We start from the raw sequence: 72,089 nt of genomic DNA, 5'->3' as shown, positions 1-72,089 counted from the left end.
GATGTCTCTTCACGGGTAAACTGAACTCTCCTAACAGGTGAATTGACTGCAAGAAGTGGCACCAGAATCAATGGTGAGGACTGAAATGACTGAATTCAACTTAAGCTTTAATTGCAAAGTGAAGAACCCGGCTTGTAAGGTGGAGTATTCCATTCTTATTATAAATCTAGCCAAGTTAGAAAATACATGACAATCTCCTTTCATTTGGGAGGGAGAAAAGCTAGTTTGAAGATCACAGTCCCTGGATTAAATTAAATACAAGAGGCCAAGATGTCTACCCTTCTTTTTATAGCCATCTTGAACACATTTTCTATCCATAGCAGGGAGAAAATCATTCGCTGCCTCATGTAGAAGGAAGATTCATTATGTATTAAATTAAGTTTGATGTGAAATAAATATTTCCAGGAAGCATCAGAATGAAGCCAGAGCTGAAAGATTAGATCCAGTATTTATTGCCAGGTTGGCAGTGACGATGAGTTATAGTCAGGTAACCCAAGTGCCCAGGAGCGGGGTTCTCTGGCCACACACACCTCAAAACCGGAGAATCCCGCCCGAAGTCAATGCATCTTTGCATGGTCCACCCCCGCCCGCAAATATTCATGTGGCTGGCGGGACGGGAGAATTCCGGCCCAAGGCGACCTGATTGCTATGGAATTTTAACCCCATGATGTACACTTTCTTTTTTCCCAAATTCCCCACCCACAAGCTAACCTGGTTGACAAGTTTGAATGACTTGGGCAAGGAGTTCTCCAGAATGTTCCACAGCCCAGGAACAGGTGGGTTCGGTCGTTGATTGGGATAGACATTATGGAGGTGAAGGGAGGTGATGGGTAGAAAGAGGTGGGGAGGTGGGGAGGTTTGCGAGCAATTGTGAGGAGAAGAGATCGGGGTGTCAGAGACAGGAAACAAGGTTTTGCCTTTTGGATGAGGAACTCACGCTGACAACCTCCGAGCTTGCTCGCAGCTGAGATTCTCCGGTACTGCTGCAGTTAGTGGAGTTTTGGCTCTGTGCTAAACTCCATTCTCGCTGGCAGCGGGGCAGGTATGGACCAAATTGGAGAATCCAGTCCTTAATGCTGATGTCAAATAGAGGTCACAACCCTGCAAAGTCATCCAGCAGTGATCTTTCCTCAATTAGCCAAATAGTGATCAGAGAGATAGATCAACCAACCAATTAGGTTCAATAGGCAGGCTCTTGAAGCAATATGAGGCCTCCAGCACAGGAGAACCAGTGTGTCCATTTTGAAGCAACCTGTGTCCAATTTTGTACAGTTTAAAATTTCTGTGCCTTCAGCAGCTGAGCCACCATTTGTGTATGTATGTGTATATGTGTCTGTGTGCGTGTGAGGGTGGTTGAGGAGGAATCCCTGAAAGCAGACAGGCAGGGGCCCTAAAGCCCCTGTTACCCTTATCTTCCTAAGTCTTCCACCAACAGATCACCCCAGCCAGCTGTCTTAGACCTCACATGGTGGGGTGGATCTGTAGGCTGACTGGAAATTTCCAGTAAGCCTCTGACAATATGCCTTTAACTCTTGTTAATTGGCTACCTGCCACTTGCAGTGGGTAGCATTGCCGACTCTGATCTCACCTCTACCAAATTAGCCCTGAGGATGTGATGGAGCAGGCAAGCTCGCTGGCAGTCCAAATTTTGGCCCACCACTTCTACCTTCATTGGAGACTAAAAGTTCTGCCAGCAACTGGGGCTTTGGGGAGAGATCAGGGATGGTGATGTGGGTTTGGAGATCAGACGGGCTTCAGACATAGGGTGATGTGGTGATTGGGTTGCACTGGGTGCAAGTGGAGAATGCGGAAGTGATGAGGTATGAAGAGATTTGCTATTCGGGACTGGATCCAAACCTCCTCCTACTGGTTTGTTTTCCCGAGTCCTGAATCAGTAACATGGGTTAGATGTTGAAACACTGTTAAAATGAAAACATGCACCCTCTTTCAATGCTTTCTATGGTCAACCGACCTCCTGAGAGTAGATTGGTAAAACCAGAAGTGGTTTGAGGGCAGTTTGAAACAGGTTGTGTTCATTTTTCAAACTTCTAACATTTCAGCTTCCACCCAAAGAAACTTACCTGTTTTCGGGAGGGTTAAAATTATTTCTAGGATGAGATGTTTCATGCTGGATCCCCCTATCAAAACATACGCTGAAATCTTGCTGGCATTTACGCCGGCGGGATTTTATGGTCCTGCCAATGACACATCCCCAAGTGGGTTTCCTGGTGGTGAAGGGTGCAAAGGACCATAAGATCCTGCTGCCAGCGAGCAATGCACCACCTCCCGCTGCCATGAAACACACTGCAGAGTGTGGCACAGTGTTTAACACAGCGCCAGGGACCCGGGTTAAATTCTGGCCTTGAGTGACTGTCTGTGTGGAGTTTGCACATTCTCCCCATGTCTGCATGGGTTTCCTCTGAGTGCTCCGGTTTCTTCCCACAGTCCAAAGATGTGCAGATTAGGTGGAATTGGCTATGCATTGGAATGATATTCAGCTGCAGGTATTTCATATTAAGATGTGAATTTTACCCACCATTTACATCAAGCACTTCCCATAGCCAAATAGAGTCATAGAGGTTCACAGCATGGAAACAGGCCCTTTGGACCAACTTGTCCATGCCACCCTTTTTTTTTAAAAACCCCTAAAGTAATCCCAATTGCCTGCATTTGGCCCATATCCCTCTATACCTATCGTACCCATGTAACTTTCTAAATGCTTTTTAAAAGATAAAATTGTACCCGCCTCTACTACTACCTCTGGCAGCTTGTTCCAGGCACTCACCACCCTCTGTATGACAAAATTGCCCCTCTGGACACTTTTGTATCTCTCCCCTCTCACCTTAAACTTATGCCCTCTCGTTTTAGACTCCCTTACCTTTGGGAAAAGATATTGACTATCTACCTTGTCTATGCCCCTCATTATTTTATAGACCAAAGAACTGACTGACTTTTCTTTAACTCCGCCTAACCCAAGAAACAGACTGCCCTATATCTCAAGCAGATGGACTTAATACAAACCAGAAATTAGACCTGGGACTTTCTTAGTCTGGTTTCCCTGCATAAAGTGACTGAAACATTATAGAAACCTGACTGAAAATATCATAACTTTGGGGTATTTATTCAGGTTTGGAACTGTTCACACACTTTCATTGTGCTTTTGAAATTTTCCTTCCATTTGCTCATTGATAATTTAAGAAGCCTTCTTGGTGCAAAGGTAAAATCCCAATCTCTGGGCCAGCAACTTTGGGTGCAATGAGGGTTTATGATGAGGTTCAATTGGTACCTAGGGCTCCTTCCACCACTTTCCCACTATTACCCAAAAAACTATATGAGGATATCGACAGCAATGGTTCAAAAAGGCAGCTCACCACTTCCTTTCCGAGGACAATTTGGGATAGGTACCAAATGCTAGCATAGCCAGTGGTGCCCATACCCTACCTGAAAAGATTGACATAATTTGGTTTCATCAGCATTCAATTGCACTCATTTGATGTCAGTTATGGTCAAAAGTAATCATTTAGCTATCATTTGATGTCAGTTGTTCTCAAATGCAACTATTTAGCCATTATTTAACATCAATTTCACTCAAAGCCAAATATTTAGCTATCATTTAACATTACAAGTAATGTAACTGACATCAATATCAACAATTGCCCCAAACCACAGTGCTCAATCTTCTGCAATTAGCAACAGCGTTTTAGTATTTGAACATCAAAACCAATCATAGAGTTTATTTTCCATAGTTTTAATTTTGATAGTTTTGTCATAAAACTAAGCTAACTTGAGAAAAAGCAGACTCTGTTTTAATGAGGTACTTAATGTTTTTATATCCTATAACATGTATAACACTGTCCTGTCTGCCCCGCCGCATGTAGATTGCCACAGTTTTCTATGCATCAACCCTAACAAGCAATGCCTGTTCCCCCCACACCCGATTAAGAAAGCTACATTCCTCCCTCCCACACCCCCTCTCTTTCTCTCTCTCTGTCTTTACCATCTCACCGCCTATTCCCCTCTCCTTCTTAATCCCCTCCCTCTCTCATTCCCTTCCTCTTCAATAATGTCCTAACTATGTTCAGGATTGTGGGTTTTAAGAAAAAGAAAATATGTGGGTTGCACACATAGATTCAAACTAACAACAATAGATTTATTCCAGGAGCTGTTGTCTCTACAGAGGACAAACTGAAAGTAAAAAAGCAGGCTGCACAACACACCAATGACATCAACATTAAATCATGTGATCAGCTCTTAAAGCAATCTGCAACCACTTAAATATATATCAACTTCATATTCCCCTCCCCCTTGCATCACTAGCCCCTTTCCCCTCCCACCCCCTCTTCTTTCCATCCACTCCACTCTTTCCCCTCCCCATCACTTCTTTCCTCTCCCTCATCACTTTTTCCACTTCTGTTCCAAAAGCAAACATCACAGTTTACAGAGAGTTCTTGGGATGGTGGTCATGAGAGGCTGAAAAAGTCAATAGATGTTGGGAGGGTCAAGAGAGATTGTGTGATGGGCTTTCAAGAGTGATCAGGTGGGCCTGTGGTTGGAGGACATTTGTGGGTGCTGGGGCATCAACAAGGCCTGGAATTCGACAGGTCCCAAGGCCTGCAGACTGGAAGGAGGGAGGAGTTGGAGAGAGTTTTGAGTCTGGAGCAAAAAGGTGGGAGAGATTGGAGACTGGAGGAAGAGCGAGGGGAGAACTTGAGACTTGAAAGCGAGAGTTTGGAGTCTGGAGGGAGAGAGAGAAGGGAGAGTTTTGAGACTACAGAGAGAGAGGAGGAGAGTTTGGATGCTGTAAGGAGGTAGAGGGCAGAGTTTGGAGTCTGGAGGGAGCAAGAGTTTGGGGACTTGAGGGAAAGAAGAGGTGAATTTTGAGGCTGGATCGAGGGTGAGTTTGGATGCTGGATGGGGTCAGATAGAGGCAAAACTGGAAGGAGAGAGGGGGAGAGTTTTGAGACTGGGGAAAGAATTTGGCATCTGAAGGTGGAGAGGGGGTGAGTTTAGGGACTGGATGGAGAAAGGGGAAAAGAATTGAGACTGAAGGGTGAGTGGAGTGGTAGTGGAGAAAGTTTACACCATGAGACTGGGGAGAGAGAGATTGGGGTGGGGGCAGAGTGCTTACACCCTGGGATCGGGGGAGGGGGTAAAGATTAAATCCTGAAACCTGGGGGAGTTGGGTGGATGGGTGGAATGTATAGACCCTGAGATTAAAATGAATTAAGAACTGATTGGGATGTGTTAGATAATGGAACAACCTTTTGGACTTAATTAAAAAACTGAATAAAATCAGAGGTGATTTAAGCCATTAATTTCCTCGCATGTTTCAAAGCAGGTTGCTTAGCGTATTTGATAGCTTTGAGCACACTGGATCGCCTTGAGTATATTGGATTCTTTTGAGCATACTGGGTAGCTTTAACTGCACTTGGTAACTTTGTGCACACAGATAGCCATGGGCATATTGGTTAGTTTTGAGCGTACTGGATAGCTTTAACTGCACTTGATAGCTTTGAGTGCCGTTTGCCATTTAATGTCAAAGATGGAAAAACCCTGCTGACTGCAATCAAAAGCATTCAAAATTAGAACATCTGATGCCAAGTGACTGCTGATCATTTTTGAATGTACTGAATGCAAAAAAATTTCAAACTTTTCAGGTCAGGAAAATATATATTGCATCGGCAAATTATAGTTTTATGCTATATTTCTGAGTACATTTTTAGCGTATTTAAAGTTTATTAGTGTCAGAAATAGGCTTACATTAACACTGCAATGAAGTTACTGTGAAAATCCTCTAGTCGCCACATTCTGACGCCTGGTCAGGTACATTCAGGTAGAATTTAGCATGGCCAATGCACCTAACCAGCACGTCTTTTGGACTGTACTAGGAAACTGGAGCACCCAGAGGAAACCCACGCAGACACGGGGAGAATGTGCAGGCCTCGCACAGACAGTGACCCAAGCCTAGAATCAAACCCAGGTCCCTGGAGTTGTGAGGCAGCAGTGCTAACCACTGTGCCACTTTTTGAGTCTATAGAATTGAACTTGACTCCAGTGTATAAGATAGAGGACCTATTTTATCTAATGATAGTCTTGTCATGTCCCTGCTGCTGCTATGGGAGCAGTGACCTTATTGGGGCCGGTTTTTGGTGGAGCTGTCACCCATCTTGGCTCCTCATTGTGTCAGAGTTCTTTCCTTGAGATGCTTTGAGGTGCTGGGGGTCTTTTTCTGACAGTGATTTTACTTGGCAGGGAAGTTTTGCCTAGTATGCAAGAGCTATCCCAATAGCAACACTGTCATCTCTTGTACGGTGGGGATGGGGTTGGGTGGGGGTGGGGGTTCCATCTATAGAGCTGACGTTTTAAAGTTTCTTGGTGTGATAGAAGCATTGTTACCCCAAGATAAATGAGGAGGAGGAATAAATTTTGATAATTGCTATGTCTGTACAAACCACAATTATTGGATACACAGCTTCTCTTCCTCCTGCATTCTAATGAGAAGGAAGGATTCTACAAGGAAGATGGACTATTTGTGGCTAAGTAAGGAAGTTATGGATAGTGTCAAATTGAAAGAAAAGGTGTGCAATGTTGCGATCACTGATAGAACCAGTATATTTGACAAAAGGTGACTTTAAATAAATAAAGAAGGAGAAATTAAAATATAAGAAAACATAAGACTCAAAGACCTGAATATTCTTCTGCTGTTCCTAATTTTTGTGTTTTTTTGTTCTCAGCTGCTACTTTTGTACAACCTAGGACATCTGGGTTAGGTTGATTGGCCATGATAAATTGACCCTAGTGTCAGGGGGATTAGCAGGGTAAATATGTGGGGTTATGAGAGTGGAGCCTGGGTGGGATTGTGGTTGGTGCAGACTCGATGGGCCGAATGGCTCCTTCTGCACTGTAGGGATTCTATGATTCTATGGTTCTATGATCTGCTTAGATTCACTATATTATACATGATAGGTGACAAGTTTTCAGTGTTTGCAAAGTTTATTTTTCTAACTCAACTGTCTTCAAAATATCTTTCAATTCATTTAGGGCCTTTAATTTGATCAGTGTTTTCCTAGGTATGTATTTGTTTTGTACTCAGCAGTACATCTTTTTAATGGCATTCCATTTGTCCTCAAGTATGTACTAATGAACAAGCTTCCAGTCAGTCTTTTTCCCTCATGTTCTTCAAATTGGTCTTACTGTAACTTCTGGAAATTGACCCTTTATGTCCCAGATTGTACTGGACTTAATCATGCCATGTTTACCAGCTGTGCTTCAACCTTTCTTTGATCTGGCAAATTACATGAGTCATTCACATCTCTAACAAAGACAGAGCAATTCTCCTCAGACTCAGGTCACCAGCTAAGTGGATCCATCTGCTGGCTTATGACTCTCATCTTTCTAACTCTGGCCTTGGAAGTATACAATGAGTCGATCTTAATCTTCAACCTAAAATTCATAGGAACCAGGGCCTTGATTCTCGGGCCCCGTACACCATGGGTGTAAATCCTGCTAAATCTCACAAGAGGACCATAGCAGGATTTGTGGCACTGAAATCTCAGTTTGAGATCTTCCCCAGAAAGGGTTTGAATCTGATTTACATGCATTTGAATTAATTGTAATATAGTTTTAATAATTTTTATATATATATTAATTTTAATACAGCTTAACGCCATTGCATCCGGCCCCACTGAATGTTCCCCCTGTCAGAATGTCATCACACCAGAGGGAATCACTACCTGTTTTCAAAAACCAGTCGTGATAACCACACCAGGGGCGCGGAGGTCAGTATAGAATCATAGAATCATAGAAACCCTACAGTGCAGAAGGAGGCCATTCGGCCCATCGAGTCTGCACCGACCACAATCCCACCCAGGCCCTACCCCCACATAATTTACCCGCTAATCCCTCTAACCTACGCATCCCAGGACTCTAAGGGGCAATTTTTTTAACCTGGCCAATCAACCTAACCCGCACATCTTTGGACTGTGGGAGGAAACCGGAGCACCCGGAGGAAACCCACGCAGACACGAGGAGAATGTGCAAACTCCACACAGACAGTGACCCAAGCCGGGATTCGAACCCGGGACCCTGGAGCTGTGAAGCAGCAGTGCTAACCACTGTGCTACCGTATAGCCCACAGGTGGTGCCTGCCACCCTGGCAATGCCAACTTAACAGTACAGGTTGGTGCTGCCAGGTTGGTGCTGCCAGGAACGGGCCCACTGTGTAACTCCATTGGGGGGGAGGGATTCCTTTTTGTGTGTGTGGGGGGCGGGGGGGTGATGGATGATGGCTGATGCCTGCAATGGGGATGAGGGGTGCCCAGATGCTGGTGGAAATTGGTAGGGGTGTTGGGGTGTCCCTCTTGCTTTTCTGGTGTTGAAGGGTGCAGTGTTCTGACCTTTCAGTAGTTGGGGGGGGTGTTGTCAGGGGAGTTGTCTTCCTACATCTGAGGGTTGGGCCCTGATGTTCATGGGGGGGGGGGGTTCCTGATGTTCATGGAGGGGGGATGAAAGGGGGCCTTTAACTTAACTTTGAGATTGGGGCACCTTTAAAAGTGGTGCCCCAACCTTGGAATCCCGGCTTTGCTGTTTAGGCCCCGCCCCACCTCCCCCAAGTTGGCTGTGTAAATCTTGTAAGAAGTTTAACAACACCAGGTTAAAATCCAACAGGTTTATTTGGTAGCAAAAGCCACACAAGCTTTCGGAGCTCCAAGCCCCTTCTTCAGGTGAGTCCCACTCAGGTGGGACTCATCTGAAGAAGGGACTTGGAGCTCCGAAAGCTTGTGTGGCTTTTGCTACCAAATAAACCTGTTGGACTTTAACCTGGTGTTGTTAAACTTCTTACTGTGTTTACCCCAGTCCAACGCCGGCATCTCCACATCATGTGTAAATCTTGCCAGCAGAGTGCTGTTTGATCAAACGAGAAAAGGCATCTGTGAGGCCGATGAGTTTCACACAGCTTCAAATGCCTGATCCAGCATTCTTTGCAATTGTGGTAAATTTCTGTCCCCTCAAATTACAGTGTTTCATAACAATGTTCATGATTGTGGTGTGCAGCCCAGTGCCGCTGTGCTTCTAAGTGGCTGTGTACTTATCAGGGGTCAGAGATGACAGGTTCGGCCCAATTGAAGCTTAGTTGCGCTTCTTAATGCCAATTCAGATCTCTTGAAGGTTGCAGCAGGTGGGGAAAGTGCTGCTACGAGAGTTTCTGAGCAAAGGAACAATGAAACAACGGAGGAGCAAATCAGAAAGTTCCCTGATTCTCAAATGCAACATGGAAGGTCTTAGTGCAGGAGGTGAAAAGAAGGCTAGAGGCCATCTCTTAAGGCACTTTAAGCAAGCATTTGGAAGGGAATGGGAGTAGATAGCCACAGAAGTCAATGCCAGGAGCCTGGCCCCAGGACCTGGATACAGTGTCAGAACAAGTTTAATGACCTTACACAAGTGATAAAGGTGACTGAATTTAACTTAAATCTCACAACTGCACAACTAACCTTACACTCGGCTCAATGCAGCACATCCCCATCAGTCACCCAACAATAATCGTTCGCAAACAGGAGACATGCATAGCATTCATAAGCTCCACCTCACCCTCACACAACTACTGCAAACCTCACACTCACAACTCAGTTTCCACATACTACTAGCTATTCAATTATGACAGGCACATTATGCAAACACATTGCAGCACACTCTGAGACTTCCCTTTCTCCCTTGCATGATCCGGTGATACACTAGGAGGTGGCACAAACAGGAGATAATAGCAAAGAACTATGGGGTGCATAAACATGGCTACATCTCCTCACTCCCTTGGAAATCAGGTTGCCCAGCATTGACATAGCCATCAATGAGGCCGAAGCAACTGGCGTTGCTGAAACCCAACTAGATGGGCGTATGTTCCTCCTGTACATGCACCATCCCAAATCCTACTTTCCCCTCAACCTGCTTTGTGGTTTGAACTACAGTTGGCAGACGGTGTGAGCCATGCATTTCTTACTTTTCACTTCCCCACCTTCCCACAACCCAACCTTCCCCTTCTGCATTTCTGCTTACAGTGTATTCAGAATTGCCATCTGGCTAGCCAGTGATACCTGAGAATAAAGGCTCAAAAGATGGATCATACCTCTACGGAAGAAACACCATCACGTGATCTGACTCATAGGAATTAAATGTCACATGGTTTGCCTATGCCTCCCATCTTGAACCGCTGCAGTTCTGAAGGTGTAGGGATGCCCACAGTGCTGTTACAGAGAGAGTGCCAGAATTTTTACCCAATGATAGTGGAAGAACAGCGATATATTTCCAAGTCAGGATGGTGAGTGATTTGCAGGGGTACCTCCAGGTGGTGGCACTCACTGGTATCTGCTGCCCTTGTCCATCTAGATGGTAGCAGTGTGGGGTTTCAAAGGTGCTGCCTAAGGAGTCTTGGTGAATTCCTGCAGTACATCTTGTAGATGGTACACACTGCTGCCACTGTGCCAGCGGTGAAGGGAGTGAATGTTTGTGGAAAGTGTGCCACAATTTGCAGTTGTGGAGCTGCTCTCATCCAGGCAAGTGGATCATCACACTTCCATCACGCTCCTGATTTGCGCCTTGTACATGGTGGAAGGACTTTGAGGAGTCAGGAGGTGAGATGCTTGCCACAGGATTCCTAGCCTCTGACCTGCTCTTGTAACCACCTGTATGTATATGGCTAGTTCAATTCAGTTTCTGGTGAACAGTAATCCCCAGGATGTTGATAGTGGGGTTGACCGTGATGGAATTGCATATTCAGGTATGAAAGGCTGTTCAAAGGATTGGCAAGGTTCAAAATGGCACTTCAGATCTTCGGTCGGTGTTACATACTTACTGATGCACAATCTGCTCACTCTGCATACTTCCAGCACACGTATGGATTAGCCATGCTATATCGCCCTTCAAAATTGTGACTGGCACAGGCCACAGCTGAAGTAGTCAACAGCAGAACCCCCACCATATATTCCATTTCCCAGCTTCTGTGGCACCAAAACAACAATGTTACGGAGATTAATTTTGCAGCTCTTTGGTATTCCCAATTCTCCAAAGGCAATCCAACTGCTGCTGTCACTTCTAATTGCACTTTTCACGATAGAGTGATCTTGGGATAAATGTTCCAGTCCCACCTGCCACAGGAAGTGTAGTGAGCAGGACAGGAAATTTGGCAGACGGCAGACCATCTAAAGGTCTGTTGACCCAGGGTGGCAAATTCCGGTCTTGGGGCATGCACAGCCAGGAAATCCTGCCCATTATTTCTTAGTAATGACAATACAAATTTGTGCTGTTAATTACTGTTTGAGCTTCCAATATAAAATAACTATTATTGGGTTAAAAATAAAGTTTATTTATTAGTCACAAGTAGGCTATTAACACTGCGATGAAGTTACTGTGAAAATCCCTAGTCGTCACGCTCCGGTGCCTGTTTGGGTACACTGAGGGAGAATTTAGCATGGCCAATGTGCCTAACCAGCACGTCTTTCAGACTGCGGGAGGAAACCAGAGCACCCAGAGGAAACCCACACAGACATGGGGAGAATATGCAGACTCCGCACAGACAGTGACTCAAGCCAGGATCTGAACCCGGGTCCCTGGTGCCGTAAGGCAGCAGTGCTAACAACTGTGCCACCGTGCCACCCAGGGTTGTGAGCTAAGTGTTTTCGGGTTTTGTAGTTTTTATATTATTGATACAATAAATAATTGGGTGATTGATACTTTTATTAGCTTGCAGTGAACTTATTTTCAACATTGGAGAAAGTTATGAATTAATTACTTTTTACAGCTTTTTTTAAAGACATTCCATTATACATTGTCTAGAACCAGTTAACCCTGTCATATATTGTGGGTCAATGGGGATGGAAGTGCCACAGCTTGGCAGAGGGAGCAAGAGGGCAATAGCATGGGGGAAAGGGCAGAGCCCGGCTTAGAGGGCATGAGTAGCCATATGGGTGAATGGGGGTGTAAGTTGGCATGGGAGCCACGAGGAGGACCCCTTTAAATTTACTTTCTAAGAGGTTCCCTCCTGCAGATTGGGATTCACAACTCCTCTGAGGGACTGTGAACCATGACTCTTTAAAAACCAGGCCCAACTCCATGAAAAATGCAGAGAACTAGGAGACTCCTATCTCTGCCATGGAGATGGCTAGATCGGGAATGACAGCTGCAGTCTTCTGATAGGAACCAGCTGCACACTTTAAATGCACTCCTGAAAATCAGCCCAGGAATGATTGGGAATGGGATCGGGAATCCTGAAACTAAGATTCACATGCGATTTCCAAGTCATCCCAACTCAGTGAAAATCCAGACCACAATCTTAATATTTGCTGTTTCAAAGTCAATATAAATGCACCTTTAGACAAGTTTTCTTCACAGTTAATTGCATTGATTTCAAACTTGTGCAACAAACATCTGAATTGAGCAGTAAGTTGGGAAGGCTAATATCCAGTACACATTGCTAATATAAATAGCGAGTAGAAAGTAATACATTAAAGTTGGACATAAATAAAATCACAGATGCTGGAAAAATATGATAGGACAAAAGGGCCAAGAGGAAAGCAGAATTATGAAGGACCCAAACTTTTCATTTTAATTAAAGCTGTTTATATGTTTTCCCATTAAATTTATCCTTCTCTTCCTGTTAGAGATTTGGATTCGCTGCTTAGGTACAATTCCTGGCTGACGATCAGAAAATTATCCCAATCACCATTGTTCATCTAGAAGCCTGTACTGCAGTACACTGCTCAGCAATAGAAGAAATCAGAGTCAAACCTGATTCCATCCTCTAGTTAATGCAGAGAGACCACAGGGGCAATTCTCCAGCCCCACCCGTGCAGGCAGGCACAAGTTGCATTATGGCTGGAGACTTTCACGAAAGGGTCCATAGCACCATTTGTTTCGGGAGAACTCATTTTGAGATTCTCCCTGCCTCCGGCTGGCGACATAAGCTGCTTCATGCGCAGTGATGGGGGATTTCCCGATGAGATGCAGGGGAGGCTTTGATACCGGCAATAAGGGGGGGTTTGCTTTAAAGATTAATCTGAGATCGGGGCACCCTTTCTGATCTGAAAGCAATCTGCCTTGCGAGTGTCTTTAGACTCTGCTCCTCTCAATGTTAGCACAAATCACCCTCCTCCAAAAAAATGACTAAAGGTCCGATTTTACCAAAAGTTCACGCCCGTTTTCGGGCGCGAAATCACAGTAAAGTCAGGCGTCAGGCCTTTAATGCGATCTGCACCCGAATCCGAGCAGATCGCGGCTTTACCAACACCCGATTCGGGCACGGGTCCAGTCCGCGCCCAAATTGGGCGGCCCGACAATTTAATGCATTTAAATCGACTTAATGAACCGCGCGCCCAACTCTACCGCCAAATCCCACTTTACCGTCTTCTGGTCTGTTCCGGATCCGCGCTGTAAACGACCTGCAGAATAAAAATCCGAAAGGGATTTCTATTCTGCAGGGGAACCTCCGAAGCCCAGTCAAAAATTTGGGGGATATATATTTTGAAATGTTTTCCCAAATTTTTGACTGTCAGGTTCTTAGTTCCTGCGATTATAATTTTGACATTATCTTCCAAAGGGAATTCCTCTAATTCTGTGCAATGTTCAGATGAAAACAAGATGAAAGAAAGGATCCAAGGCTGCTCCAGAGGCAGATTAGTTGCACCCAACGTTGCCCATGCAAATCACATTCATAAGTAGGGGCACATCTGCCATGGAATGTGAGAGAAGAGTTGCCAATACAAACTTCTTTTCACTATGGTTGATTTCCCAGATTTAGTAATCTCCTTGAATCTTATTTCCAACCAATTTCCACCACGGGGACTATTCTTCCAAGTTCACCATATGACTCTGAATATTTGAGCACCTGGCTCATAGCTACAGGGACATCAACAGTCCAGTTACAGATCACAAATGTATTATACAGGTCACTAATTGCTCACTAGGACACTGTAGTTTAATTACCTTTCCCATAGATAATTAGGCAGCACAAAGAAGATGCTACATTATTTTCAGATTGAAAGATTCTCCCAAGTCTATTCTCCCCCCCCTCTCTGCTCTCTCTGCTGTTTTTTTCATTCGCGCCCGGGCGCCTTGCCTCAGATTTTTTTTCGAACTTCACATGCGCAGTTCAGAGCTCCGATCGTTCCAGCAGCACTAAGCACCGCCAACAGCGCGCATCGGGCCGGAGCCAGCAAAAAGCGTATGGGCGCGCTGCAAAGAGGATTCCGGGCTCGGATCTGTATTACGCCTGGATCCGGCCCTTAGACTCCAAATGGTAAAATCGGGCCCTAAGAATCACAATCAGGATTGCGCCAACCGAGCCGACAGGAATTACACCGCGTTTCGCATTGGAAGTGGCACAAATTCCCTGATGCTGTATACCCCGCTACTGCTGCCAGTGAGAACGGAGAATTTGGCACTCAGCCAAATCTCCATTCACTGCAGCAGAACTGGAGAATCCCAGCCGTGGGTGAGGTTGAAGAATTCCGGCCTCAGTCATTTTTTTGGAGTATTGTGCCTTACAAGGAAAGTTTCAATTATCACTTTGACTGATTCCAGTGAGCACTGGAAATTGAAGCTATAATATCGCTGGTCTATAAGGTCCAATTACATATTTTATAAGTTTAACACACTGAAGAAGCTACAATTGTTTTAAATGTCCAATTTGGTAACATCAAGATACACATAAACTTTACAAAACAACTCTTTTTGGGGAGACAGTAATTTCCCTAACTTTGACACTCTCTAATTTTGAAGGAATTTCAAAAAATATTATTGCAGTATGATGTTAGTAGTTGCTACCACAATATGTAAAGCATTGGAGATGGAGCTTTAAAAAAATGGAAACCATACCAGAACTATTTTAATCAAAAGAGACAGCTTATTGCTCAATAGAATGGAATAGTTCAACAGCCTTAGTTCTGCACAGTTTATTTTCCACAGCCATGTCAGGATCTTTCCAATTAAGTCTTCTGCTATTAATCTCAATTTCAACATTTGTTAATATATAATCTTCAAAACTTTTGCTCATACCTTCAATGTATCAACTGATTTAATAAGCTTCAGCTGTTGATGTTTGGGAGTTTATAATTAAGAAATAACTCTTGGCATTTACTAATCTGATGATTACTTTGCAGGAAATATAAAAAAATGAATTTCCAACATGTGACTACACTGCAGTCGCAATTATTTATTTGCACGGAATGGGAGTAAAATATTTTAGTTTAAATGAATAACGTTAGGCATTTATCTATGCTGTAACCACGTATTATTCATCCTATATCTCCTACTGGTGGAATTGGTTTAGGAACATAGAAACAATAATAGGCCAATGAGGTCTGTTGGAGAGTTAGGAGGTGAGGAGTACTTCCCCAGAGCCAGTCGAAGACACAAGTCAGGAGTGGAATGGAATACAAGGAATACTCTCCACTTGGCAGATAAGTACAGTTTGAACAGCACTCAAAGAGCTTGACATCACCCAGGGGGATGAAGCAGCTTGCTAGATTGCACTACTTGAAATATTCAGGGAATATTTCACCCTCTTCATGGTGTGTTTGGTGGTGGCAGGAGGCGGCGCCTGCTCACTAGTGGTGGAATCTTATGGTCCCACCGTCGTCAACCAAGTTTCCCGTTGTATATGCTCCTCGCCGCTGGGAAGCAAGTGACGGGTGCACTGTCAGTGGAACCGTAAGATCCTGGCGGCATCTGAACGAAAGCAAGATTTCAGCAAATGTCTCCCTACCAGTAGTACACAGTGACATCTACAAGGTGCACTGTAGCAACTCGCCAAACCTCCTTCAACAGCACCTTGCAAACCTGTGAGCTCCACTACCTCGGAGGACAAGGGCAGCAGATGCATTGGTACAATTCTATTTACAAGTTCTCTTCCAAGCCACACAGCATCCTGACTTGGAACTACACAGCTGTTTTTGCTGGATCAAAAATTTTAACTTCCTTCCGAACAACACAGTGAATGTATCTACACCAGATGGGCTACAGCGGTTCAAGAAGTTGATTCAAGGGCAGATATGATTGGGTAACTGATGCGCGATATAACTCACGAGGCTAGAGATGCTCGAGGAAATAAAGGCTTTTATTGACTACTACAATAGAGCTACCATATATAATACACGATCCCAGACTGAGGGGTCCCAGACAGAGCAGTGACCTTTATACCTCTCCCAGGAGGCGGAGCCCGACTGGGATGTACCATAATAACTATAATACAGGTAGAACAGCCCAACCCTAACCCCAACAGTAACATGTAGAACAACCCACCCCTAACCCCAACAGCAACATATATACAGACTCATAGTACTGGCCAGACCCTGGCTCAGTACTACCTGGTGGGAACCAACGATGGTTCACTACATTCACCCCTCCTTTGAAGACAAAGGCCGGTGGGGTACAAAAAAAAACACAGAACAATTGGTCATCAGTCTATAAGTTCAGACGGTCAGGGGGACCGCACCGTCGTTGTGACCTCCTCAACACCGGCGATGACACCGGAGTAGGCACTCGCGGTGGCGTTCTCCCCAAGGCGGTGTCCAATGGCTCCTCCAATGCCTCACGGGCCAGTTGACCCCGAGGTGGTGACAATCCACTGAGCTCGGACACGCCTTGAAGTGGTGACCATCTCCTGGACTCAGGCAAGCTGTACATGGGAGTAAAAGGGTTAAGTGATGGTCCCGATGCTGCCCGCGCCGTGTCAGGAGGGGAAACAATAGTTGGGGGGTCTCTAACAGGAGGTATGGGAGCGACAGGGGTTTCCAAGCCCCCTGCTGGCGCCAGGTCTCGAATCGAGACCGTGTCCTCTCGCCCGTCAGGGTATGCCACATAGGCATACTGAGGGTTGGCATGGAGGAGATGGACCTGTTCAACCAAAGGGTCGGACTTGCGGGCCCTAACATGTCGCCGCAGGAGGACAGGTCCTGAGTACGTCAACCAAGACGGTAATGAGGTCCCAGAGGAAGACTTCCGAGGGAATGAAAACAGCCTCTCATGGGGAGTAGCGTTGGTTGCCGTACACAGGAGTGAGCGTATGGTCTATAAGGTCCAATTACATATTTTATAAGTTTAACACACTTAAACTCTCCACCTATAATTACGACATCATGTATCGTCCAGGGAAACTCAACGAGCCCTCGGATGCCCTGTCGCGTGGAACATGCGCCAGTATGCAGGAGAATCAGGGAGCACCTCTTGCCAACAGGAGACTGGAAGGCTTTTTGACTTCAACGCCAGTAAGACAGCCTTCCAGACTGTAGCATTCTCACGTTCCACCTGTCCGTTACCCCTAGGGTTGTAGCTCGTGGTTCTACTAGAGGCAATCCCGTATGAGAGCAGGTATTACCTCAAGTCATCGCTCATGAACGACGAGCCCCTATCGCTGTGGATGTAACAGGGGTACCCGAACAGGGTGAAAAGATCACGAAATGCCTTGATAACCGTGGCAGCGGACGTATCAGAACAGGGAATGACAAAAGGGAATCGTGAGTACTCATCAATGATATTGAGGAAGTACACATTCCGATCTGTCGAGGGAAGGGGGCCCTTAAAGTCCACACTCAGTCTTTCGAAGGGACGAGTGGCCTTAACGTGTTGTGCCCTGTCAGGTCGGTAAAAGTGTGGTTTGCATTCCGCCCATACCCGGCAGCTTCTAGTTATGGACCTGACATCCTCCACCGAGTAGGGTAGATTCCGGGCTTTTACGAAGTGGTAGAGCCAAGTGACCCCTGGATGGCAGAGGTCATTATGGAGAGCCTGCAAATGATTCTCCTGCATACTGGCGCATGTTCCACGCGACAGGGCATCCGAGGGCTCGTTGAGTTTCCCTGGACGATACATGATGTCGTAATTATAGGTGGAGAGTTCGATTCTCCACCTCAAGATCTTATCGTTCTTGATCTTGCCCCGTAACGTGTTATTGAACATGAACGCCACGGACCGCTGGTCCGTGATCAGGGTGAACCGTTTTCCCGCCAAGTAATGGCGCCAATGCCGGACGGCCTCCACAATGGCCTGGGCCTCCTTTCCCACCGCTGAATGTCGAATTTCGGGGCCTTGGAGGGTGCGAGAAAAAAAGGCGACGGGCCTGCCCGCCTGGTTAAGTGTGGCGGCCAGGGCGAAATCAGATGCATCGCTCTCTACCTGGAAGGGGATGGACTCATCGATAGCGTGCATCGTGGCTTTCGCGATGTCGGCTTTTAGTGTTTCAAAGGCCAAACGAGCCTCTGGTGCTAGGGGAAAAGAGGTAGACTTGATGAACGGACGGGCTTTGTCCGCGTAATTGGGAACCCACTGTGCGTAGTAAGAGAAGAAGCCTAAGCATCTTCTCAGTGCTTTTGCGCTAGTGGGCAGGAGAAGTTCGAGGAGGGGACGCATACGGTCTGGATCAGGGCCAATGACCCCGTTTTCCACCACGTATCCGAGGATAGCTAGGCGGCGCGTGCGAAATACACACTTCTCCCTGTTGTAGGTCAGATTCAGGCGAGATGCAGTGCGTAGGAACCTGAGGAGGTTGGTATCGTGGTCCTGCTGGTCATGGCTGCAGATGGTGATGTTATCCAGGTACGGGAAGGTAGCCCGCAGTCCGTTATGGTCCACCATTCAGTCCATAGCACGCTGGAAGACCGAGACCCCATTGGTGACCCCAAAAGGAACCCTTAGAAAATGGTACAAGCGACCATCCGCCTCAAAAGCCGTGTATTGTCGGTCCTCTGGGCGAATGGGGAGCTGGTGGTAGGCAGACTTTAGGTCGATGGTGGAGAACACCCGGTACTGCGCAATCTGGTTGACCATGTCAGAAATGCGCGGGAGGGGATACGCATCCAGCTGCGTGTATCTATTAATGGTCTGACTATAGTCAATGACCATCCGGGGTTTGTTCCCACTCTTGACCACCACGACCTGCGCTCTCCAAGGACTAGCGCTAGGTTGTATGATCCCTTCCTTGAGGAGCCGCTGAACCTCAGATCGAATGAAGATCCGATCCTCCGCACTGTAACACCTACTCTTAGTCGCGATGGGCTTGCAGCCTGGCACGAGATTCTGGAATAGGGAGGATGTGGTAATCTTAAGCGTCGAGAGGCTACAGGTGGAGCGCGTTGGACAATTTGGAGGCTGCAGTTCTCCCACTGAAAGCGGAGGGAGTGGCCCACCGTACTGTAGGGTTACACTCTTCAAGTGGACCATGAAATTTAGTCCGAGGAGTATTGGCGCGCAAAGGTGCGGTAACACCAGGAGCTTGAAGCTCTCATAAACCGTGCCCTGCACCGTTAGATTTACCACGCAACTCCCTAGCACGGTGACAGACCGGGACCTTGGCACCATTGAAATTGTCTGCTTGACAGGCTGGATCTGGAGGCCACACCGCTTCACGGCGTCTGGGTGAATAAAGCTCTCCGTGCTCCCGCTGTCAAACAGACAATAAATCGTGCGTTTGTTTACCTGTATGTCCATCATGGACTTGTCGAGTCTGTGAGGCTTTGCCTGGTCCAGGATGATCGACGCCACCATTGGTTCATGAGCGCCACTGCAGGCAGCTGAGATGGATGATGATGATCCCTGCTGGTCATTCGCGGTCGGTGCCGACCAAAATGGCTGCTCCCATAGGTCGCACGTGAGCGATGGCGCCAAAATCAGCGACCCCTGGTGGTCACGCGTCTCTTGCGACTCCGTAGTCTGGAATGGCGACGTCCTAGCCTCGCACGTGGAAGAAACCCTTGACGATGCCAACGACGAGGAACCCAGCTCCGGGGAGTCGCACGCCGCACTGCTGTTCCTGGAAGTAAGTTTGGATCGACATACCTTCGAATAATGCCCCTTCTTGCTGCAGGCGGAGCACAACACCGCTTTAGCGGGACATCGCTGCCGAGTGTGCTTCACTCCTCCACAGAAGTAACCATCGCCAGGCCCGAGGGTGGGCACGCCATCACGCAGCTTTTCGGACCCGCTGGACGAAGTGGGATCTGTGACTGCTCCTGCCACGCTGTCTCCACGTGGTCTTCGGGATACATCGTCAGGCTTTTGGAGGCCGTTTCTAGCGTATCCGCTAGCTCTATAGACTTAGTGAGATCGAGATTACCTTGCTCCAACAGTCGAAGTTGGATATAAGACGATCCGATTCCCGCCACAAACGCATCTCGAGCGAGGTCGTTCATGTTCTGGTCTGCCCGACACTGCTTTGCAGTTACAGCCCCTGGCTAGCTGTAGGAGCTCGCACACGTACTGTTCCGTCATTTCGCCGGGCTGCCATCGTCGAGTGGCTAAGAGATATCGAGCATGCATCTCGTTTGGCGGTTTAATGTAGCGCTTCTTAAGAAGCTCGAGGGCCCCTTTGTAGTCGGTGGCCGCACGGATCGCTAAATATACAGCGTCGCTTACCCTCACGTGGAGGACCCGGAGTCTGTCGTCGTCCGTGGTGACCACTGCGGAGGCTTCGAGGTAATCCTGAAAACATTTCAACCAGTGGTCGAAGGTGTTGGAGACGCCCGCCGCACATGGGTCCAGCGTAAGACGTTCGGGTTTAAGCATTTGCTCCATGCTCTCTGTATCGTTTTCTTTTTTTTTCAACGACGAGAGTTCAATTAGTAGTCAATAAAATTGATGCGCGATATAACTCACGAGGCTAGAGATGCTCGAGGAAATAAAGGCTTTTATTGACTACTACAATAGAGCTACCATATATAATACACGATCCCAGACTGAGGGATCCCAGACAGAGAAGTGACCTTTATACCTCTCCCAGGAGGCGGAGCCCGACTGGGATGTACCATAATAACTATAATACAGGTAGAACAGCCCAACCCTAACCCCAACAGTAACATGAAGAACAACCCAACCCTAACCCCAACAGCAACATATATACAGACTCATAGTACTGGCCAGACCCTGGCTCAGTACTACCTGGTGGGAACCAACGATGGTTCACCACAGTAACAAATGCTGGCCTTGTCCAAGAAAGAACAACAAAAAATCCGTCATGCTATTGGCCATTCATTTAAATCATAGCTGATCTGAATCTTAACTCCACCAAGAGCCACACTGCATCCACCCCACTTGCTTAACAAAATATCACCTCAGTTTTGAAAGCCTCGGCAGTTTCGTAGGGAGGTATTTCCAGGTTGACACTATCCTTTGTCTGAAGTATTTTCTGGCTGCACCATTGAACAGCCTAACTCTAATTTTAAGGTTATGCCCCTTTGTTCTGCACTTCAGGGCAAATCAGTTCTCTCTGTCTATCCTATCAAATCCTTTAATAATCATAGAAACTTCAATTAGATCATCACTTAATTGTTCAAAATAATACAAGCCCGATCTACTAGCCTGTCCTCCTGTTTTAACATTTTTGGCCTGGTATCATCCTGGTAAATTTGCGTTGTGCCCCCTTCAAAGCCATTTTATTCTTCCTGTGATGTGGTGCCCAGTTTTAAAAGCAGAATCCAGATTGGATCCAATCCAGAGCTTTGTAATATAACTTCCATCCATACTTCATTGTTCATGAGACAAAGATCAACATTGCATTGTCCTTTTTAATTATCTTTTATTGCTTTTGTTGCTTTATTGGTTTCTGCCCTTGATCCCTAAATCTCTCAGATCATTCACAGTTGTTAATTTCTCACTATTTAGAAAATACCCTAATATATCTTTCTGAGATCCAAAGCAGATGACTTCATCCTTCCCCCATATTAAACTTAATCTTCTACCATGTTGCCCACCCACTCATTCTATCAATGTCCCTTTGCATCTCTGTACTGCAATCTAAGGCAACTTGCTTGGGCCCAGATTTTCGTTCTTGTGTCAGATGTGCAGACGGGAGAATTTCTGGCTCTGCAAACCTGACCTTTAAAGGTGGCTGCCCACAGTTTGGACTTTCATTCTGGGGGTTGGGGTGGGTGAGAGGTGTTGGATTGCATTCGAGGTTGGGCCCAGCACCCCAGTAATGAGTGTGGAGGCTATTAGATGCGGAGTTGGGCTGTGCAGAAGGCCTCCCTCTGTGCTCTTTATTTTATTCTTTCTTTCATTTAATTCAACAAAAGAGCTCTCCAGCCCTCACCCCTCTCACACTCCCCCCTGCTCCATTCATGCCAATCTCATGCCACCACCACCCAGCTCTCATGGCAACTCATACATTCTATGCCCACCCACCATGCTCACCTGTCTCTGTAAACCTTGCACGTGCAAGCCCCAGCTATACTCTCATCCTGTTCCCATGAAAAGGAAGTACCATGTTTGGTGGCGGGGTTAGAATTTTAGAACATTTTCTGGGCCTTAGTATATTTAAATCTTTGCTAAGTATAGCCATGACACCACTACAAATCTCTGACCGACACCATGGGTCGTATTTATGATTCCCATTGGAGGTCGGACTAGAGGCAAGATTACAGGAAGGCAGGAAAATCATCTTCAGAGAGCAGTTTACCAGATGTTGCTGCCTCTGGATCATATTGCTTCAGGCATGTATTGGGAAGAGGGAAGGTGGGTAGCCTATTAAGTCAATTAAGGGCCAATTAAGGCCAATGTTCTGAGGTTGACAGGAATTCTGTAGATGGTCAATGGGCAACCCATGGTGACAGAAGTCCAGCCCAAGGATAGAGGCAGCCTCCTAGCAGTAGATCAGAGAGGTCAGCGTTTCATCCAACTGACAGCTGTGGCCAGTTTTATTCTCACCATCTTAAAATTTTCAGAGGGCCACCTCTATCTTGAGGCATCTTCTTTCCCTCTACTGTTTACATCAGCAGCTCCCACCTCTGACAGTGTGGCTGCCTAACTCTCAGGACAATGGAGGGGGTGGCATCCATACTCAGTAATTGGCAGTCGCACCAGCTGAGATGGGAGCTGCTGATCTGAAGATGGAGAAGGCCAGGTAAATTTATTTTAGTTTAAAATGCTTGCCTCCCCATCTCCCCCCTCCCCCCGAACCTAAAGGGACAACTCCTTGAGGGGACAGGCAGTAACTCCAGCACCAGTATGGGTTTGGGGGAGGGGGGGTCCTCTGGAGTTCAACTAAAGCATCCCCCCCCATCACTTCTCACCTTGAGTCCCCCACCACGGCATGATCCAGCCCAACATGGGCAGTCTGCATTGCTGTTTGAAAAACCCTGGGGACATGAGACCCATAGTTAACAATACTTGGCCTGAATTGGTTGCCCACATGAGCCAGTCTGATTGAAATGGCTCAGGGTTAGAATTGTGGCAGCAAACCAGCAATTATGGATACAAATTGGGCAGTTGCCTGCCTCCAATTCTAACCCCACACCAGGTTGTCTCCTGAGAGAGAGAGACCAAGTCAGAATTACGTCCTGTCAACCTATCTACCCACTTGTGCTCCTGAGGAGGTCTCCCAGGCCCATGAACATCAGGGCTAGAATCAGTAACAAAGGAGAAAATAGGTTAGGGCTGCTTAGGGCAATTCTGTTCTTGTGTCAGTTTCAAACAAACACACTCTGGAAATAAGGGCCCAGTGTATTTTTAAGTCCCAGGACTTATTTCAATGCTGGCAGCTGACTTCTCATTTCCAGAGGGAAGTTGATAAAAAGCGATATAAATTCACGTGGCCTGGAGGCCAGCCATGAAGCAGGTAAATCTAGGGGAGCGGAGGGGAGGGAAGGAGCACTGAGGCAGGAGTAGTGTAAGATTTCCCCGTGGGACCAGGAGGACTATTATTGTACAGCTGAGCTTTATCAGGAGATAATTCCTTTCAAAATCTGAATCTTATCTTTCTGAGTTTCTTCTGTATTGTGCTGGGTCAGCTTGGCAGGAAGATCACTGCCATTTCCCTCAGGAAGATCACTGCCATTTCCCTCAGGAACACACATAAAAATTGTGGTCAAGTTCTGATGATGTCATCAAGACCTTTCGTACACAAAATAGCTTACTAGGTTTGGGTAATCGTCTTTGCCCCCAGCTCAGCGGAACAGCTGGATATCTTGGCTTGTTGCTTGGTTTCTGCCATGCATACAGGGTTAACATCTCTGAAATGGAAGATTCCTGATTAATCATTATGAATTATTTATTTCAATGATCTGTAATAGAAATTTCCATAATGGGTACTGTTGGACTGAAACTATTTGATTAAGTACTTTTTTGGATCATTCTTGGATCCTCCCATAGCCTCGGATGTTATTTTCTCTATGCTGTTCCATGCATTCCCAATTTCCATTGCTCCACCATTAATGACTGTGCTTTCAGATGTGTGAGCCTTGAACATCTGGAATTCACTCCCAAAACCAATCCATCACTCTCTTCATTAAAGAGACTCCATAAAACTTTCCTCTTTCACCAAAATTTTGGACATTTATCTTGATCCCTCCTTTTGTGGCTTGATAGCAACACCTGATTATTAGCACACCTATCAAGTGCCTTGCATGCTTTGCTAAAGGTGCTATACAAATAAAAATAATTGTTGTTGGGCTATTGAAAACCAACGATGAGCATAGGTTGAGTCAATATAAATTCAATTATAAAACCATGTAAATTAGGCATTTAAAAATCCTTACTCACATAACTCCAGCAAGGCCAGTTTGAGTAAATTATACAACATCCAGCTCATGAGGATGAGGGAAGAATTGCTGTGGAATGATTGAAAAGACAGCCGGTACTTTAAAAGCCTGAACAGTCACAGCTGGTAGAATTGAAACCACAAAAGGCTCAATTGGACAGCAGCTGGATAAATAATGCTCCCAAGGGAGTGAGATCCGGCAAGAAGAAAAGAAAAGCCGACAAAAGGTTCAGGGAGCTAGGTAATGTTAGAAATCTAGAAGAGTAAGGTTCACAAAAGAGGTGGAATGTCTTGTGAAAAGGAAGAGGGAAGCTTATGTAGGGATGAGGAAACAAGGTTCAGATGGCTTGATTGAGGGTTACAAGTTAGCAAGGAATGAGCTGAAAAAGGGGCTTAGGAGAGCTAGGAGGGGACATGAGAAGTCCTTGGCGGGTCGGATCAAGGAAAACCCCAAGGCTTTTTACTCTTATGTGAGGAATAAAAGAATGACCAGGGTGAGGTTAGGGCCGGTCAAGGACAGTAGTGGGAACTTGTGTATGGAGTCAGTAGAGATAGGCGAGGTGATGAATGAATACTTTTCTTCAGTGTTCACCAAGGAGAGGGGCCATGTTTTTGAGGAAGAGAAGGTGTTACAGGCTAATAGGCTGGAGGAAATAGATGTTCGGAGGGAGGATGTCTTGGCAGTTTTGAATAAACTGAAGGTCGATAAGTCCCCTGGGCCTGATGAAATGTATCCTAGGATTCTTTGGGAGGCAAGGGATGAGATTGCAGAGCCTTTGGCGTTGATCTTTGGGTCCTCGCTGTCCACGGGGATGGTGCCAGAGGACTGGAGAATGGCGAATGTTGTTCCTCTGTTTAAGAAAGGGAATAGAAATGACCCTGGTAATTATAGACCGGTTAGTCTTACTTCGGTGGTTGGTAAATTGATGGAAAGGGTCCTTAGGGATGGGATTTACGACCATTTAGAAAGATGCGGATTAATCCGAGATAGTCAGCACGGATTCGTGAAGGGCAAGTCGTGCCTCACAAATTTGATAGAATTTTTTGAGGAGGTAACTAAGTGTGTTGATGAAGGTAGGGCAGTTGATGTCATATACATGGATTTTAGTAAGGCGTTTGATAAGGTCCCCCATGGTCGGCTTATGATGAAAGTGAGGAGGTGTGGGATAGAGGGAAAGTTGGCCGATTGGATAGGTAACTGGCTGTCTGACCGAAGACAGAGGGTGGTGGTCAATGGAAAATTTTCGGATTGGAGGCAGGTTGCTAGCGGTGTGCCGCAGGGATCGGTGCTTGGTCCTCTGCTCTTTGTGATTTTTATTAATGACTTAGAGGAGGGGGCTGAAGGGTGGATCAGTAAATTTGCTGATGACACCAAGATTGGTGGAGTAGTGGATGAGGTGGAGGGCTGTTGTAGGCTGCAAAGAGACATAGATAGGATGCAAAGCTGGGCTGCAAAATGGCAAATGGAGTTTAACCCTGATAAATGTGAGGTGATTCATTTTGGTAGGACTAATTTAAATGTGGATTACAGGGTCAAAGGTAGGGTTCTGAAGACTGTGGAGGAACAGAGAGATCTTGGGGTCCATATCCACAGATCTCTAAAGGTTGCCAGTCAAGTGGATAGAGCTGTGAAGGCGGCCTATAGTGTGTTAGCTTTTATTAACAGGGGGTTGGAGTTTAAGAGCCGTGGGGTTATGCTGCAACTGTACAGGACCTTGGTGAGACCACATTTGGAATATTGTGTGCAGTTCTGGTCACCTCACTATAGGAAGGATGTGGAAGCGCTGGAAGGAGTGCAGAGGAGATTTACCAGGATGCTGCCTGGTTTGGAGGGTAGGTCATATGAGGAAAGGTTGAGGGAGCTAGGGCTGTTCTCTCTGGAGCGGAGGAGGCTGAGGGGAGACTTAATAGAGGTGTATAAAATGATGAAGGGGATAGATAGAGTGAACGTTCAAAGACTATTTCCTCGGGTGGATGGAGCTATTACAAGGGGGCATAACTATAGGGTTCGTGGTGGGAGATACAGGACGGATATCAGAGGTAGGTTCTTTACGCAGAGAGTGGTTGGGGTGTGGAATGGACTGCCTGCAGTGATAGTGGAGTCAGACACTTTAGAAACATTTAAGCGGTTATTGGATAGGCACATGGAGCACACCAGGATGATAGGGAGTGGGATAGCTTGATCTTGGTTTCAGATAAAGCTCGGCACAACATCGTGGGCCGAAGGGCCTGTTCTGTGCTGTACTGTTCTATGTTCTATGTTCTATGTTCTAGTATACGACTAGTAGGAAGGAACTTAAGAGGGAAATTAGAAGAGCAAGAAGGGGTCATGAGAAGGCCTTGGCAGACAGGATAAAGGAAAACCCCAAGGCATTCTACAAGTAAAGGAAAACCCCAAGGCATTCTACAAGTATGTTAAGAGCAAGAGGATAAGATGTGAAGGAATAGGACCTATCAAATGTGACAGGGGGAAAGTCTGTATAGAACTGGTAGAAATGGCAGAGGTACTCAATGAATACTTTGCTTCAGTATTCACAGTGGAAAAAGATATTGGTAGTTGCAGTGCAGACTTGCATTGGACTGAGAAGATTGAGCATGTGGACATTAGGAAAGAGGATGTGTTGGAGCTTTTGAAAAGCATTAAGTTAGATAAATCGCTGGGACCAGATGGGATGTACCCCAGGTTACTGTGGGAGGCGAGGGAAGAGATTGCTGAGCCTCTGACGATGATCTTTGCGTCATCAATGGAGACGGGAGAGGTTCCGGAGGATTGGAGGATTGCGGATGTGGTTCCATTATTCAAGAAAGGGAGAAGAGATAGCCTGGGAAATTATAGACCAGTGAGTCTAACCTCAGTGGTTGGTAAGTTGATGGAGAAGATCCTGAGAAGCAGGATTTATGAACATCTGGAGAGGAATAGTATGATCAGAAATAGCCAGCACGGCTTTGTCCAAGGCAGATCATGCCTTACGAGCCTAATTGAATTTTTTGAAGATGACACTAGACACATAGATAAGGGAAGAGCGGTAGATGTAGTTTATATGGATTTCAGCAAGGCGTTAGGTAAGGTGTCCCATGCGAGGCTCATTGAGAAAGTGAAGGGGCATGGGATACAAGGAGACATTACTTTGTGGATTCAGAACTGGCTTGCCCACAGAAGGCAAAGAGTGGTTGTAGATGGGTCTTTTTCAGCATGGAGGTCGGTCACCAATGGAGTGCCCCAGGGATCTGTTCTGGGACCCTTGCTCTTTGTGATTTTTATAAATGATCTGGATGAGGAAGTGGAAGGATGAGTTGGCAAGTTTGCTGATGACACACAGGTTGGTGGGGTTGTGGATAGTGTAGAGAGATGTCAGCAGTTGCAACGAGACATAGATAAGATGCAAGACTGGGCGGAGAAGTGGCAGATGGACTTCAACCCAGATAAGTGTGTGATGGTTAATTTTGGCAGGTCGAAAAGATGAAAGAATATAATAGAACCATAGAACCATAGAAAATTACAGCTCAGAAACAGGCCTTTTGGCCCTTCTTGTCTGTGCCGAACCATTTTTTGTCTAGTCCCACTGACCTGCACTTGGACCATATCCCTCCACACCCCTCTCATCCATGAACCCATCCAAGTTTTTCTTAAATGTTAAAAGTGCATTTACCACTTTATCCGGCAGCTCATTCCACACTCCCACCACTCTCTGCGTGAAGAAGCCCCCCCTAATATTCCCTTTAAACTTTTCTCCTTTCACCCTTAACCCATGCCCTCTGGTTTTTTTCTCCCCTAGCCTCAGCGGAAAAAGCCTGCTTGCATTCACTCTACCTATACCCATCAAAATCTTATACACCTCTATCAAATCTCCCCTCAATCTTCTACGCTCCAGGGAATAAAGTCCCAACCTATTCAATCTCTCTCTGTAACTCAGCTTCTCAAGTCCCGGCAACATCCTTGTGAACCTTCTCTGCACTCTTTCAACCTTATTTACATCCTTCCTGTAACTAGGTGACCAAAACTGTACACAATACTCCAAATTCGGCCTCACCAATGCCTTATATAACCTTACCATAACACTCCAACTTTTATACTCGATATTCCAATTTATAAAGGCCAATGTACCAAAGGCACTCTTTACGACCCTATCCACCTGTGACGTCACTTTTAGGGAATTCTGTACCTGTATTCCCAGATCCCTCTGTTCAACTGCACTCTTCAGAGTCCTACCATTTACCCTGTACGTTCTACTTTGGTTTGTCCTTCCAAAGTGCAATATCTCACACTTGTCTGCGTTAAATTCCATTTGCCATTTTTCAGCCCATTTTTCTAGTTGGTCCAAATCCCTCTGCAAGCTTTGAAAACCTTCCTCACTGTCCACTACACCTCCAATCTTTGTATCATCAGCAAACTTGCTGATCCAATTTACCACATTATCATCCAGATCATTGATATAGATGACAAACAACAATGGACCCAACACCGATCCCTGCGGCACACCACTAGTCACAGGCCTCCACTCAGAGAAGCAATCCTCCACAACCACTCTCTGGCTTCTTCCATTGAGCCAGTGTCTAATCCAATTTACTACCTCCCCATGTATACCTAGCGACTGAACCTTCCTAACTAACCTCCCATGAGGGACCTTGTCAAAGGCCTTGCTGAAATCCAGGTAGACAACATCCACCGCCTTCCCTTCATCCACTTTCCTGGTAACCTCCTCGAAAAACTCTAATAGATTGGTCAAACATGACCTACCACACACAAAGCCATGTTGACTCTCCCTAATAAGTCCCTGTGTATCCAAATATTTGTAGATCCTATCCCTTATCACACCTTCCAATAACTTGCCCACCACCGACGTCAAACTTACTGGTCTATAATTTCCCAGATTTCTTTTGGAACCTTTTTTAAACAACGGAACAACATGAGCCACCCTCCAATCATCCGGCGCCTCCCCCGTGAATACTGACATTTTAAATATGTCTGCCAGGGCCCCTGCAAGTTCAACACTAGCTTCCCTCAAGGTCCGTGGGAATACCCTGTCCGGTCCTGGGGATTTATCCACTCTGATTTGCCTCAAGACAGCGAGCACCTCCTCCCCTTTAATCTGTAAAGGTTCCATGACCTCCCTACCTGTTTGCCCTATTTCCGTAGACTCCATGCCCGTTTCCTCAGTAAATACAGATGCAAAAAAACCATTTAGTATCTCCCCCATCTCTTTTGGTTCCATACACAGTCTACCACTCTGGTCTTCAAGAGGACCAATTTTATCCCTCACTATCCTTTTGCTCCTAACATACCTATAGAAGCTCTTTGGATTTTCCTTCACTCTGTCTGCCAAAGCAACCTCATGTCTTCTTTTAGCCCTTCTGATTTCCCTCTTAAGTAGCTTCTTGCATTTTTTATACTCCTCGAGCATCTGATCTGTTCCTTGCTGCCTGTACATTTCATACAACTCTCTCTTCCTCTTAATCAGTGTTACAATCTCCCTCGAGAACCAAGGTTCCTTATTCCTAGTTACTTTGCCTTTAATCCTGACAGGAACATACAAACTCTGCACTCTCAAAATTTCTCCTTTGAAGGCCTCCCACTTTCCATTTACATCCTTACCAGAGAACAACCTGTGCCAATCCACACTTCCCAGATCCCTTCTCATTTCATCAAATTTAGCCTTTTTCCAGTTCAGAACTTCAACCCGAGGACCAGATCTATCCTTATCCACGATCAGGTTGAAACCAATGGCATTATGATCACTGGATCCAAAGTGTTCCCTCACGCTCACATCCATCACCTGCCCTAACTCATTTCCCAATAGGAGATCCAATATCGCATCCTCTCTAGTTGGCACCTCTCTATACTGATGTAGAAAATTCTCCTGAACACATTTTACAAACTCTATCCCATCTAAACCTTTAACAGTATGCGAGTCCCAATCTATATGTGGAAAATTAAAATCCCCTACTATCACAACTTTGTGTTTCTTGCAGTTGTCAGCTATCTCTCCGCTGATTTGCTCCTCCAATTCTCGCTGACTATTGGGTGGTCTATAATACAACCCCATTAATGTGGTCATACCTTTCTTGTTTCTCAGCTCCACCCATAGGGCCTCTGTAGACAAGCTCCCTAATCTATCCTGCCTGAATACCGCTGTAACATTTTCCCTGACCAACAATGCCATCCCCCCCACCTTTTATCCCTCTGCCTCTATCCCGCCTGAAACATTGGAACCCTGGAACATTGAGCTGCCAGTCCTGCCCCTCTATAGCCAAGTTTCACTAATGGCTATAATGTCATATTTCCATGTGTCTATCCACGCCTTCAGCTCATCTGCCTTCCCCACAATACTCCTGGCATTGAAATAGACACACCTCAAAAGATTATTTCCACCACACTCTACCCTTCCATTTGTGATTTTGCTTGAACTAACCTGTCTTTTTACCCCTGCTCCACTATCTGCTCTGGCACTCTGGTTCCCATCCCCCTGCAAATCTAGTTTAAACGCTCCCCAATAACACTAGCAAATCTCATAGAACCATAGAAAAGCAAATCTCATAGAACCATAGAGCCACAAGAGGAAATAATATTAAGGGTAAGACGCTTGGCAGTGTGGAAGATCAGAAGGATCTTGGGGTCCGCGTTCATAGGACGCTCAAAGCAGCGTCACAGATAGAGGCTGTGGTTAAGAAGGCGTATGGAATACTGGCCTTCATCAATAGAGGAATTGAGTTTAGAAATCGGGAGATAATGCTGCAGCTGTTTAGGACCCTGGTCAGACCCCACCTGGAGTACTGTGCCCAGTTCTGGTCGCTTCATTACTGAAAGGATGTGGAAGCCATAGAAAGGGTGCAGAGGAGATTTACAAGGATGTTGCCTGGATTGGGTGGCATGCCTTATGAGGATAGGTTGAGAGAGCTAGGTCTTTTCTCCTTGGAGAGGCGAAGGATGAGAGGTGACCTGATAGAGGTGTATAAGATGTTGAGGGGTATTGATAGAGTGGATTCTCAGAGGCTTTTACCCAGGGCTGAAATGGTTGCCACAAGAGGTCACAGGTTTAGGGTGCTGGGGAGTATGTACAGAGGAGATGTTAGGGGTAAGTTTTTCACTCAGAGGGTTGTGGGTGCGTGGAATCGGCTGCCGGTAGTGGTGGTGAAGGCGGATTCGATAGGGTCTTTTAAGAGACTTTTGGATAAGTTCATGGAAGTTAGTAAGATAGAGGGTTATAGGTAAGCCACTAGGTAGGGACATGTTTGGCGCAACTTGTGGGCCGAAGGGCCTGTTTGTGCTGTAGCTTTTCTATGTTCTATGTTGTTTGAAACATGTGAAGCAGTACATCAAGAAATCTTTCGCATTTCACATGTCGACCAGAAAAACTGGCATCAGGAAACGAGTATAAATGTTGACCCTAGTGATTGCTGTATAGTTAGATTTGATTTCAGTAGCACCTTGAAGGACGATTTAAGTGAGATTTACAGTTTGTGCAAATTACATTGGCTATATAGCACAGAAACAAGCTATTCAGCTTCGTCTATGCTTGTGCCACACAAGTCTCCTGGCATTGTAACCAACTTTCATCTAATTTTTTTTTTCTCATATCCTCCCACCCGATTATCCCACCTCCCCCTTTGCCATCGTACTCACTCCAGTGGAATCCATTGAATTCTGTTACTCTCAACAGATGCTGCTTGAATTTTTGTATTTTTATTTTACATTTCAAACAACTGCAGTATTTTGCTTTTATTAAAAAGGTAAGCATCTAGATATCCGTGTGTACTTAGTATTTTTATTGGTTAGTATTAAGCTTGAATGAATATGAATACTATCGAGGCAATTGAGATTAAGTAAAAAAAACAAGCTAAGTGGTTGAATTCTAATTGTATTTCAAGACATGGGGAAGGTTGAGGGCAAGGAAAGAGACACATACTAATCACATGAACAGCAGAAGAGAGCCAGAAAAGTGAGAATATGAACAGACAACAAGAGAATTAAAAAATAAATTAAGAAGGCAAAGAGGAACTGCCTTGCCCAGTGAAGGTGTGTCCTATTCATAATTTTAAACATGGACTGCTTTCAGAATATAATTTATCAGAACTGTCTGTTATATTAAAATTGACACTATTGAGACTGCTATGGTGGCTGGTTTGCAATTCCTGCCTTAAATCTCCAGGAAGTTCCTGATTGACTAACAATGGATGCCCTAGCCCCCACCCCTCCTACCTGGGAGGGGCATGGGGGAATGGGGTCTTTAACTTTAATTGGAGATTGGTCGCCCTTTCGATCTCTGTGGAGCCGGCCTTGCTAGAATCTTTAGGCCCCGCCCCTCAAGAATGATGGCGCCAAATATGCCCCTCTGCTTTTTTTGGGACAGAGTATCAGAAGATCTGGAAAGAAACATCTAGGTGTACAGTCAGAACCTGACACTTTGGGGATAGTCTTACCTTCTCACCCCATTGGTTTATGGGCGGAGTGAGCCGGAACCAGATATCAAGCAAAATCAGCCCTGAACCGGGAAGGGTGCGAGGCTAATTGTAATATTTAAGGTCTATGGTAAGTAGAATTTAAATATTACAAGTAAGCCCGGGACGAAATCGTTCAGGCTCACTTGCCTTCGCATCCTCGCAGGGAAAGGTCCTCACCAGCGAGGATAACGTATGGTCCCCATCAATGGGGACTTGTCATGATGGCCTCGCTGGTAGGACTGGAGACCATGGAGGCCCTCCTGGGACATTAGGAGCAGGTGTTTCCCCTTGGGCAGTGGCTCCTTGGCAGTGCCCAGTGGGCACCGGGTAGTGCCAAAGGGGTGGGGCCTGAGGGGGTGGGGCCTACTGAGAGGGGGCTAAGCCTGAAAAGGTGGGCCCTAAGAGAAGAAAGGTGGGGGGGCACTGTGCACTCTGCAACCGGGGGGGGGGGGGGGGGATGCGGATGGCTGGAATAGACCGGGCTAGGATGGGCAGGGATCACTGCGCAAAATCGGCGATTGACTAGGACAAGGGGGCTATTGGCCAGCCTGTGCAGGGGAGGGGGTATGATTGGCCACAAGAGCCAGTGGTACCTAGGGGGAGGCATTGACAAATCTCTGTTCTGTGCTGTTGCACAGAAAAGAGAGATCCATGCATGTACAATGGTGCCATCTGCTGCAATCTGTCGGCTTTCAGTGAGCTTAAGCCATGCTCCCTCTCCCTGCTGGTGAGAAACAGACCTTGCTTCATTTTGGATTTTTAACTCATCCAAAAAAATTGACGCGATTCTCTCCCATTTTCACATTCGTTCGGCACTTAGAATTGTTTTGTTAAGATCGCTCCCTTTGCTTTTGTTTGTAAAATGTCACCCTATGTTAATGACTGCTCAGTTCCTGATGTTTAATCTTCTTCTATGTTCCTGACTTCCCAAGGCTGCACTCCAACACCAATTCACAGACACAACTTCAACCCTTCAGCCACACTGAGCAGAACACCCGACCTCCTGCTGCCTTTTCAGCTGCCTAATTAATACAGTAGCTAATTTAAATCTATTTTGAATCTCATTAGCGGGCCTGGGACTGAGATCTTCAGCCTGCTAGCGTCTCTCTCTCTCTCCACCCCCCTCCCCCCAACCAGGAATATTTCACTCCAGGGGGTTTAATATAGTTCACTATAACAGGGAGCTGGCGGCCTGACCCTGCTGGAGTGAATAGGGGGCGCAATCAAGGCCCCCCCCCAGATGGTTGGGTGCTGGGGATATGGTGCCCCCAGGGCATTGCTATCCTGGCAGTGCCAGCCTGGACCCTGCGGCACTGCCCAAGGGTCAAAGTACCAATGCCCAGGGGACACCTTGGCACTGCCCATCAGGCATGGAGCAGTGACAAAGGGACAGGGCCTAATAGGGGCAGGCCTGATGGGGGTGATCTGCCTGGGTGGGGGGTCCCACTGACAATTTGCAGACGGGATCGGTAGGCAGGGAGGCTAGTGATTGGGGCTGGCCATCAGGGTGGGGTGTAGGACAGCTTGCTTCGGGGTGGGGGGGAGCAGGAGGGGTTCCAGGGTTTGTGACTGCGATGGGGAAGGCTGGAATCAGGGGTGCGGTCGATCAAGGCGGCGGGAGGCTGGCCTGGACATGTCCAAGAGACCAGCGATCAGGCTGTGGGGGGGTGGGGGGGAGGGGTGGGTGAGAGGGCTGCCATTGTGGGGGTTGTGGGGTTGACCAGCGATCAAGCTGACCAGCAATTGGTAGGCTGGCAGACAGGGGCCACTGTGTATGCGCCAATCTCGGCACTGACAGATCAACGCATGGGCAGTGAACCACTCAGTGCTATGCTGCTGGCTTCTCGGGTGGGAATAGGCTCCACCCACTGATTTCTGGAGTGAATCATGCTAGTGCACTCTGCCGCGCACAGAGTGTGAGAGATTCATTTTGAAACTCCCGCCTAAAAAAAAGCAGTTTTTACGGAAAATCCAAACCTGGAATTTTTTTGGGAGGATCCACCATTGTCATGAAGTTTTTTTTTGTTATACATTCAATTCCTCCACTGAACTTAAAAACTAACAACCGTTGAAGTACTTAATGGCTGAGTTCATAAGTTTCGTGATCATATTGATAGCAGACTCATTTGTCATGCAGCCCAATAAAGCTTTACGACGCAAAATGCAATGATTGATGAGTTGTCAAATGATCAAAGATAAAACATAATGGGGAAGGAATTGGTTACTATTGCACCAGATGGAAAGAGGGATGAAAGTTATCCATTTTGTCGAGTTATGCTCTGCACCCCTTTTGTTTTGCGTGATTTTCAGGTATCCGCCATACTGATTACCTAAAACTGTGGCTAGCTAATGAGGAGCTTGTTTTACAAGCCCTTTGAAAATGTTGGCTGTCCTGGCTGGAGTAGGCTTCAAGGCCTTCTCTGTTCATGATTTCCAAGCTAACTGCACCACCGAAAATGGAAGTTAAAGTATTTTTTATGTCTGTTAAGAGTCAGAAGGAGTGCTCCTCCTGATTTCACAGCATCCATGCTGACTACTGCGGTAGTGATCTCTTTCCTCCTTCCAGCACTTACTAGCCAGTTGAACACAAATTCTCAAATTCATGTTTGTAAATGACAAGCTCGCTATGGAGATGTGACAGGCACCACACAACTTGTTGAAGTGGGACCCTGAGGCCCAACTGCATGTAGCCTGGGGTTCCCCGGTTGGGGTGCACACTGCTCATGCGACAGCAATTCTGGCAGAAAATGGATCAAATGGATCCAATATTGTGCCATTTTTGTGGATAATGAGGTCATTGAGAGAAACAAACAAGTTTAGGTCTTCAGTGGCAGCCAGTTTTACAGATCGAATTCCCAATGGATTGCTGTTTAGCGGATGCAATTAATTTACCAGAAAATATTTTAGTTTTCTGGCTGCTCTTCAAAGCAGCAGATTTACTGGCAATTTCAGTAGTTTGGAGGAGTCACTAATTCCTCCTTGTGAGCATCTGTGAGATATCCATATTGTTGCTGATTTTGTCCAGAACCAGGCTCTATAACACAAAACCTTGCAATTAGCTGGCACTGCAAAATCTTTCAATGATTTCGCATGGTTCAGTGATATTCTGCCACAGCTTCAGTGCCTTGCCTCATGAAAGTAATGTTGGAGAAGGGGTTTATGTCTTTGTAATCCTGTGTGCCACAAATAAAACTAAATACATTGCCCTGCACATTGTTTTTCACACGTATCCCGTGTCGGGAAGGATCGGTAGTTGGACCCAGTGAGGAGTAATATACAGTCGCATAGTTATTCTGTCAGACCCTATTTATATATATATCATGATTTGTTGCATTAGCAATAAAGCCTTTATGTTCTGAAGCCTCATCAAGTCATCCTCGATTTATTACAGTAACATTTTGAAGGAAGAGAACGAATTGCAGAGATAGAAGAGTTTGAGAGGAATCATTAGGGAATAGGGACTAAGCTGCTGAAAGCACTGCACAACAAGAGATGGAAAAGAGGCAGACCTCGTAAGATTGGAAGATTTGGAGTGGATGCAGGTCGAAGGATTCTTGAGATATGAAGGAATGAGGCTATGGAGAGATTTGAACACAAGTATTGAGACCTTAAATTTGAGACTTTGGCACGATTGCCAATCTAAGGCAGTGAGGATGAGGTTTATTTAGATAAGCCAAAATTAATGGAGATTGGATTTCAGATAACAGGCAAAATCAATCCACAAGTAACTCTTCAAGCTAAACACAGAAGACAACAATAGATCAGATATTGCCATAATTAGTTGCATCTAACCTATTGGAAGAGGATTGGATAATGAAGGCCACATGGGATAAGCCTCTGAATCCTCAAATAAACCAGTGAGGCAAAGCCTTGACTAAAAATGTCAAGAGTTCTATAGAAGAAAGGCAATTCACTCAATAATTGAAGATTGACTTTGTCATTTTGAAATGCATAAAGATATGCTTCAGCAAATTAACTCATTTGGCCTCAGAAGATTTTAACAGGATATTATTAATTTTCTTCTACAGAGTCCAAAGCGAAATCAGCATGAGTTTGACAGTAACAAGTGGAATCTTAGTAAGTCTATTTGGTAAATTAAGTGCGGAGAATAGGTAATTAGTTATTAAACGGCATGAATTTTCAGAAGTATTTGATATGCATTCACTGCAATCATGTTCCATTGTTTAATTTTATGAAAGGATTTAACAATTTGGTTAACTTCTTCCCATTCCCTACATAAAATGAAATTAAGTACAAAATGACAATTTAATAATAAATCAAACCTTTGATCCTCTTGGATAATCGGCACCATCAACTGGAAATGACATCTGCTTTCCAAATTAATTGAAGGTCAAATTTTACAATTTTCCCAATCGATGTGCAGGATTTACATGTGTTTACATTCAAACAAAAAACAACCAAGTAGTAAAGCAAATCGGGTGTATTAGAAATAAAGTAAAATGTAAATCAAAACAACAGTAAAAAATAGTAAGTATTTTAATTCAGATCTTTTTACTGGTTAAATATTTTTAATGTTGGGTATCCTGAGACATGAGTACATTTTACGATTCATAGAATCATAGAAACCTTACAGTACAGAAAGAGGCCATTCAGCCCATCGAGTCTGCACCGACCACAAACCCACCTAGGCCCTACCCCCATATCCCTACATATTTTACCCACTAATCCCTCTAACCTACACATCTCAGGACACTAAGGGGCAATTTAACTTGGTCAATCAACCTAACCCGCACATCTTTGGAGTGTGGGAGAAAACCGGAGCACCCGGAGGAAACCCACGCAGACACGAGGAGAATGTGCAAACTCCACACAGACAGTGACCCGAGCCGTGAATCAAACCCAGATCCCTGGAACTGTGAAGCAGCAGTGGTAACCACTGTGCTATGTGCCGCCCATTTTAATGTTACATTATATTTTTTTTTAAACTTGGTTGTGCCAAAGGACTGTGATTCCCTGGAGCTGCTGTCCCTCTACCTGTTCCCCAAAGCTGTGCAAAATTATCCTTTTCAAGTATATTTACAATTGCTTTTTGAAAGTTACCATGGAATTTGCTTCAACCGAATGTTCAGACAGTGCATTCCAGATCACAACAGTTTGCTGTTAAAGAAATTTCTAATTTTTTCCTCTGGGTTTTTTTTGCCAATGATCTTAAATCCATGCCGTCTGGTTACTGATGCTCCTACCAGTTTATCCATAGTTACTAAATCAAAATCCCTTCACAATTTTGAATAACAATTCAATCTCACCTTAATCATCCCTGCTCTGAGGGTTAGCTTCTCCAGGCTCCTGGAATAACAGAAGTCCTGCATATCTAGTAGATTCTAGTCAATCTCCTTTGCACTCTCTCCAAGGCCTTGACATCCTTCCAAACGTGTGGCACCAAGAAATGGACATGACACTCTAGTAAAGGCCTAATTTATAATAATTTAGTATAACTGATGTACGTCTGCAGTCGGTGATTCTATTGGTAAAACCAGAGATCACACATGCGTTTTTTTTAAAAAGCAACTTCTGCCACAAGCCTGCCAACTTCAGAGATTTAGGCCTGTCTGTTCCTGCATTCTCTTTAAAATGGTACGTGCATTATATCTATAGAATGCACAGTTTTATGCTACACAGAGATTCATAGTATAAATCTTGCCCACTGCATTTAATGTAAAGGATGTGTTTTTTTTAACGAAGCAGAGGAAGATTCAGAAAAGAGTACGTCAGTGATAAAATGGTGGAACTGCTAGATTTGAAAAAAAACTGTTTACTATAAAAGAACTTTCAAAATTAAACAAAAGATAATCCAACACAAGCAGACAGATGTTGGATGCAAAGAAATATCATGATTTGAAATGTTACATCTGAGGTTAAAAGGAGCTGGAAGCATTGCAGAAAAAGCCACATTAATAATAAATTATTACAGCTAATGCCAGGCATGAGGTATTTTATTGTTAGCCTATCTGCATAGGAAGAGAGCAGATGGAAATTTGAAAGCGATCATATTTTCCACTGTGATACACATCTGTGGTAGCATGATCCCTTTAAGGGAGCATACCCTGATGGCCACGTGATGGGGCCAGGCCCTATTGAGCATCATGGTGGAAAGTTGAGCCAATGGAGTGCGAAGATGTGAATCCCAGGTCAGGAGGGTTGGGCAGTCTGATTTGATTTGATTGTCACATGTATTGGGATACAGTGAAAAGTATTGTTTCTTGCACATTATACAGGCAAAACATACTGTTCGTAGAGTACATAGGGGAAAAGGATAGGGTGCAGAATATAGTGTTGCAGCTACAGGTAGGGTGAAGAGAAAGATCAGCTTAATATATGCTAAGACCGTTCAAAAGTCTGATGACAGCAGGGAACAAGCTGTTCTTGAGTCTGTTAGTACATGTTTTCAGACTTCTGTATCCAGGGCACGTGGGATCCTTGATTATTCTGGCTGCTTTCCTGAGGCAGCGGGAAGTGTAGATGGAGTCAATAGATGAGAGGTTGGTTTACATGGTGGACCGGCTTTTGTAACTTCTTGCAGTCTTGGTCAGAGCAGGAGCCATACCAAGCTGTGATATAACCAGCAAGAATGCTTTCAATGCTGCAAATATAAACACTGGTGAGAGTCGTAGTGGAGAAGAATTTCCTCCGCCTTCTTGATGGACCGTTTGGTCTTGGAACTGGCTGTTGCGAAGGTCAACCCGAATGCGGGTACTGAAGAGTCCAATAAAAAGGATACAGCATCCAGGGCAAAAGCTTGTTATCAGTGAGGGGGAGAACACTCCCAAGAAGCCTGCTGATGTAAAAATTATGTGTGCTTTCGATGCAACAAAAAAAATTATTTGCAAGCATGGTGCAAAGTAAAGCTGTCAGGACAGAGTGTGCAGAAACAAATCCGTCATATTAGATCAGCACCTTAACACCCAGTATCAAATGGGTTAGTGGAACGTGCCATGCAAACTTTTAAGGTCTCAATGAAGAAGTAAGTCAATAGGCTCTGCCTTTAAGGATTGTCTGCTTTTTGTTGTCTTACAACATCATGCCAAATGTGCCCATGGGGTTCACACCAGCCGAGCTGCTAATGGGACATTGTTTAAGGACATGTTTGGATATGATATTTCCAAATTTGGCAGGGAGAGTGGAGGCTAGGCAAACCTCTCAGAAAGAGAACCACGACTCAAAGAAGAGTGACAAAGTCTTCAGAGACAAGGATCTAGTCATGGTCAGAAATTTTGCAGCTGGACAAGCATGTGAGTGGCTGGGAGGATCATGGAAAGAACAGGGCCAGTCTCCGATACTGTTAGAGGTGCAAGGATGTCACATCAAGAAGCATATAGATCACCTGAAGAGAATAGTACTTGATGCAAGGGATCAACAGATTTTACAGCTTATTTGATAGTGTTACAAATAGGCTTACATACACTGCAATGAAATTACTGTGAAAATCCCCAACAGGTGACCCCAGCAGTACAGGTAGACCCGCCTAGATTGGAGTGGGGATCCCAGTTGTGAATGTGGAACCTGAGTGTGGTGAACCATAGATGGTTACCACTATGGGTACTTGTACATATGTTACTCTTGTTACTGTTTGGGTTAGGGTTTGGGTGTTCCACCTGTTGTTATTGTTTACGTGGTACACTCTGTTCGGCTCCGCCTTCTTACAGGGGTATAAAGGTCACTGCTACTTCCGAGCAGTCTTTAGTCTGGGATAATATTGTTAAGTAGTGTGCTCCTATTTGTCGTGAATAAAAGCCTTTGTTCCCGGGTACGTTCTAGCCTCCCATGTGAATTAATCGCGCATCAATTTTATTCACGACAAATACTGAAAATTGTGTTCGAACAAAATGGAGCAGATGCTAAAGCCCGATCGGCTAACCTTGGATCTGCGTGCCGCTGGGGCGTCGAACACTTTCGACCATTTGTTGAAGTGCTTCGAGGATTACGTTGAGACCTCAGCAGCAGTCCAGTCCGACGACGACAGATTGTGGGTCCTCCACGCCAGGGTGAGCGACACTGTGTATGCAACAATTCGTGATTCCCAAAATTATAAAGATGCTATCGACTTGCTCAAGAAGCTGTATAACAAACAGCCGAACGAAATTCATGCTCGTCACCTATTAGCCACTCGACGGTGGCAGCGCGGCGAAACTACGGGACAGTACCTGCGCGAACTTCAACAGCTAGCCAGAGCCTGCAACTGCAAGGCGGTGTCGGCTACTCAATACACCAACGACCTCATTCGGCACGCGTTCGTGGCAGGAATCGGCTCATCCTATATCCGCCTGCGGCTGCTAGAGCAGGGTAACCTGGACCTGGCTAAGACGGTGGAATTGGCCGACGCAATGGAAACGGCCTCCAGAAGTCTCGAAGCCTACCCCACCGACCACGTGGGAACAGCGTGGCAAGCACAGCCGCCACCTCAGGTGTACTCGGCGGCTCCTCGGAACTGCGCGATGATGCTCCCAACTTCAGATCTGACGGCTGCGGCAGCTCCTGGAGGCCCACCGTGCTATTTCTGCGGTTTGGCGAAGCATCCTCGCCAAAGATGTCTGGCCAGGGCGGTGTTTTGCTCCGCCTGTGGAAAGAAAGGGCACGATGCAAAGGTGTGCCGAGCGAAGACCCTTTCCAGGCCCAGCAGTGCTGCGTGCGACTCCCCAGGATCCATCTCCTCGTCTCCGGCCTCGTTGATGTCTTCAGCCACGTGCGATCCACGGGCGCCGCCATTTCCTATGACGACGACGCCAGCCACGTGCAACCTGCAGGTGCCGCCATTTTCAACATCCTCGACCGTGTGCGATTCATGGGCGCAGACACCTTGGTCGACACCGGCCGCAGGGGACCAGCAGGGGTCCTCGTTGTCGGCTATCTCAACTGCCTGCAGTTACGCTCGGGATCCAACAGTGGCGTCAATCATCCTGGACCAGGCCAAGCCTCACAGACTCGACAAGTCCATGATGGGCATAGAGGTAAACGGGCGCCTGGCGCGTTGCCTGTTTGACAGCGGGAGCACGGAGAGCTTCATCCACCCGGATACAGTAAAACGGTGCACTCTCCGTGTGCAAACTGTCAGGCAGACAATCTCCATGGCGTCGAGGTCCCGATCTGTCCTCGTTCTTGGGAGCTGTGTGGTAACTCTAACGGTGCGGGGCATAGTCAACGAGAACTTCAGGCTCCTCGTGCTACCGCACCTTTGTGCTCCGGTACTCCTGGGGCTAGACTTTATGGTCCACCTGAGGAGTGTGACCCTGCAGTACGATGAGCCACTCCCTCCACTTTCAGTGGGAGAACAGCAGCCTCCAAATTGTCCAGCGCGCTCCACATGCAGCCTCTCAACACTTAAAATTACCCCCCCTTCCCTATTCGAAAATCTCGTGCCAGGCTGCAAGCCCATCGCGACTAAAAGCAGGCGTTACAGTGCTGAGGATCAAATCTTTATTAGATCTGAGGTTCAGCGGCTCCTCAGGGAAGGGGTCATTCAACCTAGCACTAGCCCATGGAGAGCACAAGTCGTGGTGGTCAAGACTGGAGACAAGCCCCGGATGGTCATAGACTATAGTCAGACCATTAATAGGTACACGCAGCTGGACGCGTATCCTCTCCCGCGCATATCTGACATGGTCAACCAGATTGCGCAGTACCGGGTGTTCTCCACCATCGACTTGAAGTCAGCCTACCACCAGCTCCCCATTCGCCCAGAGGACCGCAAATACACGGCCTTTGAGGCGGATGGCTGTCTCTACCACTTTTTAAGAGTCCCTTTCGGCGTCACTAATGGGGTCTCGGTCTTCCAGCGTGAGATGGACCGAATGGTGGACCAAAACGGGCTACGGGCTACCTTCCCGTACCTGGACAACGTCACTATCTGCGGCCATGACCAGCAGGACCACGACGCCAACCTCCAGAAATTTTTACGCACTGCGACTCTCCTGAACCTGACCTATAACAAGGAGAATTGCGTATTCAGCAAGCCCCGCCTAGCAATCCTCGGATACGTGGTGGAAAACGGGGTCATCGGCCCCGATCCAGACCGTATGCGTCCCCTCCTTGAACTTCCCCTACCCACTAGCATCAAAGCACTGAGAAGATGCTTAGGCTTTTTCTCGTACTATGCACAGTGGGTCCCCAATTACGTGGACAAAGCCCGTCCGCTCATAAAATCTACCTCTTTTCCCCTGACAGCAGAGGCTCGCCTAGCCTTTGAAGGGATAAAAGCCGACATCGCGAAAGCCACGATGCACGCTGTCGATGAGTCCATCCCCTTTCAGGTGGAGAGTGATGCATCTGATTTCGCCCTGGCCGCCACACTTAACCAGGCGGGCAGGCCCGTCGCCTTTTTCTCTCGTACCCTCCAAGGCCCTGAAATTCGGTATTCCTCTGTGGAGAAAGAGGCTCAGGCCATTGTGGAGGCCGTACGGCATTGGCGCCATTATTTGGTTTACCCTGCTCACGGACCAAAGGTCCATCCGTGGCCTTCATGTTCAACAACACGTTAAAGGGAAAAATTAAGAATGATAAAATCTTGAGGTGGAGAATCTAACTCTCCACCTACAACGATGATATCATGTACCGTCCGGGGAAGCTCAATGAGCCCTCAGATGCCCTGTCGCGTGGAACATGTGCCAGTGTGCAGGAGGACCGGTTACAGGCCCTCCACAATGATGTCTGCCATCCGGGGATCACTCGGCTCTTCCATTTTGTAAAGGCTCGGAATCTGCCTTATTCCATAGAGGATGTCAGGTCGATAACTCGATGCTGCCAGGTTTGTGCAGAGTGCAAGCCGCACTTCTACCGGCCTGACAGGGCACACCTCATTAAGGCCACTCGCCCTTTTGAACGACTGAGTGTCGACTTCAAGGGGTCCCTCCCTTCGACGGATCGGAACGTGTATTTCCTCAACATTGTTGACGAATACTCCCGATTCCCCTTTGCCATCCCCTGTTCTGACATGTCCTCTGCCACGGTCATCAAAGTCCTGCAGAGTCTTTTTACCCTGTTCGGCTACCCCAGTTATATCCACAGTAATAGGGGTTCGTCGTTTATGAGCGATGACTTGAGGCAATACCTGCTCTCTAAGGGAATTGCCTCAAGTAGGACTACAAGTTACAACCCCAGGGGTAACGGACAGGTTGAGAGAGAAAACGCTACAGTCTGGAAGGCTGTTTTACTGGCGCTACGGTCTAGGGGTCTTCCAGTCACCCGTTGGCAAGAGGTACTTCCTGATGCGCTCCATTCGATCCGGTCCCTCCTGTGTACGGCAAACAACGCTACCCAACATGAGCGGATGTTTGCCTTCCCTCGAAAGTCTTCCTCTGGGACCTCACTGCCATCTTGGTTGACGTACTCAGGACCTGTCCTCCTGCATGTTAGGGCCCGCAAGTCTGACCCTTTGGTTGAACAGGTCCATCTGCTCCACACCAACCCTCAATATGCCTATGTGGCATATCCTGACGGGCGAGAGGACACCGTCTCTATCAGAGATCTGGCGCCTGCAGGGGACCTGGAAGCCTCCGTCACTCCCGCACCCCTGGTTAGGATTCCTTTGCCCATTCTCTCTCCTCCTGACACGGCGCGGACAGCATCGGGACCTCAACTTAACCCTCTTACTCCCGTGTGCAGCTTTCCTGAGTCCAGGGGATTGTCGCCATCTCAAGGTCGGCAGTCGGGAGAGGAACTGGAGGAGTCAGTGGACACCACCTCGGAGAGAGGGTCGTCACCACGGTCACCAGAACCGGCACTGGAGCCAGTGCTGCGGAGGTCGCAGAGATGGTGCGGACCCCCGAAACGGCTGAACTTGTGAACATGTGGACAGTTCGTATTGTTTTCTTACCCCACCTGTCTTTGTTTTTAAAGGAGGGGTGAATGTGGTGAACCATAGATGGTTACCACTATGGGAACTTGTACATATGTTACTCTTGTTACTGTTGGGGTTAGGGTTTGGGTGTTCCACCTGTTATTATTGTTTATCCATTCGGCTCCGCCTTCTTACAGGGGTATAAAGGTCACTGCTACTTCCTAGCAGTCTTTAGTCTGGGATAATATTGTTAAGTAGTGTGCTCCTATTTGTCGTGAATAAAAGCCTTTATTCCCGGGTACGTTCTAGCCTCCCATGTGAATTAATCGCGCATCACTGAGCACCCAGTTGTGGCAGTAATGGAGAATACAGGAACTACCAAAGATGATTTAGACCGCAGGTTGATGAGTTTGCCATCTGCCTTGGCCCAACCTGATTTGTCATTTCCAAACCGAGATTGGAGTCGCGACATTCTACAAAAGTTCAGAAGTCACCAGGGCGATTAAACTTTTGACAAGTTCCTATAGGAAAGAAGTGATTGCACTAGAGAAGATTCAGAGGAGATTCACCAGGATGTTGCCTGGGCTATTAAGAGAGACGGGACAGGCTGAGGTTGTTTTCCTCAGAGCAGAGAAGGCTGAGGTGGGACTTGATTGAGGTTATTAAATCATGAGGGGCATAGATAAGGTCAATAGGAAGGAACTTTTCCCCTTGGCAGAAGGGTCAATAACCAGGGTTAATGTGCAGGAACTTTATAGGAGATATGAGGAAAAACTTTTTCATCCAGAGGGTGATGGGAATCTGGAACTCATTGCCTGAAAGGGTGGAAGAGGTGGGAATCCTCACAACATTTAAGGAGAGACTACGGGCCAAGTGCTGGAAAATGGGATTAGAATAGATAGGTGCTTGATGGCCAGTGCAGACACAATGGGCCGAATGGGCCACTTTCCATGCTGTAAAACTCTATGACACTATGGGGGTTTCCCTTGATGTTTTTTTCTTTGTAAATTGTTATTTGTACAATCTTTTTTGTTTTCTCCTGAGGTGACTTCAGGGGTTAAGGGGGAAGGAGTATGGTTGTGTGCCCCTTTAAGGGGGCGTTCCCCGAGGGCCACGTGGTCGGGCTGGACTCCTGGAGGGTCAAGGCAGGAAGCTGAGCCAATGGTGTGCAAGGGTGCGTATCCTCGGTGGGAAGGATGCATACACAATTGGAGTCATGATGTGGAGATGCCGGCGTTGGACTGGGGTAAGCACAGTAAGAAGTCTCACAACACCAGGTTAAAGTCCAACAGGTTTATTTGGTAGCAAATACCATAAGCTTTCGGAGCAATGCTCCTTCGTCAGATGGAGTGGTCTCTGTTCTCAAACAGGGCACAGACACAGAAATCAAATTACAGAATACTGATTGGAATGCAAATCTCTACAGCCAGCCAGGTCTTAAATGTACAGACAATGTGGGTGGAGGGAGCATTCAACACAGGTTAAAGAGATGTGTATTGTCTCCAGACAGTACAGCTTGTGAAATTGTGCAAGTCCAGGAGGCAAGCTGTGGGGGTTACAATACACATCTCTTTAACCTGTGTTGAATGCTCCCTCCACCCACATTGTCTGTACATTTAAGACCTGGCTGGCTGTAGAGATTTGCATTCTAATCAGTATTCTGTAATTTGATTTCTGTGTCTGTGCCCTGTTTGAGAACAGAGACCACTCCATCTGACGAAGGAGCATTGCTCCGAAAGCTTATGGTATTTGCTACCAAATAAACCTGTTGGACTTTAACCTGGTGTTGTGAGTCTTCTTACTACACAATTGGAGCCAGGGAGGAGTAGTGTACAGTTGCATAGTTATTCTATTAAACCCTACTTGCTTATATAGTTTTGTCGCTTTAGCAATAAAGCCTGTGTGTCATCAAGTCGCCCTGGATTTATTACAACAGCACAGTGCAGTGGTTCAATAGGTTGAATATGGTAATTTTAGACATTATGATTTCCCAATCTCAGCTCTGTTACAGCTACTGCAGAGTGAGCGACAACCAAAAGAAATTGAGCTATTCCTAGGTCAAGCACATGTAAATCTTAACAACTGCTTGGAGAGAAAAAATGTATGAGAAAGACATTGGAAGGCCACGCTTGGAATACTGTGTGCAATTCTGGTCACCCTATTATAGAAAGGATATTATTAAACTAGAAAGAGTGCAGAAAAGATTTACTAGGATGCTACCGGGACTTGATGGTTTGAGTTATAAGGAGAGGCTGGATAGATTGGGACTTTTTTTTCTGGAGCATAGGAGGCTGAGGGGTGATCTTATAGAGGTCTATAAAATAATGAGGGGCATAGATCAGCTAGATAGTCAATATCTTTTCCCAAAGGTAGGGGAGTCTAAAACTAGAGGTCATAGGTTTTAGGTGAGAGGGGAGAGATACTAAAGTGTCCAGAGGGGCAATGTTTTCACACAGAGAGTGGTGAGTGTCTGGAACAAGCTGCCAGAGGTAGTAGTAGAGGCGGGTACAATTTTGTCTTTTAAAAAGCATTTAGATAATTACATGGGTATAATGGGTATAGAGGGATATGGGCCAAATGCGGGCAATTGGGACTAGCTTTGGGGTTTTTTAAAAAAAGGGTGGCATGGACAAGTTGGTCTGAAGGGCCTGTTTCCATGCTGTAAACCTCTATGACTCTATGTCTAAAGGCAAGCTGTCTGCCTGATCCCCAGTCTAAAAGAGGTCAGAGAAAGGTGAAAGAGGGAAAAGAACACTTTGAAAAGTGCCAGAACTTTTACAAATAATCATACTTCCAACTGTTATGTATCATAATGACAAAGGCATGTTGCAAAGTAGCTTCAAATGATCTGTGCAGACAATAAATCACAGCTCATTTTTGTTTAAATTCTTTTTTTTTCAATTCAAAATGTAAGTGTTATCAATTGAATGTATCACGGCTGTTCAGCTAAACATTAGTTGAATGTATCACTGTAAATTGTGTGGTTATTCTCGTTTATAGTACATTTATAATTCCATGTTTAGCATAATGCCAGTAATTAAAATCCACACATTCCTTGGACTGGATTTTCTACACCTCTGCCAGCAGATCTGAAGGCAGGGAGGTTCGCTAAACCCAGCAGGTGGCCTGCTTGCTGCTTAACCACTCACTGCTGCTGCCAACAGAATTATACAAGGGCAGGAGGGAGGGTAGGGCACTAGTCGGCCAATTGAAGCCCTTAAATGGGCAAGTAATTCACACTTATGGATCTCATCCCACCGCCATTGCAATTTAACCAGTGGCAGGAGAGGCCCACACCATATACAGCTCGACAACTTTCTCTCTGCAGGTGTCTCCTTAAAGGATCCCCTGGGAATACCACCCCACCCCCCCCCACAAGGTTTTACCCTCCTCCCACTGCCCCCCCCCCCCCCCCCCACTAAGTTTCCCTCCACGTGTTGGCCTCGCAAACCATAACTCCCATCCCACTTGCAGGGGCCTGTCGACTTTGCGCTCGTCAAGACCCTCATACACAAAGACAACTTGTGATCCAGTGCAATACACTCCTATCTGGCAGTGGACAGCTGCTGAATTCTGACTGACCAGCAGTTCTCTGAGGTAGACTTCCTCTTCTTAAGGAGCAGAAATCCCATCTCCAGCCTAAGAATGGCCATTTGGTCTTCAAATGACTGTGGGTCAGCCGATATTGCCCTTGGCAGGCTCACCCTTAATTTTTTTGGGATGGTGGAAAGGGAGCATAAAGGGAATCTGGCACCTCATGTATTTCAGCCCCTTATCTCTGTTGGAGAAAGAAAAACTTGTTCTCCAGAATACTCTGGCACCTCCTGCAATATTTTGTTTAACTTTCAGTGCTGGTTAATATCAGATAATACAGTAAGTCGTTGTTGTGACTCACTTAACAATTTTCACTTTTCTGTATATTCAGTTAACGTTTCAATTTCACTTTAATGTTGTTTACCAGAGGCTTCCTATTATGTGGCTAGCCTGCTCACAAAACCATTCCCCTCATTTCACCACTTGGCTCCCAGGGTTGCTTCCCACCTTTGCTCACTGGCCTCACTGCCTAGACCTTGCCTCGCTGATGGCTGCACTCCTGTCTTCGGTGGTGCTGAATCCCTGGACTCCATTTAATGGCACAAGTTTGTCAGTGTTCTAGGTCATTCTAGGATTTCAATTGATAACTGCACCAGCGAACTTGTGCCACTAGATTTTAGGTGGCCAGATCACCGACAACCCTGTCCTGGTCCCCCCATGCCGACATCAACGCCTCTACTTTCTCAGAAGATTAAGGAAATTTGGAATGTCAGCTACGACTCTCATCAAAGTTTACAGATGCACCATAGAAAGCATTCTTTCTGGTTGTATCACAGCTTGATATGCCTCCTGCTCTGCCCAAGACCACAAGGAACTACAAAAGGTCATGAATGTAGCCCAATCCATCATGCAAACCAGCCTCACGACTGAGAAGAGTGCTTTTGGAGTTGGGTGAAAACGGAGTGGTAAGTTATAAGGAGGTAAGTAGTCATTAAACTTGCTTTCAGGGTGAGCTAAATTAGTTCTTATTTGGGAAGTTAAAAGCTGCACTTTAGTGCATTCCTGCAACAGGAATCAGCTGAGTCAGCTCTCAATTGAACTTGGCTGGTAGGTTGTATAACTAGTTAAAACCAGTGCCAGGGCTTTGTAAGTTTTGCCTATAAAAACAGAGGCCTTGGAGTGCTGCTCTGTCTGCACGGTGAGTGCTGCCTGACTGTGAGGAGTGCTTTTGGAGTTGGGTGAAAACAGGCAGCAGAGGCTATAAGGGAGAGTGCTGATTGGTAAGTAAGTGTTATTTTTTCTTTTTGCTCTTGGCATTATAGTTGTTGTTGTTGTACACTACAATAGTGTTTCTGTGTAATTTCTGTAGTTTATAGTTTGAAAAGGTTATATTCGGTAGTAACAAGGAGCAGGAAAGAAGGGCCCTAGAGAATTGGATATAATCTGAAACAAAACATCATTCAAAAGTTTAATTTAAAGGGGTAAGACATGACAGGTTTGCTCCTCTTGCTCCATGTGGCAGGCTGGGGACAGTTCCAATCCCCTGGGTCAGCATATGTGCTGAAAGTGTCTCCAGCTACAGCTCCTGGAAGCTTGAGTTTCAGAGCTGGAGCAGTGGCTGGAGACATTATGGAGCATCCATGAGTCAGAGTATCGTGGATAGCACATATAGTGAGATGGTCACACTGCAGGCTCAGACTCCGCAGACAGGAAGGGAGTGGCTGACCACCAGACAGAGCAAGAGAGATGGGCAGCTTGTGCAGGAATCTCCTGTGGCCATTCCCCGGCAAAACAGATATAAGGCTTTGGATACTGTTGAAGGGAATGGCCTCTCGAGGGAAAGCAGCAGCAGCCTAACTTGTTGCACCACAGTTGGTTCTGCTGCAGAGGGGAGGGGTAAAAAGTGTGCCAGTGCAATAGTTATAGGGGATTCAATTATAAGGGGAATAGACAGGCGTTTCTGTGGCTGCACACGAGACTCCAGGATGGTATGTTGCCTCCCTGGTGCTGGGGTCAAGAATGTCTCGGAACGGCTGCAGGACATTCTGAAGGGGGAGGGCAAACAGCTAGTGGTCGTAGTACACGTTGGTACAAACAACATAGGTAAAAAAAGAGATGAGGTCCTAAAAGCAGAATACAGGGAGCTAGGAAGAAATTTAAGAAATCGGATCTCAAAAGGTAGTGATCTCAGGATTACTACCGGTGCCAAGTGCTAGTCAGAGTAGAAATGATAGGATATATCGGATAAATACGTGGGTGAAGAGATGGTGTCAGGGGAGGGTTTCAGATCCCTGGGGCATTGGGACCGGTTCTGGGGGAGGTGGGACCTGTACAAATTGGATGGGTTACACCTGGGCAGGACTGGAACTGATGTTCTACGGGGAGCGGTTGGGGAGGGTTTAAACTAATATGCCAGGGGAATGGGAACCTATGTAAGGAGTCTAAGAAGGAGGGAGCAAGGACAAATGTGGGGACAAGGTTCCAACTACATCAAAAATTGGGAAAAAAGTTAAAAGGACGGAGAACTCAGGAAATGTTATTAATGGAAGTGTTAGAATTCAAAAAGAAGGTACAGAAACTAGCATAAGGGCACTTTATCTGAATGTTCGTAGCATTCAAAACAAAGTAAATGAGTTGACGGCACAAATCATTGCGAACGAGTGTGATTTGGTGGCCATTACAGAGACATGGTTGCAGGATGGTCACAACTGGGAGTTAAATATCCAGGGGTATCAGACTGTTCGGAAGGATCGACAGGAAGGTAAGGGAGGTGTTGTAGCTCTGATATTTAAGGATGACATCAGGGCGGTAGTGAGAGATTGTATAGGTTCTATGGAAAAAAAGGCTGAATCCATTTAGGTGGAAATTAGAAATAGTAAGGAGAAAAAGTCACTGATAGGCGTGGTCGATAGGCCACCAAATAATATCATGGTGGGGCGAGAAACAAACAAAGAAATAACTGATGCATGTAAAAATGGTGCAGCAATTATCATGGGGGATTTTAATCTACATATCAATTGATCAAACCAGGTCGGTCAAGGCAGCCTTGAGGAGGAGTTCATAGAATGTATCCGCAATAGCTTCCTTGAACAGTATGTAATGGAACCGATGAGGGAGCAAGCTATCCTAGATCTGGTCCTGTGTAATGAGACAGGAATAATTAATGATCTTCCAATTAGGGATCGTCTCGGAAGAAGCGATCACAGTAGGGTTGAATTTAAAATACAGATGGAGAGTGAAAAGGTAAAATCCAAATGTCTTTTGCTTAAACAAAGGAGACTACAAAGGGATGAGGGAGGTGTTGGCTAAGGTATACTGGGAGCAAAAACTTTATGGTGGGACAACTGTGAAACAGTGGATGACTTTCAAAGCGATCTTTCACAGTGCTTAGCAAAAGTATATACCAGTGATAAGGAAGGACTGCAGAAAGAGCGATAATCAGCCATGGATATCTAAGGAAATAAAGGAGGATATCAAATTGAAAGAAAATGCATACAAAGCGGCAAAGATTAGTGGGAACTTAGAGGATTGGGAAATCTTTGAAGGTCAACAGAAAGCCACGAAGAAAGCTATAAAGAAAAGTAAGATGGATTATGAGAGTAAAATGGCTCAGAACATAAAAACAGATAGCAAAAGTTTCTACAAATATATAAAACAAAAGAGTGGCTAACGTAAACATTGGTCCTTTAGAGGATGAGAAGGGGGATGTAATAACTGGAAATGAGAAAATGGCTGAGGCATTGAACAGGTATTTGTGTCGGTCTTCACAGTGGAAGACACAAATAACATGCCAAAAATTGATGACAGGAAGGCTATGGCAGGTGAGGACCTAGAACATAGAACATAGAACAGTACAGCACAGAACAGGCCCTTCGGCCCACGATGTTGTGCCGAGCTTTATCTGAAAAAATTTATCTGACCTAGAAACTATTATCACAAAAGAGGTAGTGTTGGGCAAGCTAATGGGGCTAAAGGTAGACAAGTCTTCTGGCCCTAATGGAATGCATCCCAGGGTACTAAAAGAGATGGCAGGGGAAATAGCAAATGCACTAGTGGCAATTTACCAAAATTCACTGGACTCTGGGGTGGTTCCCGCAGATTGGGAAACAGCAAATGTGACACCACTGTTTAAAAAAAGAGGTAGACAAAAGGCGGATAACTATAGGCCGGTTAGCTTAACTTCTGTAGTAGGGAAAATGCTTGAATCTATCATCAAGGAAGAAATAGTGAGACATCTGGATATAAATTGCCCCACTGGTAAGATGCAGCATGGGTTCATAAAGGGCAGGTCATGTTTGACTAATTTAGTGGAATTCTTTGAGAACATTACATGCACAGTGGACAATGGGGAACCTGTAGATGTGGTGTATCTGGATTTCCAGAAGGCATTTGACAAGGTGCCATATCAAAGACTGCTACATAAGGTAAAGGTGTATGGTGTTACGGGTAATGTATTAGCATGGATAGAGGATTGATTAACTAACAGAAAGCAAAGAGTGGGGGTAAATGGGTGTTTTTCCGGTTGGTGATCAGTGACTTAGTGGTGTATCTCAGGGATCAGTATTGGGGCCGCAATTGTTTATGATTTACATAGAAGATTTGGAGTTGGGGACCAAGTGTAGTGTGTCACAATTCACAGATGACACTAAGATGAATGGCAGAGCAAAGTGTGCAGAGGACGCTGAAAGTCTGCAAAGAGATATAGATAGTCTAAGTGAGTGGGCAAGGGTCTGGCAGATGGAGTACAATGTTGGTAAATGTGAGGTCATCCATTTTGGTAGGAATAGCCAAATGGACTATTATTTAAATGGTAAAGCATGCTGCTGTGCAGAGGGACCTGGGTGTCCTTGTGCAAGAATCACAAGGAGTTGGTTTGTGGGTGCAGCAGGAAATTAAGGCGGCAAATGGAATTTTGTCCTTCATTGCTAGAGGTTATGTTGCAGCTGTATAAGGTGCTGGTGAGGCCACACCTGGAGTACTGTGTACAGTTTTGGTCTCCTTACTTGAGAAAGGATATACTGACACTGGAGGGGGTGCAGAGGAGATTCACTAGGTTGATTCCGAAGTTGAGAGGGTTGGCTTATGAGGAGAGACTGAGTAGACTGGGGCTATACTCATTGGAAGAATGAGGGGAGATCTAATAGAAACATATAAAATTATGAAGGGAATAGATAAGATAGAAGCAGGAAAGTTGTTTCCACTGGTGGGTGAAACTAGAACTAGGAGGCATGGCCTCAAAATAGGGGGGAGCAGATTTAGGACTGAGTTACGGAGGAACTTCTTCACACAAAGGGTTGTGAATCTGTGGAATTCCCTGCCCAGTGAAGCAGTTGAGGCTACCTCATTGAATGTTTTTAAGGCAAGAATAGATAGATTTTTGAACAGTAAAGGAATTAAGGGTGATGGTGAGTGGGTGGGTAAGTGGAACTGAGTCCATGAAAAGATCAGCCATGATCTTATTGAATGGTAGAGCAGGCTCGAGAGGCCAGATGGCCTACTCCTGCTCCTAGTTCTTATGTTCTCCCATCCATTGACTCTGTCTACACTTCCTGGACATTCTCTCTTCCACCTTCTTCCGTCAGGAAAAAGATACAAAAGTCTGAGGTCACGTTCCAACCAACTTCTTCCCTGCTGCTGTCAGACTTTTGAATGGGCTTACCTTGCATTAAGTTGATCTTTCTCTACACCCTAGCATGACTGTAACACTACATTCTGCACTCTTGTTTCCTTCTCTATGAACGGTCTGTTTTGTCTGTATAGTGTGCAAGAAATAATACTTTTCACAGTATGTTAATACATGTGACAATAAATCAAATCAAAAATAAATGGAGCATGGTCACAATCAAAGCATGGTGGGTTTTATTTTATATTTTATTTTACGCTTCATTGTAGAGTAGTTATTTTATATTGAGCCATGTATTTCATCTTGCAAATTATTTCAATTAGGAATGCACAATGTGATAGAGTATTTCACCCTTGTAATGTAAATATGTTAGGAGTTGTGGGTTTTAAACAAAAAGAAAAAGGTGTAGTTTGAACACAGGTTTAAAATAACAACAGATTTATTGTAGGAGCTGTTGCCTGTACAGAGTAGAACATGAAACTGAGCAGGAGCCTGTGAAACACAATGGCACCACCATCAAATCATGTGACAGGCTGTTAAAGCATTCATGCAATTATTGTTTACTTCTATGTTCATTACAACAAATTACTGTGATGTTATACTTAGGATCAATAATACTCTAGACATAGTACTAGACACCATTAATCGTTATACACAGTGTGGTGTTAGTGTATCTTTAAGAAATGTTTTTTTTATATCATTTTCTCTGGTTGTAAGCTGTTTTGGTTTCATTGCTGCCAGGCCTTCTGCTAGAAGTCTTTTTATTGCTCCTTCAGTGGTTTAAATGGAGTTGCTTATTTTTACTCTGATCTTTTTTGACCTTGCATTGTTAGGAGGAAGATCATGTGTTTAAGACAGTTTTTCTCTTCCTAGCAAATTTGAGGTTTCATTTTCTGTTTTGGCCGGCTATAGTTGTTAGTTTTAGAAGGGATATCAAGCTGAAAAGAAGTGTTTCTCTCTGGTTTTGGAAATTCTGCCGATTCACTGAAAGCCAGGCTTCTTGCCTTCCTGGAGTAGAATATCTGCTGTTGATGGCTCAACCAGAGTCTCTCCCTGGTGTTCTGGAAAGCTGTTCTGACTTCAAACTGTTCTGGGTGTGTCCAGAGGGCTGCTAGAAGTTACAAAGCTGAGAAGTCAGGATTTTCAATCCTCCAACCAAAAGACTCAGTTCTAGTATCATGTGAGTATTAGTCTTTGCGTTAAACATGTGCAAAGCATTTTTTCATCTGTGGGAAGTTTTTGTTTGGTTAAAACATTTTAGATATATTTGTTAAGGGTTATACATGATCATGGTTGTTTTGATTTTATTTGTAATTGATAGAAGTTATTTCTAATTTTCTTACTATACATGTGAACTATATTCTTAAATAAACTTTGTTTGATAAAAGCTCCCTAGTGGGTCATTTGAATCATACCTGAAGTGAAACATCACGCTTATCCTAGCCAAATTCAAAGTGCAAAACTTATGATCCAGGTGGGCTTCATAAAACACTTTGGAGTTTCTGATGTGAATTATAACAACAGTCAATAAGAAAGACAATCAGAAGGATATCTATTATCGATTTGAACCTCCCACAGTCCAAGAAATTGGACCTGTTTTTGCTAAAACTATGGCTGGTTTCCATTTCTCACTTGTGGCATAATTATGTGCTAACACTCAATCTCCTTGCTGAAATGAGTGTTGCTTTGCCCTACCTCTCATAGAGCAACTGGAGATGATTCTGACACAATAACAAATCAAATGGCATTCTCAACTTTTTCTTTGAAAGTAGTAATGTGGGGGAACTGTGGATAGTCACAGGAGAAATATTTCAGTAAGATGTCAAAAAGCTATTCATACAATGTGATAACAAACCCTGTTCTCTTGAAGTTTTAAAGAATGTTTCAAGGATTGTACAAATCTTTCAGCTAATCCATAGATTGATGGATGATAAGGTGTGGATTTTATATGCTTAATACCATTTACTCTTAGATAATCCTCAAACACTTGTGAAGTAAACGGTAAACTATCACTAACAATCTGTTCTGGTTTACTAAATCTTGCAAAAATTTTGTCAAGTTTTTCAATGGTTTCTTTAGATGTAGAAGCTCTCATAACTTCTGGCCACTTTGAGTGTGCATCAATTCTGACTAAAAACATGTAACCTTCAAACAGACCAGCAAAATCTACATGCAATTGTTGCTGTGGCATTTTAGGCCACTCCCAAGGGTGTAAAGGAGACAACAGTGGTGAATTTCTAATTTGTGCACAGGAATGATGTTGTCTCACTTTTTCTTCAATCTGAGCACCCAGACATGGCCACCAAAAATAACTATGTTCTAATTTCTTCATCTGGACTATATCAGGATGTCTTTCATGTAATTGTTGAAGAATTCTTCCATGTAGATTAGGAGGAATGATCATTCGAATTCCTCACAATAGACACCCACCTTAGATGGTCAACTCAAGCTTTCTTGACAAATGTGATTTCAAATCAGAATGTGTACCATGTGTTTCAACTCTCGTTCCTTTCAATATTATATCCATCACCTTCCCCATCACAGGATAATTTCTGGTATATCTCTCAACTTAAGCTTTCACAGGCAAATGATCTACTAGCAAAGAATATTAGGGCGGCACAGTAGCACAGTGGTTAGGTTAGCACTGCTGCTTCACAGCTCCAGGGATCTGGGTTCGATTCCCGGCTTGGGTCACTGTCTGTGTGGAGTTTGCACATTCTCCTCGTGTCAGTGTGGGTTTCCTCCGGGTGCTCTGGTTTCCTCCCACAGTCCAAAGATGTATGGGTTAGGTTGATTGGCCATGCTAAATTTGCCCCTTAGTGTCCTGGGATGTGTAGATTAGAGGGATTAGCAGGTAAAATATGTAGGGATATGGGGGTAGGGCCTGGGTGGGATTGTGGTCGGTGCAGACTCGATGGGCCGAATGGCCTATTTCTGTACTGTAGGGTTTCTATGATCAATCTTCTATGATTAGCAAAACTAATTGGTAGCATCTGCTCAATAGGTAAAGGTAAGCATGATAATGCATCAGCATTAATATGCACTCTGACTGATGATACCGTATATCGTAGCAATGTATAGATAAGATCAGTGACCATGTCTGTAAGTGGCTAGCAGCTAATGAAGTATGCCTTTATAGAGCCCAAAAATAGTTAAGGGTCAATGATCAGTCAATAATTTGAAATGACAACCATATAAATATTGATGAAACCTTCATGTACCAAAAATTATACTCAATGCCTCCTTTTCTAGCTGAGCATAGTTAGATTCAGAACTAGGCAGAATAGGCAATGTAAAAGCTATTGGTTATTCTTCTCCCAATAGCATAATATGTGAAAAGACTGCCCCTATTCCATAAGGTCAAGCATCACAAGCAAGCAGTAATGGTAGATTTGGATTCAAATACTTCAGACCTCTGCAAAGCATCTTTGACACCCTTGTATGCTTTCCTACATTCTGTTATCCAGTCCCATGACTGTCTCACACTTAGCAAATTATGCAATGGCTTCAATGTAGCTAAGTTAGGAGCAACTTTGCCATAATAATTTATTAATCCTATAAAGGACATCAATTGCATTGGACATGGTGCTTCTAAATTAGCTCCATATTTTTAGGTGCTCTGTTACTATCGATAACCTGACCTGTGCTCTTGTTCACTGGACCCTGTAATTAGAATATCATCCAGGTAACATTGTACACCAGAGAGACCACTTAAAATATGATCCATCGAGCTTTAGAATAGGGCTGGTGTGGATGTTATTCTAAAAGGAAATGTTTTATAATGTAAAAGGCCTTTATGGGTAATGATGGTCAGCAATGGTTGAGATTCAGTGGCTAGGTTAACCTGCAAATATGCTTGTGAATGTTCAATCTTGCTGAATTTCTGCCCAACTGATAACCCAGCAAACAAATCTTCAATTAAGTGAAATGGATATTGATCAGCATAGAAAACTGGATTTATGGTCTTAAAATCATCACAAATATGAACTGAACCATCTGGTTTTATGACCAGTACAATGCGAGTAGCCCAGTGACTCATTGCAGCCGGCTCTGATGCACCAGTGTGAACAAATATTAATTCTTCTTCAACCTTGGGATGAATTACATATGGCACTGCTCTTGCTTTGAGACTTTTTGGTTGAATTTCACTTGAACTTCCTTCACTGAGCCCAGCATCTCTTTAAATACACTTGTATTTATCCAGAAGGTGCAGTAGGTCTGTTTTGGCATTAACCAACCATGTTGACAGCACTCCAGTTAAGATTTATCTTCTCCAACTATGATCTCCCAAATAAGAAATAGGAAAATTTCCATGGAGTGGCAACTCCACTGTTTGTCCACTTGCCGCTATGTTGACCGTGATATAACCTTTTAACGGCACAATCCCTTCCATGTGTCTTTAAAATTATATCAGCTGGTTGTAAAGGAAGATGCTTCAGCTTTTGTTGGTATGTAGTCTCAGGAATTAAAGATACAGCAGCTACATTATCATCCTCCATTCTAATAGGTTGTTCACTTAACTTTGGAATCACTCAATCTCCACGATTCATCCTGATGGATAAAACATTCAGTTGTAGTTCTTCTTCTTGTCTCTGGACTTTCTCTTCACAGTGTGGCGCGCTGCATCCTTTGGGAACCACTGCTTTAGTCCATAATAATTCTGGTGGCTTTGGCTCCACCTGTTGGATTCTTGCAGAAGTTTCTTCAACTACCATCTTTAACATGGAAAAATATCCCTAAAAATGATAACTAACTTTTTCCTTTTCAGATATTTACTTTTACTTCTGGTTTCCAGAGAAACAGACCATTCACAACCTTGATGGTATATTTAATCCCCAGATGAGCTATGCTCCTCTAATTCTGGCCTCTCAAACAGCCAAATATTAATCACCCCACCACTGGCATGCCCTTCAGCTGCCTGAGCCTTAAGTTTTGGATTTCCCTCCCTAAAATTTTCCATCTGCTACCTTGCTTTCATCCTTTAATGAGCACTTTAATATCTACCTCTTTGGCCATACTTTTGCTTAGCTACCCTACTATCTTCTTATGCCTCAGTGTCACGTTTCATTTATAAACCTCTGTGAAATACTGCATGGCATTTAAAAGTTCAGAAGAACAAGGTGGTGTTATTTACAGTAATATTCTTTATCTCTTTTGTATAAGGAACCTGAACTGTGTGATGTTCATATTTACAGTTCAGCATTCCTATTAATGCTCAACAAATAGAAAATTGTTCAAGCATGCAACTGTACAAGAGGAAATAACATGGAACCTACGTATGCTGTTGGATTTGTAGAATAAAATTCATCAATGTTTAAGTGGGAATAATAATGTAAAAAGGATCTACATAAAGTATTCATTTTTATAAACAACGGATGTAGAATTTTACTTTCTGAATGTGTTTTTATACAAGAGCCCAATAAGAGAATTTTCAGGCAAGAATAATGGGGGAGGTGATCGTTAAAATATTAATCCAGAAATGCAGTTAATGCTCTGGGGATCCCGGTTCGAATCCCACCATGGCAGATGGTGGAATTTGAATTCAATTTTAAAAATCTGGAATTAAGAATCTACTGATGACCATGAAACCATTGTTGATTGTAGGGAAAAACCCATCTGGTTCATTAATGTCCTTTAGGGAAGGAAATCTGCCATCCTTAACTGGTCTGGCCTACATGTGACTTCAGATTCACAGCGTTGACTCTCAACTGCCCTCCAAGGGCAACCAAAGATGGGCAATAAATGCTGGCCAGCCAGAGAAGCCCATATCCCACAAATGAATAAAAAAAATGGAGGGGAAGAATTCTTCTACTCTTTAAACAGAAGTCCAGGCAATATAAAGAGTTGATAAAAATTGTTCCACTATTACTTTTTTCATTTTGAGTGAATAGAAAATATAAATGTTTTATTCACTGTTAAATGTCTGGGAAGAATTAAAAAGAAAATTAATGTGATTTTAAAAAAACAGTTAATTTTTGACGCAGTGTATACCTGCTCTGAGCAAAATGAAATTTTGGAGGTTTGCTGGCCTCAGTTCCAAGGAGCTGGGTAATACTGTTGTCAGAACCTACAGCAAGATAAATGAAGCCCTGGCAGAAGGCCATAGTTAAAATTTTTCCTCTCATGAAAGAGTAAGTCAAGATTGACCCACAGATAAATACAAAATCAACAAATGAAAATTATTCACTGCATTAAATGCCTTCGAACTAAATAATAGAACGGGCCAATTTCCTACAGCCCAGAATCATCATCGCCACAGCCATATTCCCAACAGACCACAGGCATCTCTCTTCATGAGAGAAACAATTTTGGCAACTCACAGCTTGAGGAACACTATTCCACAGGCTTGGGGCAAGGTGAAGAGGCAAATCCTCCATGAAATAACATAGCTGGTAAAGGGATTGAACCTACGGCATTGGTATCATTGACATCACATGCTAGCCACCAAGCCAACTGAGTTAACTGACCCACTTCAGCCCAGAATAATGAGATGTAAACTTTTACTCTATCAGCTACACTTCTGAAGAAAACACTTAGAATCACAGAATCTCTACAGTACAGAAGGAGGCCATTTGGCCCATCATGTCTGCACCACCTCTCATCTTACCCAGATTCTATCCCCGTATTTACCCAGCTAATCCCCCTAACCTACACAAACTGGGACACTAAGGGGCAATTTAACATAATCAATCCAACTAACCTGCACATCTTTGGACTCTGAGAGGAAACCGGAGCACCCCAGAGGAAACCCACACAGACATGAGGAGAACATGCAAACTCCACACAGTCACCTAAGGCCGGAATTGAACCTGGTGCTGTGAGGCTAACCACTGTGCTAACCATTGTGTCACCTTGCCACCCTACTTCACATTTTTCACACAAGGAGTGCTGGAAATCTCAAATTCACTCCCCAAAGAGATGTTGAGGCTTGGTGAATTGGAACCATTAGGATTGAGATAGATGGATTTTTGTTGGCAAGGGTATTAATGATTATAGAATCAGGTGAGTTGATGGTGCTAAGATACAGGTCAGCAATGATCTAACTGAATGGCAGAACAGGTTTGAGGGGCTGAATCTTGGGGAGGCGGTGGCATAGTGGTATTGTCACTGGGCTAATAATCCAGGGACCACAGCAGGTGGTGGAATTTGAATTCAAATCAGGAATTCTAATTCTAATAATGAGCCTGAAACCATTGTCGATTGTTGTAAAAATCCATCTACTGTCCTTTAGGGAAGGTAATCTGTTGTCCTTACCTGGTCTGACCTACACCTGACTCAAAGCCCAGAAAATGTGGTTGACTCTTAAATTACCTCTGAATTGACCTAGCAAACCATTCAGTCCAAGGCTATTAAGGAAGGGCAATAAATACTGGCCTTGACAGCAACAGCCAGGTCCCATGAAAGGAAAAAGAATGAACTAACATAAAGAATTTCTATAAGGACGTGAGAGAACACTCTCCCACTATCAGCCTCACAACACATTATATTCTTGCCATACCAAATTGAACTACCAGAGTAACATTCAAACAACAAAATACAATCTGGCCAGATAAACTAGCTCAAGCCACCAGGGCATTGATGGTAAACAAAAGAAACAGCAAGTGATCTCAGCCCAGGTCCCTAACGATCAGGAAATAGAGGAATATTGAACCCAATGTCTTAAATCAAAGACTTCACTGTATGGAAAATGCTTGCGGGCTTTCAGAACACAGTGCTAAGTTATCAAGTTCCTTTAACATCTCTATTTAATTATCATATCCCTTCAATGCATTTTTTAAAGTGTAATTAATATCAAACTGATGTGTCACAATTTTTTTTTAAGAACAGGAGAGAAACTTGCCAAACCACAGAATATACTTTGGAAAATATACTCTTGGGCAAAGCTGAAATAATTAGACTAAGCTGATTTGTAACCACCAGAAACCTGCAATAATTTATTTACTCAAAATGTCAAAGATGCAATAAAATGTCACAACTTGAAACAAAATTTCCAGAACACTTCCCACACGACATTTGAAAAAAGAATGCTTTGAAGCAGTGATCAACATGGAGGAGATGAGTTAATTAAAGCAGAAACAAGAGAAGTGTGACACATTTCTCCTCCAATCCCACTGTGTTTACATTTCTAATCTCCACATCTTTCCATCTGGTCCAAGACCTTCTCCTTCCTGGCAATCCCTTGTCCATCACTCATCTCACCACATTTCTCTCTCTCTCCACAACAGGTGACTATACTATTTCAATCCCTTCTGCTAATTGCCACGCAAACTAAATCCCAAAGGGAAACTTGGCCCGTGTAGCACAACTCTTTCTTTATATTCTGGCAATGAAAGGATAAGTTCACTGAATTCAGTCTCCTGATCATCATAACTCTGCCTTCCAGTGATATGATTCAATTATATTATCATCCCCACCACATAGCACAATGTCACCTGCAAACCTGGCCCTTTGAGTCTCATTTGTTCAGAACATCCATAACAATTAGGAAGAAGATGTGTTCAGTGCTGATCCTTGGTGCAATCCAGCTTTGGTTTTGGAGGTCTCCCTCTCCTCCGCACTGCTTGTCTGGCACCCCTTTTACATGTCCTGTAAATAGTAAAATCATGCATTGTTTTCAGCAAATTCTCAAATTCTAGTAAATCTCCAGGCTTTCCCTCTAGGCATAGATCTGCTCTAGATTGAAGAATTAATCTTTACTCTGCATCATGCAACCAATATTTCTCCATCACTTGTCTCAAAACAAAAATGGCATTGGTGGTGCTTCTTCTGGACATGAATCCAAACTGATCTTAATGGATTTCCATAATATCTTTCTTTCACATCCCTTGTTTTGAAGCTTATGCAAAACAGTTAGAGATTTGTAATCATACCTGGTAGTTGTGGTCTTTCCCTCCATCTTCTGACTATTCCAAATCTTCACAGTTCCATCATTTGAACAGGTAGCAAAAGTTGAATGTTCATCAGAGACACAGATCCGGTTCACTATTGACTTATGTTCGTGAAGATGTGCAACTAGAAGCCCTTTGGGATGCCACCCTGAATAGACCATGAAACTCAATATTACAGTGTAGAATTAAAGTAAATCCCAATCCTCAAACGGTTTATCTCTCCTCAACACATACATGTACCCTGTCGACATCAACGGTGCTGAAGTGGAGTTGGTCAAGAGCTTCAGGCTTCTAGGTGTTCAGAACTCCAATCTGTCCTGAACCCTCTATGCCAATGCTATAGTAAAGAAAGCCCACCAACACCTCTACTTTCTCAGGAGGCTAAAGAAATTCAGCATGTCCGCTATGACTCTCTCCAATTCTTGCAGATGCACCATAGAAAGCATCCTTTCCAGATGTATCACAGCTTGGAATGGCTCCTGTTCCGACCAAGACCGCAAGAAACTACAAAGGGTTGTCAAAGTAGCCCAAGCTATCAGATCAAGTTCCTAACCTGAAAGGCTGCATTTGCCCACAATCAACCCATGGTAGACAAACTCCCTTGAAAGGAATTAAAAAACCATTTCACATAAACACATAAATATTAAATCATTCCCATGTTTTTAAATTATTAGAAGAAAGTAAGAATGCACATACTGAATAATGTATTTATGCCACATTTATTCACAAAAGGAAATACTTTAATGTACTAAATGAGGGAATGTATTCCACTAGTGAAAAGTAGTGAGATTTCCCTACCTTTATTTCTTTGCTACTTGACACCTATTGCCCTCACTGAACACACTTAATTTAAATAAACCACTGACTCTTTAACCCACCACAGCCCTTCCTTGCTGCACTCCACAAAAATGCAAGGACAAAGCAAGAATGCTTTTACTCCTTAACGATGTTAGTTTGTGTAACAATACTTAGTAATGTTAAATTACTTCATTGTCACATGCCTAATTCAATAAATGTGTTTGCTTTTTCTTGGATTGTTAACCACAAAGAGTTAAATAAATACGTCTGTCAAAACGAATTATTCACCGCTCATTAAATAAAAAATAACGAAAAGATAAAGTAATTAAATATATAGATAATTGCTTACATACCACTTCGCTGAGAATTGGTAAATATGTTCGCAGTTAGAAGAAATAGCATGGCAGTTACTTCTAACCCCCTATGTTGAGAGGGTTCCAAGATGTTTACCTAAAAAAATACATGTTTGACAAATCTTTTACCACCTCTTCAAGCTTAAAAGTGAGCTCCTTCAAAGTCACAAATAACTAATTGGGCATAGTTATGACACACTGAAGCAATATCAAAAAGTACAATTATATTATATCTTTAAGATTTTAAAAAATCCAAAATATCACAGAAGCATAATCAAACATAAGTCAACACTGAACCAACAGAGATATTTGCCAGGATTTGCATCACTGAGACAGTTCACTGGATTAGTAATCCAGAAACCCAAAGTAAGGCTCTGGGGGCCCGGGTTCAAATCCCATCACCACAGATGGTGAAATTTGAATTCTCAATAAAAATAATCTGGAACTTTAAGTCTAATGATGACCGTGAAACCATTGCTGATTGTTGTGAAACCCTATCTGGTTCACGAATGTCCTTTAGAGAAGGAAATCTGCTGTCCTTCTCTGGTCTGGCCTAGTGATTCCAGACCCACAACAACAGACAATAAATAGAAACATAGAAAAACTACAGCACAAAACAGGCCCTTCGGCCCCACAAGTTGTGCCGAACATATCCCTACCTTTTAGGCCTACCTATAACCCTCCATCCTATTAAGTCCCATGTACTCATCCAGGAGTCTCTTAACAGACCCGATTGAGTTTGCCTCCACCACCGACGGCAGCCGATTCCACTCGCCCACCACCCTCTATGAAAAACCTTCCCCTAACATTTCCCCTGTACCTACCCCCCCCCAGCACCTTAAACCTGTGTCCTCTCGTAGCAGCCATTTCCACCCTGGGAAAAAGCTTCTGAAAGTCCACCTGATCTATGCCTCTCAACATCTTATATACCTCTATTAGGTCTCCTCTCATCCTACGTCTCTCCAAGGAGAAAAGACCGAGCTCCCTCAGCCTATCCTCATAAAGCATGCCACTCAACCCAGGCAACATGCTTGTAAATCTCCTCTGCACCCTTTCAATCTTTTCCACATCCTTCCAGTAATGAGGCGACCAGAACTGAGCACAGTACTCCAAGTGGGGTCTGATGAGGGTCTTATATAGCTGCATCATTATCCCCGGACTCCTAAACTCAACCCCTCAATTGATGAAGGCCAGCACACCATATGCCTTCTTAACCACCTCCTCCACCTGCGGGGCTGATTTTAGAGTCCTATGGACCCGGACCCCAAGGTTCTTCTGATCTTCTACAGTACTAAGCGTCTTTCCCTTATATTGTACTCCTTCATCCCATTTGACCTGCCAAAATGGACCACTACGCATTTATCTGAGTTGAAGTCCATCTGCCACTTCTCCGCCCAGTCTTGCATCCTATCTATGTCCCTCTGTAACTTCTGACATCCCTCCAGACTATCCACAACCCCACCAACCTTTGTGTCGTCGGCAAACTTACCAACCCATCCCTCCGCTTCCTCATCCAGGTCATTTATGAAAATGACAAACCGCAAGGGTCCCAGAACAGATCCCTGGGGCACACCACTGGTGGCCGACCTCCATTTAGAAGAAGATCCATCTATACCCACTCTCTGCCTCCTTTGGGCAAGCCAGTTCTGGATCCACAGGGCAGCAGCCCCTTGGATCCCATCAACCTTCAGCCAACAATGCCCACATCCCATGAACAAAATAGCAAAAAAGTTGGTGGCAGTTGGAGTTGAAAGAATTAGTTGGAGTTTCATTATATATACTTTGCCCAGAGCCCTGACATTCGCTACTCTGATGAATCCCTGAGCCCTAGGGAAGACATTGTTTGATTGCTGTCTATTTTAATGGTTATTTCAACAAGTTTTAGACTCCAAGTGCCTGCAGTTTCTGTTATTGATACTTTAAGAGGTCTGGATAATTGACATTTTTATTGGGTTGTAATGAAAGGAAATTTGTAACACAGTGGAAGACAATGAATGATTGAGTTTTTAAAAGCTTGTTTGTACACAACCTATAGTCACTTTAGAGTACATTGGTTCTTTACAGTATATAGTGGCTCAGTAGGCATGGAAGTGCCATGGCTTGGCATATGGAACATGTGGGACCATGGAGTGGGTAGTGGTATAAGCTGGCATGGGGGGCATGAGCGGTATATCGGAGCATAGGTTGGATCAGAGGCTTTGAGGTCTTTTTGAACCCACGTTTAAAAGGTCCCCTCATGTAGTCTATGGTTCACGGCACCAGAACAGTGCTGTAAAAAAACCTTAATTCTTCAAAAACCTGGCCTGACTTCATGAAAATTATGAGGACAGGATATCCCTATCTGTGCAATGGACCTGGTCAGGTCAGGGATGCTGAGTGTAGGTTCACAACCTGAACCAGTCATACCTTTAAAAGACACTCCTGAAAATTTCACAGCTCGGGCATGGGATTGGGAATAAGACTCCCAACTCAGTGTAAATGCAGGTCATTAGGAGGAGCAATGAAAAGTTTGATCAAGGAAGAGAATTTTAGGGATCAACTTAAATGTGGAGAGGTCTAGAAATCATAGAAATCATAGAAACCCTACAGTACAGAAAGAGGCCCTTCAGCCCATCGAGTCTGCACCGACCACAATCCCATCCAGGCCCTACCCCCATATCTACCCACTAATCCCTCCAACCTACGCATCTCAGGACACTAAGGGCAATTTTTAGCATGGCCAATCAACCTAACCCGCACATCTTTGGATTGTGGGAGGAAACCGGAGCACCCGGAGGAAACCCACGCAGACACGAGGAGAATGCGCAAACTCCACACAGACAGTGACCTAAGCCGGGAATCGAACCCAGGTCCCTGGAGCTGTGAAGCAGCAGTGCTAACCACTGTGCTACCGTGCCGCCCGTCTAGAAGCAGAACAGTTTAGGAAGGGAACTCCAGAGCATAAGTCAGAGGTAGCTGCCAAGCAACACACTCTCCCCACTCCAGCTGGGGTGGAATTTCCCTACCATGGGAATCGTAGCGGGCAGGGGCGGACCATGCAAAGGGCTATTGACCTTGGGCGGGATTTTCCGGTCTTGGGGCGAGTGCGGATGGAAGATCTCGCCTCAGCTGTCAATTGCTGCTTTGATTTGGAGATTTCATTTCTTTTATCAGGGCATAATCCTGATATGAAAAGTTCAAACATGGTATTGCAGGAAAGATGGGCACAGATTTAGGAAAGGGTTCAGATTTAGGAGATGACAACATACCCAAAAGGGATGGGCAATAAAAACTGGCCTAACCAGCAGCATCCAAATCTCAAGAATGATTTTTTTTTTTAATTGGCCTTTTTAAACAAAAAACCTTTTGTGGTCAAAGGAGAAGCAAAGAGGAGAGTCATTCAGCCCCTCTTCACTATTATCACACCTGTTATAAAAAGGGCGATCATAGAGAAGGTTCTGGGTTCAAAGCCCATACCAGATCTTGAGTTCACAATCTGGGCTGAATCATTAAATGAAGAACACGCATTCACATAGCACATCAATATCTCCCAAACAGTTGGTGGAGTTTGAAATGCAGTCCAAATGTAATTAGGAAGATGTCCTTTAGTGAGACATTAAACCCAAATGTTTTTCACCCTTCCAGATGGGCTGTAAAGATCAAAGAGAATTATTGAAAGAATTTGGGAGCTGGTTAGCATTCCTCCTTCAACCAATGCTACAAGAAAAATATATTGATTAACATTCATCTGATGCCAAATGTGTGGGATATTGCTGGTACAATCGCCTGTACCAGTGATTGCGGCTGTTCTTGGAACCAGACGAACAATGTGAAATCGTGTTGGTCTATCGCACAACGCTTATTGTGCTGTAAAGCAGGAATGTAGACTGTATTAAATGTTTCCAAGTGAAAAGTGCTACATAAACTGTCAGCATTTACCTTAACTATTCAATTACTATTCTCAGAAAATGATGGGCTCTCTTTTACTAAAGGGATTCCTCCAATTCACGTTAGATTTGGGGAGAAATGAGAGTCTGGGTCGTTTTCTTTTGTAAATTAATCTAATTGGCAATCCGAAAGATCTCTTAAATCTTGGTTTCTTCCCTTATTAGATCGGTCCGAACTCTGTCTTCAATCACAATGACTAATTTAACATGGAAATCCGCTCCCTTTATCTCATCCAGCCAGTTTCAAATTATTTGCATTAGCCGAATCCTGTCTTTCCTTCCAAACAAAAGTTGATAACGGTTACTTTCTCGGTGTTTTCCCAAGTTTTGGCTATGGTTTTCCACAAATGGTGATTTTGAGACCACGAACCTTTCAACGCTTCCACCCTTGGAAAGGAGCTCGGGTTCTGCCAGTTTGGGAACAGATCGATCACCGCAGGCAGAAACTGGTCAATGTTACACCCAAAAACTGAAAGGCAGCTACCTGAATGCACTATTTCAGTTTAACAGAATGAAGCAACGAACCACTTATACCAAAAGGAGAAGGACTCGCAGATAGTGAGAGCGACGATGTGCATTGCCACTTGTAAACCCAGCTGACTCGTGAAAGAAATTGAGCGAACATCACGCTTGTTGTGGGCAAATAAAATTATTCAGCACCACGTGAGTATCCTGTCAAGTGCTAAACCTGCAACTTGGTTTTCTAAAGGTAAGATGTATCTCTATGTAAAACAGACTCAATGTTGAGTAATGTCCTTTAGAGAAGGACATCTGCCATCTTTACCTGGTTTAGCCTACATGTGAGTCCAGACCCACAGCTATGTGGTTGACTCTCAACTGCCCTCTGAACAAGGGCAATTAGGGATGGGCAATAAATGCTGGCCAGTCAGCAACACCCATGTCCCATGAATGAATTTTAAAAAGAGAGAATAATTTCAAACAATGGGTTGCAATTAGAGACAACCCTAAAACAAATTTGTACATTTATTGTCATTTTTACATTGAGGTAGAAATCAGTATTAAAGTGGTGCAGTCACAGCATTAGATCAATTTAAAGTTGTAGGTAGGTTGACCAAATATCATGACTGTGTGAAGCCCAGTCATTATTTTTATTTGGCACAAAATCCCTGCACAAATAATTTCAGAAATTGTTAATTCTTGTAACACGTTTAACACTTATTCAGGTTCAGGCAAAGAATAAAAGCAAAATACTGCGAATGCTGGAAATCCGAAATAAAAACAGCAAGTTGTGTTTCATAGCCCGATGGCATTGCATCCAGTCGGTGGTGGGGTGACCACAGTGCCTCCTTTACCCTTCCACATACAGAGATCATTATATGGAAGAGGATGGGGAGGCAGGAAGTGGGCTTGGGCATCAGCAATCTCCAAGCCAGATGGCCCAAGTTCCTTTGAACTTTGTAAAGTTTTAATACATTCCTGGACTCCCAGGGCAGTTTGCAATCAATATGAAGCCTGTCAACATGAAAGCAGGACTCCAGGCTGACAACGAAACCTGACTCAAGTCTAAACCTGCTTGAAGTCGAGTTCAATGGAAGATTTTTGCCATTGCAAGAGCAGACCAAGGTCTCTGTATATCAATGTCATGACCAACTTTGAAGGAATTTAGAAATTCATGGTATCAGATAGCTGAACCCACCTAAATCTTAACTCCTATTTGAAGAAACCCTTACATGGCTCTGACATTGTGGACTCCTGACATTCTCATTAATTAATATCCATGTTTGTTTTTGTTTCAAGTTATTCCTAACTGAGAAACATTTTTTTCTTTCATATAGCCTTCTGGTGTGCATGTTTGTAATGGTGATGACCATCCCCCAAGCTTAAATTGATGAATAAACAATGCTTCTGATTTAACCCTAAAGGCAAAAACAAAATATTACAGATGCTGAAAATCTGAAACAAAAACAGAAAATGCTGGAAAACTCAGCAGGTCTGGCAACATCTTAGAGAGAAAAGTAGTTAATGCTTCAAGCCCTTATGACTTATTTCGACTCAAAAAGTTAACTATTTCCTGCTGCATCTTACCAGTTTTCTACTGCATCCTGCCAATTATGAACTGGGATAGAAACAGAATTCTGTTGAAATGGTGCAGCTAAACAAGCCATACCAAGCCAAATGTGTCAAGTAATTTCAAAGCTTAAAGTTGGCAATTTTTCACTTTAATCAAATAAAACCACAAGAACCAGGAGTGGAATTTAATATTTGACCATGACAGCATGCATGATTCTGATCCACTCAAGTTATCCACTATACATCCACCGTTGTCATGCAGTAACAACTGTTTGTTCTACTAGTCAGTCTCAGCACATAGAATGCAGTCTTTAAATCGTTCAGGTTTCTTAATATGTGCACTTTGGCATTGACAATTCTTGATATTCCTTGTTCAGACAGTGTCATTCACGTGGCAATAACTGCAGTTCTCTCACCCGCTGTTTTTGGGGACCCATAGGTTTGCTGGTAATTCTGTACTCAGTCCAATTGGCGAGATTCCTTTATCCTGACCAGCTTATTTATTTGAAGGAACTTCCCTAGTTGTTTGGACACGCCTGCAATTGCACTGGTAAATTCCGTCATTTCCACTGTGTCACGTTCTCAGCATCCTGTCGCTCCTGGTCTGCTTTGTCCGAGGAGGAGGTATAAGGAGCTGACTAGATGGCAGCACATTTCATTGCCGTGGACATGGCTAATGATTGCTTGTGGGAATGTGTGGAAGAGGCAGGATAGTTAGCATCCCAGCTCAATAGTGAAAGTGGTGGCCTGTTGTCTCTTTAAGATTGTATGATTTTAAGACCTATGAGCACTGGTGCCTCGAGTATATTTTCTTCTTTCATGGAGTGTGGGCATTACTGGTAGGTCAGCATTTATTGCCATCCTCAATTGTCCTTGTGAAGGTGGTGAGCTGCCTTCTTGAACTGCTGCAGTCCCTGTGGTGTGTGCATAGGGAGGGAGTTCCAGGATTTTGACGCAGTGACAGTTTAGGAATAGCGATAATTTCCAAATCAAGTGGCAATAGTTACAAGTCTGCTGCCCTTGTTTTTCTAGATGATAACAAACACTGAAGGAACACGAGTATGCACTCTCTACCCATAAGCATGATGGTGGGCATTAGGATAGTACAGTTGTTGACAGCTAGTGACAAAACGTACATTGCCAAAGAAACAGGAATGGATTTAACTGTACAAGTCCTTGTGGAGCAGAAGGTTTTGAGACCAATTTCTACACACTTGAATTGTCCTAAGTGGCCAGTTGAGAAACCTGATGGATCATGGTGAATAACTGGATTAGAATTTTGAATAAGAATATACCATCTTGTGCCCCAATGGTGACAGCTGTCAACACATCATGTGCATGTGATGTGGCAAATCACTACTTTAATTTGCCACGAGTAGAAAAAAGGACAAAGCACATAAACTTTTATTAGTACACAACCGGCTAATGACAGATTTAAAGGCTTTGTATCTGAATGCGGGTAGCATTCATAACAAAATGGATTAATTGTTAGCATGGATAGAAATAAATACATCACTTAATAGCCATCAAGGAGTCGTGTTTGCGAAGTGACCAGGGCTGGGACTGGCATATTGAAGGAATATTTGACATTTTGGAATGATGGGAACGTAGGACAATGTGGTAGGATAGCTTTGTTAATTAAAGATGACATTTAGCATAATTATGAAATTGATTTAGTTTGAAAGCACAAGATGTAGAATTAGTTTGTCAACAGGTAGGAAATAGGAAAGATGAGGTGACTTGTGGGAGTAGTTTATGAACCCCCAAACAGTGATTACATGGTAGGACAGAATATACAGGAAGAAATAACTGGGTTATGTAAGAAAGGAACTGTAACAATCATGGGTGACTTGAATATAAATATAGATATGGCAAATGAGATCAGCAAAGATGGCTTAGAAAGGAGTTCAAAAGAGTGTATGGGGGCAATTTCTTAGAGCAGCATTGTTAGTTTTGTTTGCACTTTAGCAACCAAAGATTTTTTAAGTAACTGCACCCCCTTTTCAATCTACTGGAACTTGCCTATTAACATTCCTTAACCTGGATGGATGAGCCAATTGTGCCCAGTTTTTAGTTGTGTTACATGTTTGTGGAAAGCGTTAACTCGTGAGAACCAATGAGTTCCCTATGCTTTGAATTCCAAGGCTTGCCCTCAGCATTCGCTGAGGGGGTTAGCAAGTGTACTGTGCCCAAGA

Source organism: Mustelus asterias, chromosome 2 (assembly GCF_964213995.1).
Source record: "Mustelus asterias chromosome 2, sMusAst1.hap1.1, whole genome shotgun sequence".
In the NCBI taxonomy this organism is placed as follows: Eukaryota; Metazoa; Chordata; class Chondrichthyes; order Carcharhiniformes; family Triakidae; genus Mustelus; species Mustelus asterias.
The sequence above is the reverse complement of the archived record's forward strand: the minus strand, read 5'-3'. Positions refer to the sequence as shown.